Consider the following 72,089-nt stretch of genomic DNA (forward strand, 5'->3'; position numbering starts at 1 on the left):
TGTTTTATTTTAAAATTTTATTTTTTAAAATTTTGAAATTTAATTTAATTTATTTTTTTTATACAGCAGGTTATTATTAGTTATGTATTTTATGCATATACATGTATAGAGGTCAATCCCAATCTCCTAACTCATCCGACCACCACCACCCCATGGCTTCCCACACTTGGTGTCCATATGTTTGTTCTCTACCTCTGTGTCTCTATTTCTTCCCTGCAAACCAGTTCATCTGTACCATTTCTTAGGTTCCACATATATGCATTAATATACAATATTTGTTTTCCTCTTTCTGACTTACTTCATTCTGTATGACAGTCTCTAGATCCATCGATGTCTCTACAAATGACCCAGTTTCATTCCTTTTTATGGCTGAGTAATATTCCATTTTATATATGTACCACATCTTTATCCATTCATCTGTCTGTGGGCATTTAGGTTGCTTGCATTACCTGGCTATTGTAAATAGTGCTGCAATGAACATTGTGGTGAATGTGCCTTTTTGATTTATGGTTTGCTCTGGGTATATGCCCAGAAGTGGGATTGCTGGATCAGATGGTAATTCTATTTCTAGTTTTTTTAAGGAAACTCCATACTGTTCTCCATGGTGACTGTATCAATTTACATCCCCACCAATAGTGGAAGAGGGCTCCTTTTGTCCACACCCTCCCCAGAATTTGTTGTTTGTAGAGTTTCTGATGATGCCGATTCTAACAGGTGTGAGGTGATACCTCATTGTAGTTTTGATTTGCATTTCTCTAATAATTAGTGCTGTTGAGCAGCTTTTCATGTGCGTCTTGGCCATCTCTGTGTCTTCTTTGAAGAAACGTCTCTTTAGATCTTCTGCCCATTTTTGTATTGGGTTGTTTGTTTTTTTAATATTAAGCTGCATGAGCTGTTTATATATATATTGGAGATTAAACCTTTGTCCATTGATTCATTTGCAACGATTTTCGCCCATTCTGAGGGATGCCTTTTTCCATTCCCGTTTTTTTAACAAAAAAGGAAAGAAAGAAAAAGAAGCAGAACACTAATGTGCATAAAATATGCCTTTTGAAATGATCCTTTTGAAATATGGACGTCCTTTGAATTTTTTGGTCGATATGTGACCCCAGGATTTGTTTTCAGGGCAGGTGTCATTTACAGGCCTGCAATGATTTTGAATATCAACTGACCATTAGCGCTGGGATTAAAGCTGCTGTTGCGTGAAACGGCCACAAGGTGGCAGCAGTTCTCCCTTACCAAATCTGGTTAGTAGAGCAACAGAGCCTCAATGGAAGTCGTGTTCTAGATTGGAATTTAGAATGGAATGTGCCAGGAGAAAGGCCCTCAAGTTTGTCTCACTACTTCTTGTTCGGGTTTTTAATTTTTTTTTTTATTTTCCATTACAGCAAGTTTGATTACAATGTTTGGCTTGTTGTAGGTGTGGAAGATGTGGTTCTTTTACACATATACAGATGTCTGTTCTTCCTGGGATCCTTTTCCCGTGTACGTTAGGACAGAATGTTGAGTCGTCTTCTCTTGGTATTCCGTAGGTCTTTGGTGATTATATATGTCACCTGTGTTTGATTATGTCTGTTAACCCCGATATCGTAATGAAACCAATCCTCACACCTTTCCATTGGTGAACCATAAGTTTGTTTAATGAATCCGTGATTGCCCTTCTCCGTGGAAATATCTGCCCTGGTATCCATTTTTAGGTAACACCTATAAGTGATATGATACGATATGTGTCTTTCACTTTCTGACTTACTCCAAGTCACGTGATTACCTCTAGACTCATCTATGGGGCTGCAAATGGCATTGTGTCCTTTTTTTCCTTGGCTTCTATTCTGCCTTAGCGAGGTCCATTTTCAACAATGTGATTCCCTGAGGGTTGTGGATTAGCTGATCTGGGCAGCCTTACCCTGCCGGCCGGCCCTCCCCAGGTGTGCCTGGTTGAGGTCAATATAAACAGCACTCCAGGCAGCAATAGCCCCTGAAGTTGTGCCTGACTCCATATTCTCTGCCCCGTCAGCAGTCTCGGGGCTGTGCTGGTGGGAGGGAGTGAGGGGCCAAGGCTGTGTTGGTTGCCCGGTGTGAGTGGGGCTCTGCTGGCCTTTCTGCAGGAGTTGCCAGGCTGCCACCTGTAAAGAAGAGGATGTGTCACCCATACCTTCCGATGGAATTTCTCTCCGGACAGAGGTGAGGAAGGAAAAAAGCAGTGGGGGCCGGGACAGGAGGGGTATCTCAGGCAGGGCGATAGAAAGCTTCCAGAAGAGCGCCCGGGGCCAGGACCATCCTGGCTGGCCTGCAGGCACCAAGTTGGCCTGCGTGCTGTCGCTGGTGTGGCTCCACGGCCCTTCCCCTAGGCTTTCAAGCCCTTGTACATATTCAGGTGTTTTACCTGGGAAGGGTGGGAACAGTTCAGCAGCAGCTGGCCTGGGGCTCAGCTCACGTTTACTCACAGATGCCTCAGCACGGTCCCCCAGCTTTGCAATGAGGACGCTCCTTGCATGGGGGGTGGGTTGCTGGCTGTATGGGAGGTGATTCCCCACCTCTGACCAATTTCAGAATTGTTTACCGCTGGAGCAAGTGCCCTGATAGGGTTTCCCTCTGTATAACTGGTGGGTTCAGGTTTTTTTTTCTTTTATGGTTCAAGTTAGATTTGATTCCTCTTTTATGTATTTATAGATATAAGCATGGAAGTAATTCATTCCTATAAATACATCTGTGTGAAGGGAAGAACGTTTTTCTGTTTTATTTTAAAATTTTATTTTTTAAAATTTTGAAATTTAATTTAATTTATTTTTTTTATACAGCAGGTTATTATTAGTTATGTATTTTATGCATATACATGTATAGAGGTCAATCCCAATCTCCTAACTCATCCGACCACCACCACCCCATGGCTTCCCACACTTGGTGTCCATACGTTTGTTCTCTACCTCTGTGTCTCTATTTCTTCCCTGCAAACCAGTTCATCTGTACCATTTCTTAGGTTCCACATATATGCATTAATATACAATATTTGTTTTCCTCTTTCTGACTTACTTCATTCTGTATGACAGTCTCTAGATCCATCGATGTCTCTACAAATGACCCAGTTTCATTCCTTTTTATGGCTGAGTAATATTCCATTTTATATATGTACCACATCTTTATCCATTCATCTGTCTGTGGGCATTTAGGTTGCTTGCATTACCTGGCTATTGTAAATAGTGCTGCAATGAACATTGTGGTGAATGTGCCTTTTTGATTTATGGTTTGCTCTGGGTATATGCCCAGAAGTGGGATTGCTGGATCAGATGGTAATTCTATTTCTAGTTTTTTTAAGGAAACTCCATACTGTTCTCCATGGTGACTGTATCAATTTGCATCCCCACCAATAGTGGAAGAGGGCTCCTTTTGTCCACACCCTCCCCAGAATTTGTTGTTTGTAGAGTTTCTGATGATGCCGATTCTAACAGGTGTGAGGTGATACCTCATTGTAGTTTTGATTTGCATTTCTCTAATAATTAGTGCTGTTGAGCAGCTTTTCATGTGCGTCTTGGCCATCTCTGTGTCTTCTTTGAAGAAACGTCTCTTTAGATCTTCTGCCCATTTTTGTATTGGGTTGTTTGTTTTTTTAATATTAAGCTGCATGAGCTGTTTATATATATATTGGAGATTAAACCTTTGTCCATTGATTCATTTGCAACGATTTTCGCCCATTCTGAGGGATGCCTTTTTCCATTCCCGTTTTTTTAACAAAAAAGGAAAGAAAGAAAAAGAAGCAGAACACTAATGTGCGTAAAATATGCCTTTTGAAATGATCCTTTTGAAATATGGACGTCCTTTGAATTTTTTGGTCGATATGTGACCCCAGGATTTGTTTTCAGGGCAGGTGTCATTTACAGGCCTGCAATGATTTTGAATATCAACTGACCATTAGCGCTGGGATTAAAGCTGCTGTTGCGTGAAACGGCCACAAGGTGGCAGCAGTTCTCCCTTACCAAATCTGGTTAGTAGAGCAACGGAGCCTCAATGGAAGTCGTGTTCTAGATTGGAATTTAGAATGGAATGTGCCAGGAGAAAGGCCCTCAAGTTTGTCTCACTACTTCTTGTTCGGGTTTTTAATTTTTTTTTTTATTTTCCATTACAGCAAGTTTGATTACAATGTTTGGCTTGTTGTAGGTGTGGAAGATGTGGTTCTTTTACACATATACAGATGTCTGTTCTTCCTGGGATCCTTTTCCCGTGTACGTTAGGACAGAATGTTGAGTCGTCTTCTCTTGGTATTCCGTAGGTCTTTGGTGATTATATATGTCACCTGTGTTTGATTATGTCTGTTAACCCCGATATCGTAATGAAACCAATCCTCACACCTTTCCATTGGTGAACCATAAGTTTGTTTAATGAATCCGTGATTGCCCTTCTCCGTGGAAATATCTGCCCTGGTATCCATTTTTAGGTAACACCTATAAGTGATATGATACGATATGTGTCTTTCACTTTCTGACTTACTCCAAGTCACGTGATTACCTCTAGACTCATCTATGGGGCTGCAAATGGCATTGTGTCCTTTTTTTCCTTGGCTTCTATTCTGCCTTAGCGAGGTCCATTTTCAACAATGTGATTCCCTGAGGGTTGTGGATTAGCTGATCTGGGCAGCCTTACCCTGCCGGCCGGCCCTCCCCAGGTGTGCCTGGTTGAGGTCAATATAAACAGCACTCCAGGCAGCAATAGCCCCTGAAGTTGTGCCTGACTCCATATTCTCTGCCCCGTCAGCAGTCTCGGGGCTGTGCTGGTGGGAGGGAGTGAGGGGCCAAGGCTGTGTTGGTTGCCCGGTGTGAGTGGGGCTCTGCTGGCCTTTCTGCAGGAGTTGCCAGGCTGCCACCTGTAAAGAAGAGGATGTGTCACCCATACCTTCCGATGGAATTTCTCTCCGGACAGAGGTGAGGAAGGAAAAAAGCAGTGGGGGCCGGGACAGGAGGGGTATCTCAGGCAGGGCGATAGAAAGCTTCCAGAAGAGCGCCCGGGGCCAGGACCATCCTGGCTGGCCTGCAGGCACCAAGTTGGCCTGCGTGCTGTCGCTGGTGTGGCTCCACGGCCCTTCCCCTAGGCTTTCAAGCCCTTGTACATATTCAGGTGTTTTACCTGGGAAGGGTGGGAACAGTTCAGCAGCAGCTGGCCTGGGGCTCAGCTCACGTTTACTCACAGATGCCTCAGCACGGTCCCCCAGCTTTGCAATGAGGACGCTCCTTGCATGGGGGGTGGGTTGCTGGCTGTATGGGAGGTGATTCCCCACCTCTGACCAATTTCAGAATTGTTTACCGCTGGAGCAAGTGCCCTGATAGGGTTTCCCTCTGTATAACTGGTGGGTTCAGGTTTTTTTTTCTTTTATGGTTCAAGTTAGATTTGATTCCTCTTTTATGTATTTATAGATATAAGCATGGAAGTAATTCATTCCTATAAATACATCTGTGTGAAGGGAAGAACGTTTTTCTGTTTTATTTTAAAATTTTATTTTTTAAAATTTTGAAATTTAATTTAATTTATTTTTTTTATACAGCAGGTTATTATTAGTTATGTATTTTATGCATATACATGTATAGAGGTCAATCCCAATCTCCTAACTCATCCGACCACCACCACCCCATGGCTTCCCACACTTGGTGTCCATACGTTTGTTCTCTACCTCTGTGTCTCTATTTCTTCCCTGCAAACCAGTTCATCTGTACCATTTCTTAGGTTCCACATATATGCATTAATATACAATATTTGTTTTCCTCTTTCTGACTTACTTCATTCTGTATGACAGTCTCTAGATCCATCGATGTCTCTACAAATGACCCAGTTTCATTCCTTTTTATGGCTGAGTAATATTCCATTTTATATATGTACCACATCTTTATCCATTCATCTGTCTGTGGGCATTTAGGTTGCTTGCATTACCTGGCTATTGTAAATAGTGCTGCAATGAACATTGTGGTGAATGTGCCTTTTTGATTTATGGTTTGCTCTGGGTATATGCCCAGAAGTGGGATTGCTGGATCAGATGGTAATTCTATTTCTAGTTTTTTTAAGGAAACTCCATACTGTTCTCCATGGTGACTGTATCAATTTACATCCCCACCAATAGTGGAAGAGGGCTCCTTTTGTCCACACCCTCCCCAGAATTTGTTGTTTGTAGAGTTTCTGATGATGCCGATTCTAACAGGTGTGAGGTGATACCTCATTGTAGTTTTGATTTGCATTTCTCTAATAATTAGTGCTGTTGAGCAGCTTTTCATGTGCGTCTTGGCCATCTCTGTGTCTTCTTTGAAGAAACGTCTCTTTAGATCTTCTGCCCATTTTTCTATTGGGTTGTTTGTTTTTTTAATATTAAGCTGCATGAGCTGTTTATATATATATTGGAGATTAAACCTTTGTCCATTGATTCATTTGCAATGATTTTCGCCCATTCTGAGGGATGCCTTTTTCCATTCCCGTTTTTTTAACAAAAAAGGAAAGAAAGAAAAAGAAGCAGAACACTAATGTGCGTAAAATATGCCTTTTGAAATGATCCTTTTGAAATATGGACGTCCTTTGAATTTTTTGGTCGATATGTGACCCCAGGATTTGTTTTCAGGGCAGGTGTCATTTACAGGCCTGCAATGATTTTGAATATCAACTGACCATTAGCGCTGGGATTAAAGCTGCTGTTGCGTGAAACGGCCACAAGGTGGCAGCAGTTCTCCCTTACCAAATCTGGTTAGTAGAGCAACGGAGCCTCAATGGAAGTCGTGTTCTAGATTGGAATTTAGAATGGAATGTGCCAGGAGAAGGGCCCTCAAGTTTGTCTCACTACTTCTTGTTCGTGTTTTTAATTTTTAATTTTTTTATTTTCCATTACAGCAAGTTTGATTACAATGTTTGGCTTGTTGTAGGTGTGGAAGATGTGGTTCTTTTACACATATACAGATGTCTGTTCTTCCTGGGATCCTTTTCCCATGTACGTTAGGACAGAATGTTGAGTAGTCTTCTCTTGGTATTCCGTAGGTCTTTGGTGATTATATATGTCACCTGTGTTTGATTATGTCTGTTAACCCCGATATCGTAATGAAACCAATCCTCACACCTTTCCATTGGTGAACCATAAGTTTGTTTAATGAATCTGTGATTGCCCTTCTCCGTGGAAATATCTGCCCTGGTATCCATTTTTAGGTAACACCTATAAGTGATATGATACGATATGTGTCTTTCACTTTCTGACTTACTCCAAGTCACGTGATTACCTCTAGACTCATCTACGGGGCTGCAACTGGCATTGTGTCCTTTTTTTCCTTGGCTTCTATTCTGCCTTAGCGAGGTCTATTTTCAACAATGTGATTCCCTGAGGGTTGTGGATTAGCTGATCTGGGCAGCCTTACCCTGCCGGCCGGCCCTCCCCAGGTGTGCCTGGTTGAGGTCAATATAAACAGCACTCCAGGCAGCAATAGCCCCTGAAGTTGTGCCTGACTCCATATTCTCTGCCCCGTCAGCAGTCTCGGGGCTGTGCTGGTGGGAGGGAGTGAGGGGCCAAGGCTTTGTTGGTTGCCCGGTGTGAGTGGGGCTCTGCTGGCCTTTCTGCAGGAGTTGCCAGGCTGCCACCTGTAAAGAAGAGGATGTGTCACCCATACCTTCCGATGGAATTTCTCTCCGGACAGAGGTGAGGAAGGAAAAAAGCAGTGGGGGCCGGGACAGGAGGGGTATCTCAGGCAGGGCGATAGAAAGCTTCCAGAAGAGCGCCCGGGGCCAGGACCATCCTGGCTGGCCTGCAGGCACCAAGTTGGCCTGCGTGCTGTCGCTGGTGTGGCTCCACGGCCCTTCCCCTAGGCTTTCAAGCCCTTGTACATATTCAGGTGTTTTACCTGGGAAGGGTGGGAACAGTTCAGCAGCAGCTGGCCTGGGGCTCAGCTCACGTTTACTCACAGATGCCTCAGCACGGTCCCCCAGCTTTGCAATGAGGACGCTCCTTGCATGGGGGGTGGGTTGCTGGCTGTATGGGAGGTGATTCCCCACCTCTGACCAATTTCAGAATTGTTTACCGCTGGAGCAAGTGCCCTGATAGGGTTTCCCTCTGTATACCTGGTGTGTTCAGGTTTTTTTTTCTTTTATGGTTCAAGTTAGATTTGATTCCTCTTTTATGTATTTATAGATATAAGCATGGAAGTAATTCATTCCTATAAATACATCTGTGTGAAGGGAAGAACGTTTTTCTGTTTTATTTTAAAATTTTATTTTTTAAAATTTTGAAATTTAATTTAATTTATTTTTTTTATACAGCAGGTTATTATTAGTTATGTATTTTATGCATATACATGTATAGAGGTCAATCCCAATCTCCCAACTCATCCCACCACCACCACCCCATGGCTTCCCACACTTGGTGTCCATACGTTTGTTCTCTACCTCTGTGTCTCTATTTCTTCCCTGCAAACCAGTTCATCTGTACCATTTCTTAGGTTCCACATATATGCATTAATATACAATATTTGTTTTCCTCTTTCTGACTTACTTCATTCTGTATGACAGTCTCTAGATCCATCGATGTCTCTACAAATGACCCAGTTTCATTCCTTTTTATGGCTGAGTAATATTCCATTTTATATATGTACCACATCTTTATCCATTCATCTGTCTGTGGGCATTTAGGTTGCTTGCATTACCTGGCTATTGTAAATAGTGCTGCAATGAACATTGTGGTGAATGTGCCTTTTTGATTTATGGTTTGCTCTGGGTATATGCCCAGAAGTGGGATTGCTGGATCAGATGGTAATTCTATTTCTAGTTTTTTTAAGGAAACTCCATACTGTTCTCCATGGTGACTGTATCAATTTACATCCCCACCAATAGTGGAAGAGGGCTCCTTTTGTCCACACCCTCCCCAGAATTTGTTGTTTGTAGAGTTTCTGATGATGCCGATTCTAACAGGTGTGAGGTGATACCTCATTGTAGTTTTGATTTGCATTTCTCTAATAATTAGTGCTGTTGAGCAGCTTTTCATGTGCGTCTTGGCCATCTCTGTGTCTTCTTTGAAGAAACGTCTCTTTAGATCTTCTGCCCATTTTTGTATTGGGTTGTTTGTTTTTTTAATATTAAGCTGCATGAGCTGTTTATATATATATTGGAGATTAAACCTTTGTCCATTGATTCATTTGCAACGATTTTCGCCCATTCTGAGGGATGCCTTTTTCCATTCCCGTTTTTTTAACAAAAAAGGAAAGAAAGAAAAAGAAGCAGAACACTAATGTGCGTAAAATATGCCTTTTGAAATGATCCTTTTGAAATATGGACGTCCTTTGAATTTTTTGGTCGATATGTGACCCCAGGATTTGTTTTCAGGGCAGGTGTCATTTACAGGCCTGCAATGATTTTGAATATCAACTGACCATTAGCGCTGGGATTAAAGCTGCTGTTGCGTGAAACGGCCACAAGGTGGCAGCAGTTCTCCCTTACCAAATCTGGTTAGTAGAGCAACGGAGCCTCAATGGAAGTCGTGTTCTAGATTGGAATTTAGAATGGAATGTGCCAGGAGAAAGGCCCTCAAGTTTGTCTCACTACTTCTTGTTCGTGTTTTTAATTTTTTTTTTTATTTTCCATTACAGCAAGTTTGATTACAATGTTTGGCTTGTTGTAGGTGTGGAAGATGTGGTTCTTTTACACATATACAGATGTCTGTTCTTCCTGGGATCCTTTTCCCGTGTACGTTAGGACAGAATGTTGAGTCGTCTTCTCTTGGTATTCCGTAGGTCTTTGGTGATTATATATGTCACCTGTGTTTGATTATGTCTGTTAACCCCGATATCGTAAGGAAACCAATCCTCATACCTTTCCATTGGTGAACCATAAGTTTGTTTAATGAATCTGTGATTGCCCTTCTCCGTGGAAATATCTGCCCTGGTATCCATTTTTAGGTAACACCTATAAGTGATATGATACGATATGTGTCTTTCACTTTCTGACTTACTCCAAGTCACGTGATTACCTCTAGACTCATCTATGGGGCTGCAAATGGCATTGTGTCCTTTTTTTCCTTGGCTTCTATTCTGCCTTAGCGAGGTCCATTTTCAACAATGTGATTCCCTGAGGGTTGTGGATTAGCTGATCTGGGCAGCCTTACCCTGCCGGCCGGCCCTCCCCAGGTGTGCCTGGTTGAGGTCAATATAAACAGCACTCCAGGCAGCAATAGCCCCTGAAGTTGTGCCTGACTCCATATTCTCTGCCCCGTCAGCAGTCTCGGGGCTGTGCTGGTGGGAGGGAGTGAGGGGCCAAGGCTGTGTTGGTTGCCCGGTGTGAGTGGGGCTCTGCTGGCCTTTCTGCAGGAGTTGCCAGGCTGCCACCTGTAAAGAAGAGGATGTGTCACCCATACCTTCCGATGGAATTTCTCTCCGGACAGAGGTGAGGAAGGAAAAAAGCAGTGGGGGCCGGGACAGGAGGGGTATCTCAGGCAGGGCGATAGAAAGCTTCCAGAAGAGCGCCCGGGGCCAGGACCATCCTGGCTGGCCTGCAGGCACCAAGTTGGCCTGCGTGCTGTCGCTGGTGTGGCTCCACGGCCCTTCCCCTAGGCTTTCAAGCCCTTGTACATATTCAGGTGTTTTACCTGGGAAGGGTGGCAACAGTTCAGCAGCAGCTGGCCTGGGGCTCAGCTCACGTTTACTCACAGATGCCTCAGCACGGTCCCCCAGCTTTGCAATGAGGACGCTCCTTGCATGGGGGGTGGGTTGCTGGCTGTATGGGAGGTGATTCCCCACCTCTGACCAATTTCAGAATTGTTTACCGCTGGAGCAAGTGCCCTGATAGGGTTTCCCTCTGTATAACTGGTGGGTTCAGGTTTTTTTTTCTTTTATGGTTCAAGTTAGATTTGATTCCTCTTTTATGTATTTATAGATATAAGCATGGAAGTAATTCATTCCTATAAATACATCTGTGTGAAGGGAAGAACGTTTTTCTGTTTTATTTTAAAATTTTATTTTTTAAAATTTTGAAATTTAATTTTATTTATTTTTTTATACAGCAGGTTATTATTAGTTATGTATTTTATGCATATACATGTATAGAGGTCAATCCCAATCTCCCAACTCATCCCACCACCAGCACCCCATGGCTTCCCACACTTGGTGTCCATACGTTTGTTCTCTACCTCTGTGTCTCTATTTCTTCCCTGCAAACCAGTTCATCTGTACCATTTCTTAGGTTCCACATATATGCATTAATATACAATATTTGTTTTCCTCTTTCTGACTTACTTCATTCTGTATGACAGTCTCTAGATCCATCGATGTCTCTACAAATGACCCAGTTTCATTCCTTTTTATGGCTGAGTAATATTCCATTTTATATATGTACCACATCTTTATCCATTCATCTGTCTGTGGGCATTTAGGTTGCTTGCATTACCTGGCTATTGTAAATAGTGCTGCAATGAACATTGTGGTGAATGTGCCTTTTTGATTTATGGTTTGCTCTGGGTATATGCCCAGAAGTGGGATTGCTGGATCAGATGGTAATTCTATTTCTAGTTTTTTTAAGGAAACTCCATACTGTTCTCCATGGTGACTGTATCAATTTACATCCCCACCAATAGTGGAAGAGGGCTCCTTTTGTCCACACCCTCCCCAGAATTTGTTGTTTGTAGAGTTTCTGATGATGCCGATTCTAACAGGTGTGAGGTGATACCTCATTGTAGTTTTGATTTGCATTTCTCTAATAATTAGTGCTGTTGAGCAGCTTTTCATGTGCGTCTTGGCCATCTCTGTGTCTTCTTTGAAGAAACGTCTCTTTAGATCTTCTGCCCATTTTTGTATTGGGTTGTTTGTTTTTTTAATATTAAGCTGCATGAGCTGTTTATATATATATTGGAGATTAAACCTTTGTCCATTGATTCATTTGCAACGATTTTCGCCCATTCTGAGGGATGCCTTTTTCCATTCCCGTTTTTTTAACAAAAAAGGAAAGAAAGAAAAAGAAGCAGAACACTAATGTGCGTAAAATATGCCTTTTGAAATGATCCTTTTGAAATATGGACGTCCTTTGAATTTTTTGGTCGATATGTGACCCCAGGATTTGTTTTCAGGGCAGGTGTCATTTACAGGCCTGCAATGATTTTGAATATCAACTGACCATTAGCGCTGGGATTAAAGCTGCTGTTGCGTGAAACGGCCACAAGGTGGCAGCAGTTCTCCCTTACCAAATCTGGTTAGTAGAGCAACGGAGCCTCAATGGAAGTCGTGTTCTAGATTGGAATTTAGAATGGAATGTGCCAGGAGAAAGGCCCTCAAGTTTGTCTCACTACTTCTTGTTCGTGTTTTTAATTTTTTTTTTTAATTTTCCATTACAGCAAGTTTGATTACAATGTTTGGCTTGTTGTAGGTGTGGAAGATGTGGTTCTTTTACACATATACAGATGTCTGTTCTTCCTGGGATCCTTATCCCGTGTACGTTAGGACAGAATGTTGAGTCGTCTTCTCTTGGTATTCCGTAGGTCTTTGGTGATTATATATGTCACCTGTGTTTGATTATGTCTGTTAACCCCGATATCGTAATGAAACCAATCCTCATACCTTTCCATTGGTGAACCATAAGTTTGTTTAATGAATCTGTGATTGCCCTTCTCCGTGGAAATATCTGCCCTGGTATCCATTTTTAGGTAACACCTATAAGTGATATGATACGATATGTGTCTTTCACTTTCTGACTTACTCCAAGTCACGTGATTACCTCTAGACTCATCTATGGGGCTGCAAATGGCATTGTGTCCTTTTTTTCCTTGGCTTCTATTCTGCCTTAGCGAGGTCCATTTTCAACAATGTGATTCCCTGAGGGTTGTGGATTAGCTGATCTGGGCAGCCTTACCCTGCCGGCCGGCCCTCCCCAGGTGTGCCTGGTTGAGGTCAATATAAACAGCACTCCAGGCAGCAATAGCCCCTGAAGTTGTGCCTGACTCCATATTCTCTGCCCCGTCAGCAGTCTCGGGGCTGTGCTGGTGGGAGGGAGTGAGGGGCCAAGGCTTTGTTGGTTGCCCAGTGTGAGTGGGGCTCTGCTGGCCTTTCTGCAGGAGTTGCCAGGCTGCCACCTGTAAAGAAGAGGATGTGTCACCCATACCTTCCGATGGAATTTCTCTCCGGACAGAGGTGAGGAAGGAAAAAAGCAGTGGGGGCCGGGACAGGAGGGGTATCTCAGGCAGGGCGATAGAAAGCTTCCAGGAGAGCGCCCGGGGCCAGGACCATCCTGGCTGGCCTGCAGGCACCAAGTTGGCCTGCGTGCTGTCGCTGGTGTGGCTCCACGGCCCTTCCTCTAGGCTTTCAAGCCCTTGTACATATTCAGGTGTTTTACCTGGGAAGGGTGGCAACATTTCAGCAGCAGCTGGCCTGGGGCTCAGCTCACGTTTACTCACAGATGCCTCAGCACGGTCCCCCAGCTTTGCAATGAGGATGCTCCTTGCATGGGGGGTGGGTTGCTGGCTGTATGGGAGGTGATTCCCCACCTCTGACCAATTTCAGAATTGTTTACCGCTGGAGCAAGTGCCCTGATAGGGTTTCCCTCTGTATAACTGGTGGGTTCAGGTTTTTTTTTCTTTTATGGTTCAAGTTAGATTTGATTCCTCTTTTATGTATTTATAGATATAAGCATGGAAGTAATTCATTCCTATAAATACATCTGTGTGAAGGGAAGAACGTTTTTCTGTTTTATTTTAAAATTTTATTTTTTAAAATTTTGAAATTTAATTTTATTTATTTTTTTATACAGCAGGTTATTATTAGTTATGTATTTTATGCATATACATGTATAGAGGTCAATCCCAATCTCCCAACTCATCCCACCACCAGCACCCCATGGCTTCCCACACTTGGTGTCCATACGTTTGTTCTCTACCTCTGTGTCTCTATTTCTTCCCTGCAAACCAGTTCATCTGTACCATTTCTTAGGTTCCACATATATGCATTAATATACAATATTTGTTTTCCTCTTTCTGACTTACTTCATTCTGTATGACAGTCTCTAGATCCATCGATGTCTCTACAAATGACCCAGTTTCATTCCTTTTTATGGCTGAGTAATATTCCATTTTATATATGTACCACATCTTTATCCATTCATCTGTCTGTGGGCATTTAGGTTGCTTGCATTACCTGGCTATTGTAAATAGTGCTGCAATGAACATTGTGGTGAATGTGCCTTTTTGATTTATGGTTTGCTCTGGGTATATGCCCAGAAGTGGGATTGCTGGATCAGATGGTAATTCTATTTCTAGTTTTTTTAAGGAAACTCCATACTGTTCTCCATGGTGACTGTATCAATTTACATCCCCACCAATAGTGGAAGAGGGCTCCTTTTGTCCACACCCTCCCCAGAATTTGTTGTTTGTAGAGTTTCTGATGATGCCGATTCTAACAGGTGTGAGGTGATACCTCATTGTAGTTTTGATTTGCATTTCTCTAATAATTAGTGCTGTTGAGCAGCTTTTCATGTGCGTCTTGGCCATCTCTGTGTCTTCTTTGAAGAAACGTCTCTTTAGATCTTCTGCCCATTTTTGTATTGGGTTGTTTGTTTTTTTAATATTAAGCTGCATGAGCTGTTTATATATATATTGGAGATTAAACCTTTGTCCATTGATTCATTTGCAACGATTTTCGCCCATTCTGAGGGATGCCTTTTTCCATTCCCGTTTTTTTAACAAAAAAGGAAAGAAAGAAAAAGAAGCAGAACACTAATGTGCGTAAAATATGCCTTTTGAAATGATCCTTTTGAAATATGGACGTCCTTTGAATTTTTTGGTCGATATGTGACCCCAGGATTTGTTTTCAGGGCAGGTGTCATTTACAGGCCTGCAATGATTTTGAATATCAACTGACCATTAGCGCTGGGATTAAAGCTGCTGTTGCGTGAAACGGCCACAAGGTGGCAGCAGTTCTCCCTTACCAAATCTGGTTAGTAGAGCAACGGAGCCTCAATGGAAGTCGTGTTCTAGATTGGAATTTAGAATGGAATGTGCCAGGAGAAAGGCCCTCAAGTTTGTCTCACTACTTCTTGTTCGTGTTTTTAATTTTTTTTTTTATTTTCCATTACAGCAAGTTTGATTACAATGTTTGGCTTGTTGTAGGTGTGGAAGATGTGGTTCTTTTACACATATACAGATGTCTGTTCTTCCTGGGATCCTTTTCCCGTGTACGTTAGGACAGAATGTTGAGTCGTCTTCTCTTGGTATTCCGTAGGTCTTTGGTGATTATATATGTCACCTGTGTTTGATTATGTCTGTTAACCCCGATATCGTAAGGAAACCAATCCTCACACCTTTCCATTGGTGAACCATAAGTTTGTTTAATGAATCTGTGATTGCCCTTCTCCGTGGAAATATCTGCCCTGGTATCCATTTTTAGGTAACACCTATAAGTGATATGATACGATATGTGTCTTTCACTTTCTGACTTACTCCAAGTCACGTGATTACCTCTAGACTCATCTATGGGGCTGCAAATGGCATTGTGTCCTTTTTTTCCTTGGCTTCTATTCTGCCTTAGCGAGGTCCATTTTCAACAATGTGATTCCCTGAGGGTTGTGGATTAGCTGATCTGGGCAGCCTTACCCTGCCGGCCGGCCCTCCCCAGGTGTGCCTGGTTGAGGTCAATATAAACAGCACTCCAGGCAGCAATAGCCCCTGAAGTTGTGCCTGACTCCATATTCTCTGCCCCGTCAGCAGTCTCGGGGCTGTGCTGGTGGGAGGGAGTGAGGGGCCAAGGCTGTGTTGGTTGCCCGGTGTGAGTGGGGCTCTGCTGGCCTTTCTGCAGGAGTTGCCAGGCTGCCACCTGTAAAGAAGAGGATGTGTCACCCATACCTTCCGATGGAATTTCTCTCCGGACAGAGGTGAGGAAGGAAAAAAGCAGTGGGGGCCGGGACAGGAGGGGTATCTCAGGCAGGGCGATAGAAAGCTTCCAGAAGAGCGCCCGGGGCCAGGACCATCCTGGCTGGCCTGCAGGCACCAAGTTGGCCTGCGTGCTGTCGCTGGTGTGGCTCCACGGCCCTTCCCCTAGGCTTTCAAGCCCTTGTACATATTCAGGTGTTTTACCTGGGAAGGGTGGGAACAGTTCAGCAGCAGCTGGCCTGGGGCTCAGCTCACGTTTACTCACAGATGCCTCAGCACGGTCCCCCAGCTTTGCAATGAGGACGCTCCTTGCATGGGGGGTGGGTTGCTGGCTGTATGGGAGGTGATTCCCCACCTCTGACCAATTTCAGAATTGTTTACCGCTGGAGCAAGTGCCCTGATAGGGTTTCCCTCTGTATAACTGGTGGGTTCAGGTTTTTTTTTCTTTTATGGTTCAAGTTAGATTTGATTCCTCTTTTATGTATTTATAGATATAAGCATGGAAGTAATTCATTCCTATAAATACATCTGTGTGAAGGGAAGAACGTTTTTCTGTTTTATTTTAAAATTTTATTTTTTAAAATTTTGAAATTTAATTTATTTTTTTTATACAGCAGGTTATTATTAGTTATGTATTTTATGCATATACATGTATAGAGGTCAATCCCAATCTCCTAACTCATCCCACCACCACCACCCCATGGCTTCCCACACTTTGTGTCCATACGTTTGTTCTCTACCTCTGTGTCTCTATTTCTTCCCTGCAAACCAGTTCATCTGTACCATTTCTTAGGTTCCACATATATGCATTAATATACAATATTTGTTTTCCTCTTTCTGACTTACTTCATTCTGTATGACAGTCTCTAGATCCATCGATGTCTCTACAAATGACCCAGTTTCATTCCTTTTTATGGCTGAGTAATATTCCATTTTATATATGTACCACATCTTTATCCATTCATCTGTCTGTGGGCATTTAGGTTGCTTGCATTACCTGGCTATTGTAAATAGTGCTGCAATGAACATTGTGGTGAATGTGCCTTTTTGATTTATGGTTTTCTCTGGGTATATGCCCAGAAGTGGGATTGCTGGATCAGATGGTAATTCTATTTCTAGTTTTTTTAAGGAAACTCCATACTGTTCTCCATGGTGACTGTATCAATTTACATCCCCACCAATAGTGGAAGAGGGCTCCTTTTGTCCACACCCTCCCCAGAATTTGTTGTTTGTAGAGTTTCTGATGATGCCGATTCTAACAGGTGTGAGGTGATACCTCATTGTAGTTTTGATTTGCATTTCTCTAATAATTAGTGCTGTTGAGCAGCTTTTCATGTGCGTCTTGGCCATCTCTGTGTCTTCTTTGAAGAAACGTCTCTTTAGATCTTCTGCCCATTTTTGTATTGGGTTGTTTGTTTTTTTAATATTAAGCTGCATGAGCTGTTTATATATATATTGGAGATTAAACCTTTGTCCATTGATTCATTTGCAACGATTTTCGCCCATTCTGAGGGATGCCTTTTTCCATTCCCGTTTTTTTAACAAAAAAGGAAAGAAAGAAAAAGAAGCAGAACACTAATGTGCGTAAAATATGCCTTTTGAAATGATCCTTTTGAAATATGGACGTCCTTTGAATTTTTTGGTCGATATGTGACCCCAGGATTTGTTTTCAGGGCAGGTGTCATTTACAGGCCTGCAATGATTTTGAATATCAACTGACCATTAGCGCTGGGATTAAAGCTGCTGTTGCGTGAAACGGCCACAAGGTGGCAGCAGTTCTCCCTTACCAAATCTGGTTAGTAGAGCAACGGAGCCTCAATGGAAGTCGTGTTCTAGATTGGAATTTAGAATGGAATGTGCCAGGAGAAAGGCCCTCAAGTTTGTCTCACTACTTCTTGTTCGTGTTTTTAATTTTTTTTTTTTTATTTTCCATTACAGCAAGTTTGATTACAATGTTTGGCTTGTTGTAGGTGTGGAAGATGTGGTTCTTTTACACATATACAGATGTCTGTTCTTCCTGGGATCCTTTTCCCGTGTACGTTAGGACAGAATGTTGAGTCGTCTTCTCTTGGTATTCCGTAGGTCTTTGGTGATTATATATGTCACCTGTGTTTGATTATGTCTGTTAACCCCGATATCGTAATGAAACCAATCCTCATACCTTTCCATTGGTGAACCATAAGTTTGTTTAATGAATCTGTGATTGCCCTTCTCCGTGGAAATATCTGCCCTGGTATCCATTTTTAGGTAACACCTATAAGTGATATGATACGATATGTGTCTTTCACTTTCTGACTTACTCCAAGTCACGTGATTACCTCTAGACTCATCTATGGGGCTGCAAATGGCATTGTGTCCTTTTTTTCCTTGGCTTCTATTCTGCCTTAGCGAGGTCCATTTTCAACAATGTGATTCCCTGAGGGTTGTGGATTAGCTGATCTGGGCAGCCTTACCCTGCCGGCCGGCCCTCCCCAGGTGTGCCTGGTTGAGGTCAATATAAACAGCACTCCAGGCAGCAATAGCCCCTGAAGTTGTGCCTGACTCCATATTCTCTGCCCCGTCAGCAGTCTCGGGGCTGTGCTGGTGGGAGGGAGTGAGGGGCCAAGGCTTTGTTGGTTGCCCGGTGTGAGTGGGGCTCTGCTGGCCTTTCTGCAGGAGTTGCCAGGCTGCCACCTGTAAAGAAGAGGATGTGTCACCCATACCTTCCGATGGAATTTCTCTCCGGACAGAGGTGAGGAAGGAAAAAAGCAGTGGGGGCCGGGACAGGAGGGGTATCTCAGGCAGGGCGATAGAAAGCTTCCAGAAGAGCGCCCGGGGCCAGGACCATCCTGGCTGGCCTGCAGGCACCAAGTTGGCCTGCGTGCTGTCGCTGGTGTGGCTCCACGGCCCTTCCTCTAGGCTTTCAAGCCCTTGTACATATTCAGGTGTTTTACCTGGGAAGGGTGGCAACAGTTCAGCAGCAGCTGGCCTGGGGCTCAGCTCACGTTTACTCACAGATGCCTCAGCACGGTCCCCCAGCTTTGCAATGAGGACGCTCCTTGCATGGGGGGTGGGTTGCTGGCTGTATGGGAGGTGATTCCCCACCTCTGACCAATTTCAGAATTGTTTACCGCTGGAGCAAGTGCCCTGATAGGGTTTCCCTCTGTATAACTGGTGGGTTCAGGTTTTTTTTTCTTTTATGGTTCAAGTTAGATTTGATTCCTCTTTTATGTATTTATAGATATAAGCATGGAAGTAATTCATTCCTATAAATACATCTGTGTGAAGGGAAGAACGTTTTTCTGTTTTATTTTAAAATTTTATTTTTTAAAATTTTGAAATTTAATTTTATTTATTTTTTTATACAGCAGGTTATTATTAGTTATGTATTTTATGCATATACATGTATAGAGGTCAATCCCAATCTCCCAACTCATCCCACCACCAGCACCCCATGGCTTCCCACACTTGGTGTCCATACGTTTGTTCTCTACCTCTGTGTCTCTATTTCTTCCCTGCAAACCAGTTCATCTGTACCATTTCTTAGGTTCCACATATATGCATTAATATACAATATTTGTTTTCCTCTTTCTGACTTACTTCATTCTGTATGACAGTCTCTAGATCCATCGATGTCTCTACAAATGACCCAGTTTCATTCCTTTTTATGGCTGAGTAATATTCCATTTTATATATGTACCACATCTTTATCCATTCATCTGTCTGTGGGCATTTAGGTTGCTTGCATTACCTGGCTATTGTAAATAGTGCTGCAATGAACATTGTGGTGAATGTGCCTTTTTGATTTATGGTTTGCTCTGGGTATATGCCCAGAAGTGGGATTGCTGGATCAGATGGTAATTCTATTTCTAGTTTTTTTAAGGAAACTCCATACTGTTCTCCATGGTGACTGTATCAATTTACATCCCCACCAATAGTGGAAGAGGGCTCCTTTTGTCCACACCCTCCCCAGAATTTGTTGTTTGTAGAGTTTCTGATGATGCCGATTCTAACAGGTGTGAGGTGATACCTCATTGTAGTTTTGATTTGCATTTCTCTAATAATTAGTGCTGTTGAGCAGCTTTTCATGTGCGTCTTGGCCATCTCTGTGTCTTCTTTGAAGAAACGTCTCTTTAGATCTTCTGCCCATTTTTGTATTGGGTTGTTTGTTTTTTTAATATTAAGCTGCATGAGCTGTTTATATATATATTGGAGATTAAACCTTTGTCCATTGATTCATTTGCAACGATTTTCGCCCATTCTGAGGGATGCCTTTTTCCATTCCCGTTTTTTTAACAAAAAAGGAAAGAAAGAAAAAGAAGCAGAACACTAATGTGCGTAAAATATGCCTTTTGAAATGATCCTTTTGAAATATGGACGTCCTTTGAATTTTTTGGTCGATATGTGACCCCAGGATTTGTTTTCAGGGCAGGTGTCATTTACAGGCCTGCAATGATTTTGAATATCAACTGACCATTAGCGCTGGGATTAAAGCTGCTGTTGCGTGAAACGGCCACAAGGTGGCAGCAGTTCTCCCTTACCAAATCTGGTTAGTAGAGCAATGGAGCCTCAATGGAAGTCGTGTTCTAGATTGGAATTTAGAATGGAATGTGCCAGGAGAAAGGCCCTCAAGTTTGTCTCACTACTTCTTGTTCGTGTTTTTAATTTTTTTTTTTTATTTTCCATTACAGCAAGTTTGATTACAATGTTTGGCTTGTTGTAGGTGTGGAAGATGTGGTTCTTTTACACATATACAGATGTCTGTTCTTCCTGGGATCCTTTTCCCGTGTACGTTAGGACAGAATGTTGAGTCGTCTTCTCTTGGTATTCCGTAGGTCTTTGGTGATTATATATGTCACCTGTGTTTGATTATGTCTGTTAACCCCGATATCGTAATGAAACCAATCCTCACACCTTTCCATTGGTGAACCATAAGTTTGTTTAATGAATCTGTGATTGCCCTTCTCCGTGGAAATATCTGCCCTGGTATCCATTTTTAGGTAACACCTATAAGTGATATGATACGATATGTGTCTTTCACTTTCTGACTTACTCCAAGTCACGTGATTACCTCTAGACTCATCTATGGGGCTGCAAATGGCATTGTGTCCTTTTTTTCCTTGGCTTCTATTCTGCCTTAGCGAGGTCCATTTTCAACAATGTGATTCCCTGAGGGTTGTGGATTAGCTGATCTTGGCAGCCTTACCCTGCCGGCCGGCCCTCCCCAGGTGTGCCTGGTTGAGGTCAATATAAAGAGCACTCCAGGCAGCAATAGCCCCTGAAGTTGTGCCTGACTCCATATTCTCTGCCCCGTCAGCAGTCTCGGGGCTGTGCTGGTGGGAGGGAGTGAGGGGCCAAGGCTGTGTTGGTTGCCCGGTGTGAGTGGGGCTCTGCTGGCCTTTCTGCAGGAGTTGCCAGGCTGCCACCTGTAAAGAAGAGGATGTGTCAGCCATACCTTCCGATGGAATTTCTCTCCGGACACAGGTGAGGAAGGAAAAAAGCAGTGGGGGCCGGGACAGGAATGGTATCTCAGGCAGTGCAATAGAAAGCTTCCAGAAGAGCGCCCGGGGCCAGGACCATCCTGGCTGGCCTGCAGGCACCAAGTTGGCCTGCGTGCTGTCGCTGGTGTGGCTCCACGGCCCTTCCTCTAGGCTTTCAAGCCCTTGTACATATTCAGGTGTTTTACCTGGGAAGGGTGGCAACAGTTCAGCAGCAGCTGGCCTGGGGCTCAGCTCACGTTTACTCACAGATGCCTCAGCACGGTCCCCCAGCTTTGCAATGAGGACGCTCCTTGCATGGGGGGTGGGTTGCTGGCTGTATGGGAGGTGATTCCCCACCTCTGACCAATTTCAGAATTGTTTACCGCTGGAGCAAGTGCCCTGATAGGGTTTCCCTCTGTATAACTGGTGTGTTCAGGTTTTTTTTTTCTTTTATGGTTCAAGTTAGATTTGATTCCTCTTTTATGTATTTATAGATATGAGCATGGAAATAATTCATTCCTATAAATACATCTGTGTGAAGGGAAGAACGTTTTTCTGTTTTATTTTAAAATTTTATTTTTTAAAATTTTGAAATTTAATTTTATTTATTTTTTTATACAGCAGGTTATTATTAGTTATGTATTTTATGCATATACATGTATAGAGGTCAATCCCAATCTCCCAACTCATCCCACCACCAGCACCCCATGGCTTCCCACACTTGGTGTCCATACGTTTGTTCTCTACCTCTGTGTCTCTATTTCTTCCCTGCAAACCAGTTCATCTGTACCATTTCTTAGGTTCCACATATATGCATTAATATACAATATTTGTTTTCCTCTTTCTGACTTACTTCATTCTGTATGACAGTCTCTAGATCCATCGATGTCTCTACAAATGACCCAGTTTCATTCCTTTTTATGGCTGAGTAATATTCCATTTTATATATGTACCACATCTTTATCCATTCATCTGTCTGTGGGCATTTAGGTTGCTTGCATTACCTGGCTATTGTAAATAGTGCTGCAATGAACATTGTGGTGAATGTGCCTTTTTGATTTATGGTTTGCTCTGGGTATATGCCCAGAAGTGGGATTGCTGGATCAGATGGTAATTCTATTTCTAGTTTTTTTTAAGGAAACTCCATACTGTTCTCCATAGTGACTGTATCAATTTACATCCCCACCAATAGTGGAAGAGGGCTCCTTTTGTCCACACCCTCCCCAGAATTTGTTGTTTGTAGAGTTTCTGATGATGCCGATTCTAACAGGTGTGAGGTGATACCTCATTGTAGTTTTGATTGGCATTTCTCTAATAATTAGTGCTGTTGAGCAGCTTTTCATGTGCGTCTTGGCCATCTCTGTGTCTTCTTTGAAGAAACGTCTCTTTAGATCTTCTGCCCATTTTTGTATTGGGTTGTTTGTTTTTTTAATATTAAGCTGCATGAGCTGTTTATATATATATTGGAGATTAAACCTTTGTCCATTGATTCATTTGCAACGATTTTCACCCATTCTGAGGGATGCCTTTTTCCATTCCCGTTTTTTTAACAAAAAACGCAAGAAAGAAAAAGAAGCAGAACACTAAAGTGCGTAAAATATGCCTTTTGAAATGGTCCTTTTGAAATATGGACGTCCTTTGAATTTTTTGGTCGATATGTGACCCCAGGATTTGTTTTCAGGGCAGGTGTCATTTACAGGCCTGCAATGATTTTGAATATCAACTGACCATTAGCGCTGGGATTAAAGCTGCTGTTGCGTGAAACGGCCACAAGGTGGCAGCAGTTCTCCCTTACCAAATCTGGTTAGTAGAGCAACAGAGCCTCAATGGAAGTCGTGTTCTAGATTGGAATTTAGAATGGAATGTGCCAGGAGAAAGCCCCTCAAGTTTGTCTCACTACTTCTTGTTCGTGTTTTTAATTTTTTTTTTTATTTTCTATTACAGCAAGTTTGATTACAATGTTTGGTTTGTTGTAGGGGTCTAAGATGTGGTTCTTTTACACATATACAGATGTCTGTTATTCCTGGGATCCTTTTCCCATGTACGTTAGGACAGAATGTTGAGTAGTCTTCTCTTGGTATTCCGTAGGTCTTTGGTGATTATATATGTCACCTGTGTTTGATTATGTCTGTTAACCCCGATATCGTAATGAAACCAATCCTCACACCTTTCCATTGGTGAACCATAAGTTTGTTTAATGAATCTGTGATTGCCCTTCTCCGTGGAAATATCTGCCCTGGTATCCATTTTTAGGTAACACCTATAAGTGATATGATACGATATGTGTCTTTCACTTTCTGACTTACTCCAAGTCACGTGATTACCTCTAGACTCATCTACGGGGCTGCAAATGGCATTTTGTCCTTTTTTCCTTGGCTTCTATTCTGCCTTAGCGAGGTCCATTTTCAACAATGTGATTCCCTGAGGGTTGTGGATTAGCTGACCTGGGCATCCTTACCCTGCCGGCCGGCCCTCCCCAGGTGTGCCTGGTTGAGGTCAATATAAACAGCGCTCCAGGCAGCAATAGCCCCTGAAGTTGTGCCTGACTCCATATTCTCTGCCCCGTCAGCAGTCTCGGGGCTGTGCTGGTGGGAGGGAGTGAGGGGCCAAGGCTTTGTTGGTTGCCCGGTGTGAGTGGGGCTCTGCTGGCCTTTCTGCAGGAGTTGCCAGGCTGCCACCTGTAAAGAAGAGGATGTGTCACCCATACCTTCCGATGGAATTTCTCTCCGGACAGAGGTGAGGAAGGAAAAAAGCAGTGGGGGCCGGGACAGGAGGGGTATCTCAGGCAGGGCGATAGAAAGCTTCCAGAAGAGTGCCCGGGGCCAGGACCATCCTGGCTGGCCTGCAGGCACCAAGTTGGCCTGCGTGCTGTCGCTGGTGTGGCTCCACGGCCCTTCCTCTAGGCTTTCAAGTCCTTGTACATATTCAGGTGTTTTACCTGGGAAGGGTGGGAACAGTTCAGCAGCAGCTGGCCTGGGGCTCAGCTCACGTTTACTCACAGATGCCTCAGCACGGTCCCCCAGCTTTGCAATGAGGACGCTCCTTGCATGGGGGGTGGGTTGCTGGCTGTATGGGAGGTGATTCCCCACCTCTGACCAATTTCAGAATTGTTTACCGCTGGAGAAAGTGCCCTGATAGGGTTTCCCTCTGTATAACTGGTGGGTTCAGGTTTTTTTTTCTTTTATGGTTCAAGTTAGATTTGATTCCTCTTTTATGTATTTATAGATATAAGCATGGAAATAATTCATTCCTATAAATACATCTGTGTGAAGGGAAGAACGTTTTTCTGTTTTATTTTAAAATTTTAGTTTTTAACATTTTGAAATTTAATTTTATTTATTTTTTTATACAGCAGGTTATTATTAGTTATGTATTTTATGCATATACATGTATACAGGTCAATCCCAATCTCCCAACTCATCCCACCACCACCACCCCATGGCTTCCCACACTTGGTGTCCATACGTTTGTTCTCTACCTCTGTGTCTCTATTTCTTCCCTGCAAACCAGTTCATCTGTACCATTTTTTAGGTTCCACATATATGCATTAATATACAATATTTGTTTTCCTCTTTCTGACTTACTTCATTCTGTATGACAGTCTCTAGATCCATCGATGTCTCTACAAATGACCCAGTTTCATTCCTTTTTATGGCTGAGTAATATTCCATTTTATATATGTACCACATCTTTATCCATTCATCTGTCTGTGGGCATTTAGGTTGCTTGCATTACCTGGCTATTGTAAATAGTGCTGCAATGAACATTGTGGTGAATGTGCCTTTTTGATTTATGGTTTGCTCTGGGTATATGCCCAGAAGTGGGATTGCTGGATCAGATGGTAATTCTATTTCTAGTTTTTTTTAAGGAAACTCCATACTGTTCTCCATAGTGACTGTATCAATTTACATCCCCACCAATAGTGGAAGAGGGCTCCTTTTGTCCACACCCTCCCCAGAATTTGTTGTTTGTAGAGTTTCTGATGATGCCGATTCTAACAGGTGTGAGGTGATACCTCATTGTAGTTTTGATTGGCATTTCTCTAATAATTAGTGCTGTTGAGCAGCTTTTCGTGTGCGTCTTGGCCATCTCTGTGTCTTCTTTGAAGAAACGTCTCTTTAGATCTTCTGCCCATTTTTGTATTGGGTTGTTTGTTTTTTTAATATTAAGCTGCATGAGCTGTTTATATATATATTGGAGATTAAACCTTTGTCCATTGATTCATTTGCAACGATTTTCACCCATTCTGAGGGATGCCTTTTTCCATTCCCGTTTTTTTAACAAAAAACGCAAGAAAGAAAAAGAAGCAGAACACTAAAGTGCGTAAAATATGCCTTTTGAAATGGTCCTTTTGAAATATGGACGTCCTTTGAATTTTTTGGTCGATATGTGACCCCAGGATTTGTTTTCAGGGCAGGTGTCATTTACAGGCCTGCAATGATTTTGAATATCAACTGACCATTAGCGCTGGGATTAAAGCTGCTGTTGCGTGAAACGGCCACAAGGTGGCAGCAGTTCTCCCTTACCAAATCTGGTTAGTAGAGCAACAGAGCCTCAATGGAAGTCGTGTTCTAGATTGGAATTTAGAATGGAATGTGCCAGGAGAAAGCCCCTCAAGTTTGTCTCACTACTTCTTGTTCGTGTTTTTAATTTTTTTTTTTATTTTCTATTACAGCAAGTTTGATTACAATGTTTGGTTTGTTGTAGGGGTCTAAGATGTGGTTCTTTTACACATATACAGATGTCTGTTCTTCCTGGGATCCTTTTCCCATGTACGTTAGGAAAGAATGTTGAGTCGTCTTCTCTTGGTATTCCGTAGGTCTTTGGTGATTATATATGTCACCTGTGTTTGATTATGTCTGTTAACCCCGATATCGTAATGAAACCAATCCTCACACCTTTCCATTGGTGAACCATAAGTTTGTTTAATGAATCTGTGATTGCCCTTCTCCGTGGAAATATCTGCCCTGGTATCCATTTTTAGGTAACACCTATAAGTGATATGATACGATATGTGTCTTTCACTTTCTGACTTACTCCAAGTCACGTGATTACCTCTAGACTCATCTACGGGGCTGCAAATGGCATTTTGTCCTTTTTTCCTTGGCTTCTATTCTGCCTTAGCGAGGTCCATTTTCAACAATGTGATTCCCTGAGGGTTGTGGATTAGCTGACCTGGGCATCCTTACCCTGCCGGCCGGCCCTCCCCAGGTGTGCCTGGTTGAGGTCAATATAAACAGCGCTCCAGGCAGCAATAGCCCCTGAAGTTGTGCCTGACTCCATATTCTCTGCCCCGTCAGCAGTCTCGGGGCTGTGCTGGTGGGAGGGAGTGAGGGGCCAAGGCTTTGTTGGTTGCCCGGTGTGAGTGGGGCTCTGCTGGCCTTTCTGCAGGAGTTGCCAGGCTGCCACCTGTAAAGAAGAGGATGTGTCACCCATACCTTCCGATGGAATTTCTCTCCGGACAGAGGTGAGGAAGGAAAAAAGCAGTGGGGGCCGGGACAGGAGGGGTATCTCAGGCAGGGCGATAGAAAGCTTCCAGAAGAGCGCCCGGGGCCAGGACCATCCTGGCTGGCCTGCAGGCACCAAGTTGGCCTGCGTGCTGTCGCTGGTGTGGCTCCACGGCCCTTCCTCTAGGCTTTCAAGTCCTTGTACATATTCAGGTGTTTTACCTGGGAAGGGTGGGAACAGTTCAGCAGCAGCTGGCCTGGGGCTCAGCTCACGTTTACTCACAGATGCCTCAGCACGGTCCCCCAGCTTTGCAATGAGGACGCTCCTTGCATGGGGGGTGGGTTGCTGGCTGTATGGGAGGTGATTCCCCACCTCTGACCAATTTCAGAATTGTTTACCGCTGGAGAAAGTGCCCTGATAGGGTTTCCCTCTGTATAACTGGTGGGTTCAGGTTTTTTTTTCTTTTATGGTTCAAGTTAGATTTGATTCCTCTTTTATGTATTTATAGATATAAGCATGGAAATAATTCATTCCTATAAATACATCTGTGTGAAGGGAAGAACGTTTTTCGGTTTTATTTTAAAATTTTATTTTTTAAAATTTTGAAATTTAATTTTATTTATTTTTTTATACAGCAGGTTATTATTAGTTATGTATTTTATGCATATACATGTATACAGGTCAATCCCAATCTCCCAACTCATCCCACCACCACCACCCCATGGCTTCCCACACTTGGTGTCCATACGTTTGTTCTCTACCTCTGTGTCTCTATTTCTTCCCTGCAAACCAGTTCATCTGTACCATTTTTTAGGTTCCACATACATGCATTAATATACAATATTTGTTTTCCTCTTTCTGACTTACTTCATTCTGTATGACAGTCTCTAGATCCATCGATGTCTCTACAAATGACCCAGTTTCATTCCTTTTTATGGCTGAGTAATATTCCATTTTATATATGTACCACATCTTTATCCATTCATCTGTCTGTGGGCATTTAGGTTGCTTGCATTACCTGGCTATTGTAAATAGTGCTGCAATGAACATTGTGGTGAATGTGCCTTTTTGATTTATGGTTTGCTCTGGGTATATGCCCAGAAGTGGGATTGCTGGATCAGATGGTAATTCTATTTCTAGTTTTTTTTAAGGAAACTCCATACTGTTCTCCATAGTGACTGTATCAATTTACATCCCCACCAATAGTGGAAGAGGGCTCCTTTTGTCCACACCCTCCCCAGAATTTGTTGTTTGTAGAGTTTCTGATGATGCCGATTCTAACAGGTGTGAGGTGATACCTCATTGTAGTTTTGATTGGCATTTCTCTAATAATTAGTGCTGTTGAGCAGCTTTTCGTGTGCGTCTTGGCCATCTCTGTGTCTTCTTTGAAGAAACGTCTCTTTAGATCTTCTGCCCATTTTTGTATTGGGTTGTTTGTTTTTTTAATATTAAGCTGCATGAGCTGTTTATATATATATTGGAGATTAAACCTTTGTCCATTGATTCATTTGCAACGATTTTCACCCATTCTGAGGGATGCCTTTTTCCATTCCCGTTTTTTTAACAAAAAACGCAAGAAAGAAAAAGAAGCAGAACACTAAAGTGCGTAAAATATGCCTTTTGAAATGGTCCTTTTGAAATATGGACGTCCTTTGAATTTTTTGGTCGATATGTGACCCCAGGATTTGTTTTCAGGGCAGGTGTCATTTACAGGCCTGCAATGATTTTGAATATCAACTGACCATTAGCGCTGGGATTAAAGCTGCTGCTGCGTGAAACGGCCACAAGGTGGCAGCAGTTCTCCCTTACCAAATCTGGTTAGTAGAGCAACAGAGCCTCAATGGAAGTCGTGTTCTAGATTGGAATTTAGAATGGAATGTGCCAGGAGAAAGCCCCTCAAGTTTGTCTCACTACTTCTTGTTCGTGTTTTTAATTTTTTTTTTTATTTTCTATTACAGCAAGTTTGATTACAATGTTTGGTTTGTTGTAGGGGTCTAAGATGTGGTTCTTTTACACATATACAGATGTCTGTTCTTCCTGGGATCCTTTTCCCATGTACGTTAGGAAAGAATGTTGAGTCGTCTTCTCTTGGTATTCCGTAGGTCTTTGGTGATTATATATGTCACCTGTGTTTGATTATGTCTGTTAACCCCGATATCGTAATGAAACCAATCCTCACACCTTTCCATTGGTGAACCATAAGTTTGTTTAATGAATCTGTGATTGCCCTTCTCCGTGGAAATATCTGCCCTGGTATCCATTTTTAGGTAACACCTATAAGTGATATGATACGATATGTGTCTTTCACTTTCTGACTTACTCCAAGTCACGTGATTACCTCTAGACTCATCTACGGGGCTGCAAATGGCATTTTGTCCTTTTTTCCTTGGCTTCTATTCTGCCTTAGCGAGGTCCATTTTCAACAATGTGATTCCCTGAGGGTTGTGGATTAGCTGACCTGGGCAGCCTTACCCTGCCGGCCGGCCCTCCCCAGGTGTGCCTGGTTGAGGTCAATATAAACAGCGCTCCAGGCAGCAATAGCCCCTGAAGTTGTGCCTGACTCCATATTCTCTGCCCCGTCAGCAGTCTCGGGGCTGTGCTGGTGGGAGGGAGTGAGGGGCCAAGGCTTTGTTGGTTGCCCGGTGTGAGTGGGGCTCTGCTGGCCTTTCTGCAGGAGTTGCCAGGCTGCCACCTGTAAAGAAGAGGATGTGTCACCCATACCTTCCGATGGAATTTCTCTCCGGACAGAGGTGAGGAAGGAAAAAAGCAGTGGGGGCCGGGACAGGAGGGGTATCTCAGGCAGGGCGATAGAAAGCTTCCAGAAGAGTGCCCGGGGCCAGGACCATCCTGGCTGGCCTGCAGGCACCAAGTTGGCCTGCGTGCTGTCGCTGGTGTGGCTCCACGGCCCTTCCTCTAGGCTTTCAAGTCCTTGTACATATTCAGGTGTTTTACCTGGGAAGGGTGGGAACAGTTCAGCAGCAGCTGGCCTGGGGCTCAGCTCACGTTTACTCACAGATGCCTCAGCACGGTCCCCCAGCTTTGCAATGAGGACGCTCCTTGCATGGGGGGTGGGTTGCTGGCTGTATGGGAGGTGATTCCCCACCTCTGACCAATTTCAGAATTGTTTACCGCTGGAGAAAGTGCCCTGATAGGGTTTCCCTCTGTATAACTGGTGGGTTCAGGTTTTTTTTTCTTTTATGGTTCAAGTTAGATTTGATTCCTCTTTTATGTATTTATAGATATAAGCATGGAAATAATTCATTCCTATAAATACATCTGTGTGAAGGGAAGAACGTTTTTCGGTTTTATTTTAAAATTTTATTTTTTAAAATTTTGAAATTTAATTTTATTTATTTTTTTATACAGCAGGTTATTATTAGTTATGTATTTTATGCATATACATGTATACAGGTCAATCCCAATCTCCCAACTCATCCCACCACCACCACCCCATGGCTTCCCACACTTGGTGTCCATACGTTTGTTCTCTACCTCTGTGTCTCTATTTCTTCCCTGCAAACCAGTTCATCTGTACCATTTTTTAGGTTCCACATACATGCATTAATATACAATATTTGTTTTCCTCTTTCTGACTTACTTCATTCTGTATGACAGTCTCTAGATCCATCGATGTCTCTACAAATGACCCAGTTTCATTCCTTTTTATGGCTGAGTAATATTCCATTTTATATATGTACCACATCTTTATCCATTCATCTGTCTGTGGGCATTTAGGTTGCTTGCATTACCTGGCTATTGTAAATAGTGCTGCAATGAACATTGTGGTGAATGTGCCTTTTTGATTTATGGTTTGCTCTGGGTATATGCCCAGAAGTGGGATTGCTGGATCAGATGGTAATTCTATTTCTACTTTTTTTTAAGGAAACTCCATACTGTTCTCCATAGTGACTGTATCAATTTACATCCCCACCAATAGTGGAAGAGGGCTCCTTTTGTCCACACCCTCCCCAGAATTTGTTGTTTGTAGAGTTTCTGATGATGCCGATTCTAACAGGTGTGAGGTGATACCTCATTGTAGTTTTGATTTGCATTTCTCTAATAATTAGTGCTGTTGAGCAGCTTTTCATGTGCGTCTTGGCCATCTCTGTGTCTTCTTTGAAGAAACGTCTCTTTAGATCTTCTGCCCATTTTTGTATTGGGTTGTTTGTTCTTTTTAATATTAAGCTGCATGAGCTGTTTATATATATATTGGAGATTAAACCTTTGTCCATTGATTCATTTGCAACGATTTTCGCCCATTCTGAGGGATGCCTTTTTCCATTCCCGTTTTTTTAACAAAAAAGGCAAGAAAGAAAAAGAAGCAGAACACTAATGTGCGTAAAATATGCCTTTTGAAATGGTCCTTTTGAAATATGGACTTCCTTTGAATTTTTTGGTCGATATGTGACCCCAGGATTTGTTTTCAGGGCAGGTGTCATTTACAGGCCTGCAATGATTTTGAATATCAACTGACCATTAGCGCTGGGATTAAAGCTGCTGTTGCGTGAAACGGCCACAAGGTGGCAGCAGTTCTCCCTTACCAAATCTGGTTAGTAGAGCAACAGAGCCTCAATGGAAGTCGTGTTCTAGATTGGAATTTAGAATGGAATGTGCCAGGAGAAAGCCCCTCAAGTTTGTCTCACTACGTCTTGTTCGTGTTTTTAATTTTTTTTTTATTTTCCATTACAGCAAGTTTGATTACAATGTTTGGCTTGTTGTAGGTGTGGAAGATGTGGTTCTTTTACACATATACAGATGTCTGTTCTTCCTGAGATCCTTTTCCCATGTACGTTAGGACAGAATGTTGAGTAGTCTTCTCTTGGTATTCCGTAGGTCTTTGGTGATTATATATGTCACCTGTGTTTGATTATGTCTGTTAACCCCGATATCGTAATGAAACCAATCCTCAAACCTTTCCATTGGTGAACCATAAGTTTGTTTAATGAATCTGTGATTGCCCTTCTCCGTGGAAATATCTGCCCTGGTATCCATTTTTAGGTAACACCTATAAGTGATATGATACGATATGTGTCTTTCACTTTCTGACTTACTCCAAGTCACGTGATTACCTCTAGACTCATCTACGGGGCTGCAAATGGCATTGTGTCCTTTTTTTCCTTGGCTTCTATTCTGCCTTAGCGAGGTCCATTTTCAACAATGTGATTCCCTGAGGGTTGTGGATTAGCTGACCTGGGCAGCCTTACCCTGCCGGCCGGCCCTCCCCAGGTGTGCCTGGTTGAGGTCAATATAAACAGCGCTCCAGGCAGCAATAGCCCCTGAAGTTGTGCCTGACTCCATATTCTCTGCCCCGTCAGCAGTCTCGGGTCTGTGATGTTGGGATGGAGTGAGGGCCAAGGCTTTGTTGGTTGCCCGGTGTGAGTGGGGCTCTGCTGGCCTTTCTGCAGGAGTTGCCAGGCTGCCACCTGTAAAGAAGAGGATGTGTCACCCATACCTTCCGATGGAATTTCTCTCCGGACAGAGGTGAGGAAGGAAAAAAGCAGTGGGGGCCGGGACAGGAGGGGTATCTCAGGCAGGGCGATAGAAAGCTTCCAGAAGAGCACCCGGGGCCAGGACCGTCCTGGCTGGCCTGCAGTCACCAAGTTGGCCTGCGTGCTGTCGCTGGTGTGGTTCCACGGCCCTTCCTCTAGGCTTTCAAGCCCTTGTACATATTCAGGGGTTTTACCTGGGAAGGGTGGCAACAGTTCAGCAGCAGCTGGCCTGGGGCTCAGCTCACGTTTACTCACAGATGCCTCAGCACGGTCCCCCAGCTTTGCAATGAGGACGCTCCTTGCATGGGGGGTGGGTTGCTGGCTGTATGGGAGGTGATTCCCCACCTCTGACCAATTTCAGAATTGTTTACCGCTGGAGCTAGTGCCCTGATAGGGTTTCCCTCTGTATAACTGGTGGGTTCAGGTTTTTTTTTCTTTTATGGTTCAAGTTAGATTTGATTCCTCTTTTATGTATTTATAGATATAAGCATGGAAATAATTCATTCCTATAAATACATCTGTGTGAAGGGAAGAACGTTATTCGGTTTTATTTTAAAATTTTAGTTTTTAACATTTTGAAATTTAATTTATTTATTTTTTTTATACAGCAGGTTATTATTAGTTATGTACTTTATGCATATCCTTGTATACAGGTCAATCCCAATCTCCCAACTCATCCCACCACCACCACCCCATGGCTGCCCACACTTGGTGTCCATACGTTTGTTCTCTACCTCTGTGTCTCTATTTCTTCCCTGCAAACCAGTTCATCTGTACCATTTTTTAGGTTCCACATATATGCATTAATATACAATATTTGTTTTCCTCTTTCTGACTTACTTCATTCTGTATGACAGTCTCTAGATCCATCGATGTCTCTACAAATGACCCAGTTTCATTCCTTTTTATGGCTGAGTAATATTCCATTTTATATATGTACCACATCTTTATCCATTCATCTGTCTGTGGGCATTTAGGTTGCTTGCATTACCTGGCTATTGTAAATAGTGCTGCAATGAACATTGTGGTGAATGTGCCTTTTTGATTTATGGTTTGCTCTGGGTATATGCCCAGAAGTGGGATTGCTGGATCAGATGGTAATTCTATTTCTAGTTTTTTTTAAGGAAACTCCATACTGTTCTCCATAGTGACTGTATCAATTTACATCCCCACCAATAGTGGAAGAGGGCTCCTTTTGTCCACACCCTCCCCAGAATTTGTTGTTTGTAGAGTTTCTGATGATGCCGATTCTAACAGGTGTGAGGTGATACCTCATTGTAGTTTTGATTGGCATTTCTCTAATAATTAGTGCTGTTGAGCAGCTTTTCATGTGCGTCTTGGCCATCTCTGTGTCTTCTTTGAAGAAACGTCTCTTTAGATCTTCTGCCCATTTTTGTATTGGGTTGTTTGTTTTTTTAATATTAAGCTGCATGAGCTGTTTATATATATATTGGAGATTAAACCTTTGTCCATTGATTCATTTGCAACGATTTTCGCCCATTCTGAGGGATGCCTTTTTCCATTCCCTTTTTTTAACAAAAAAGGCAAGAAAGAAAAAGAAGCAGAACACTAATGTGCGTAAAATATGCCTTTTGAAATGATCCTTTTGAAATATGGACGTCCTTTGAATTTTTTGGTCGATATGTGACCCCAGGATTTGTTTTCAGGGCAGGTGTCATTTACAGGCCTGCAATGATTTTGAATATCAACTGACCATTAGCGCTGGGATTAAAGCTGCTGTTGCGTGAAACGGCCACAAGGTGGCAGCAGTTCTCCCTTACCAAATCTGGTTAGTAGAGCAACGGATCCTCAATGGAAGTCGTGTTCTAGATTGGAATTTAGAATGGAATGTGCCAGGAGAAAGGCCCTCAAGTTTGTCTCACTACTTCTTGTTCGTGTTTTTAATTTTTTTTTTTTATTTTCCATTACAGCAAGTTTGATTACAATGTTTGGCTTGTTGTAGGTGTGGAAGATGTGGTTCTTTTACACATATACAGATGTCTGTTCTTCCTGGGATCCTTTTCCCGTGTACGTTAGGACAGAATGTTGAGTCGTCTTCTCTTGGTATTCCGTAGGTCTTTGGTGATTATATATGTCACCTGTGTTTGATTATGTCTGTTAACCCCGATATCGTAATGAAACCAATCCTCACACCTTTCCATTGGTGAACCATAAGTTTGTTTAATGAATCTGTGATTGCCCTTCTCCGTGGAAATATCTGCCCTGGTATCCATTTTTAGGTAACACCTATAAGTGATATGATACGATATGTGTCTTTCACTTTCTGACTTACTCCAAGTCACGTGATTACCTCTAGACTCATCTACGGGGCTGCAAATGGCATTGTGTCCTTTTTTTCCTTGGCTTCTATTCTGCCTTAGCGAGGTCCATTTTCAACAATGTGATTCCCTGAGGGTTGTGGATTAGCTGATCTGGGCAGCCTTACCCTGCCGGCCGGCCCTCCCCAGGTGTGCCTGGTTGAGGTCAATATAAAAAGCACTCCAGGCAGCAATAGCCCCTGAAGTTGTGCCTGACTCCATATTCTCTGCCCCGTCAGCAGTCTCGGGGCTGTGCTGGTGGGAGGGAGTGAGGGGCCAAGGCTGTGTTGGTTGCCCGGTGTGAGTGGGGCTCTGCTGGCCTTTCTGCAGGAGTTGCCAGGCTGCCACCTGTAAAGAAGAGGATGTGTCACCCATACCTTCCGATGGAATTTCTCTCCGGACAGAGGTGAGGAAGGAAAAAAGCAGTGGGGGCCGGGACAGGAAGGGTATCTCAGGCAGGGCAATAGATAGCTTCCAGAAGAGCGCCCGGGGCCAGGACCATCCTGGCTGGCCTGCAGGCACCAAGTTGGCCTGCGTGCTGTCGCTGGTGTGGCTCCACGGCCCTTCCTCTAGGCTTTCAAGCCCTTGTACATATTCAGGTGTTTTACCTGGGAAGGGTGGGAACAGTTCAGCAGCAGCTGGCCTGGGGCTCAGCTCACGTTTACTCACAGATGCCTCAGCACGGTCCCCCAGCTTTGCAATGAGGACGCTCCTTGCATGGGGGGTGGGTTGCTGGCTGTATGGGAGGTGATTCCCCACCTCTGACCAATTTCAGAATTGTTTACCGCTGGAGCAAGTGCCCTGATAGGGTTTCCCTCTGTATAACTGGTGGGTTCAGGTTTTTTTTTTTCTTTTATGGTTCAAGTTAGATTTGATTCCTCTTTTATGTATTTATAGATATGAGCATGGAAATAATTCATTCCTATAAATACATCTGTGTGAAGGGAAGAACGTTTTTCTGTTTTATTTTAAAATTTTATTTTTTAAAATTTTGAAATTTAATTTTATTTATTTTTTATACAGCAGGTTATTATTAGTTATGTATTTTATGCATATACATGTATACAGGTCAATCCCAATCTCCCAACTCATCCCACCACCAGCACCCCATGGCTTCCCACACTTGGTGTCCATACGTTTGTTCTCTACCTCTGTGTCTCTATTTCTTCCCTGCAAACCAGTTCATCTGTACCATTTTTTAGGTTCCACATATATGCATTAATATACAATATTTGTTTTCCTCTTTCTGACTTACTTCATTCTGTATGACAGTCTCTAGATCCATCGATGTCTCTACAAATGACCCAGTTTCATTCCTTTTTATGGCTGAGTAATATTCCATTTTATATATGTACCACATCTTTATCCATTCATCTGTCTGTGGGCATTTAGGTTGTTTGCATTATCTGGCTATTGTAAATAGTGCTGCAATGAACATTGTGGTGAATGTGCCTTTTTGATTTATGGTTTGCTCTGGGTATATGGCCAGAAGTGGGATTGCTGGATCAGATGGTAATTCTATTTCTAGTTTTTTTAAGGAAACTCCATACTGTTCTCCATAGTGACTGTATCAATTTACATCCCCACCAATAGTGGAAGAGGGCTCCTTTTGTCCACACCCTCCCCAGAATTTGTTGTTTGTAGAGTTTCTGATGATGCCGATTCTAACAGGTGTGAGGTGATACCTCATTGTAGTTTTGATTTGCATTTCTCTAATATTAGTGCTGTTGAGCAGCTTTTCATGTGCGTCTTGGCCATCTCTGTGTCTTCTTTGAAGAAACGTCTCTTTAGATCTTCTGCCCATTTTTGTATTGGGTTGTTTGTTTTTTTAATATTAAGCTGCATGAGCTGTTTATATATATATTGGAGATTAAACCTTTGTCCATTGATTCATTTGCAACGATTTTCGCCCATTCTGAGGGATGCCTTTTTCCATTCCCGTTTTTTTAACAAAAGAGGAAAGAAAGAAAAAGAAGCAGAACACTAATGTGCGTAAAATATGCCTTTTGAAATGGTCGTCTTGAAATATGGACGTCCTTTGAATTTTTTGGTCGATATGTGACCCCAGGATTTGTTTTCAGGGCAGGTGTCATTTACAGGCCTGCAATGATTTTGAATATCAACTGACCATTAGCACTGGGATTAAAGCTGCTGTTGCGTGAAACGGCCACAAGGTGGCAGCAGTTCTCCCTTACCAAATCTGGTTAGTAGAGCAACAGAGCCTCAATGGAAGTCGTGTTCTAGATTGGAATTTAGAATGGAATGTGCCAGGAGAAGGGCCCTCAAGTTTGTCTCACTACTTCTTGTTTGTGTTTTTAATTTTTAATTTTTTTATTTTCCATTACAGCAAGTTTGATTACAATGTTTGGCTTGTTGTAGGTGTGGAAGATGTGGTTCTTTTACACATATACAGATGTCTGTTCTTCCTGGGATCCTTTTCCCATGTACGTTAGGACAGAATGTTGAGTAGTCTTCTCTTGGTATTCCGTAGGTCTTTGGTGATTATATATGTCACCTGTGTTTGATTATGTCTGTTAACCCCGATATCGTAATGAAACCAATCCTCACACCTTTCCATTGGTGAACCATAAGTTTGTTTAATGAATCTGTGATTGCCCTTCTCCGTGGAAATATCTGCCCTGGTATCCATTTTTAGGTAACACCTATAAGTGATATGATACGATATGTGTCTTTCACTTTCTGACTTACTCCAAGTCACGTGATTACCTCTAGACTCATCTACGGGGCTGCAACTGGCATTGTGTCCTTTTTTTCCTTGGCTTCTATTCTGCCTTAGCGAGGTCTATTTTCAACAATGTGATTCCCTGAGGGTTGTGGATTAGCTGATCTGGGCAGCCTTACCCTGCCGGCCGGCCCTCCCCAGGTGTGCCTGGTTGAGGTCAATATAAACAGCACTCCAGGCAGCAATAGCCCCTGAAGTTGTGCCTGACTCCATATTCTCTGCCCCGTCAGCAGTCTCGGGGCTGTGCTGGTGGGAGGGAGTGAGGGGCCAAGGCTTTGTTGGTTGCCCGGTGTGAGTGGGGCTCTGCTGGCCTTTCTGCAGGAGTTGCCAGGCTGCCACCTGTAAAGAAGAGGATGTGTCACCCATACCTTCCGATGGAATTTCTCTCCGGACAGAGGTGAGGAAGGAAAAAAGCAGTGGGGGCCGGGACAGGAGGGGTATCTCAGGCAGGGCGATAGAAAGCTTCCAGAAGAGCGCCCGGGGCCAGGACCATCCTGGCTGGCCTGCAGGCACCAAGTTGGCCTGCGTGCTGTCGCTGGTGTGGCTCCACGGCCCTTCCCCTAGGCTTTCAAGCCCTTGTACATATTCAGGTGTTTTACCTGGGAAGGGTGGGAACAGTTCAGCAGCAGCTGGCCTGGGGCTCAGCTCACGTTTACTCACAGATGCCTCAGCACGGTCCCCCAGCTTTGCAATGAGGACGCTCCTTGCATGGGGGGTGGGTTGCTGGCTGTATGGGAGGTGATTCCCCACCTCTGACCAATTTCAGAATTGTTTACCGCTGGAGCAAGTGCCCTGATAGGGTTTCCCTCTGTATAACTGGTGGGTTCAGGTTTTTTTTTCTTTTATGGTTCAAGTTAGATTTGATTCCTCTTTTATGTATTTATAGATATAAGCATGGAAGTAATTCATTCCTATAAATACATCTGTGTGAAGGGAAGAACGTTTTTCTGTTTTATTTTAAAATTTTATTTTTTAAAATTTTGAAATTTAATTTAATTTATTTTTTTTATACAGCAGGTTATTATTAGTTATGTATTTTATGCATATACATGTATAGAGGTCAATCCCAATCTCCTAACTCATCCGACCACCACCACCCCATGGCTTCCCACACTTGGTGTCCATACGTTTGTTCTCTACCTCTGTGTCTCTATTTCTTCCCTGCAAACCAGTTCATCTGTACCATTTCTTAGGTTCCACATATATGCATTAATATACAATATTTGTTTTCCTCTTTCTGACTTACTTCATTCTGTATGACAGTCTCTAGATCCATCGATGTCTCTACAAATGACCCAGTTTCATTCCTTTTTATGGCTGAGTAATATTCCATTTTATATATGTACCACATCTTTATCCATTCATCTGTCTGTGGGCATTTAGGTTGCTTGCATTACCTGGCTATTGTAAATAGTGCTGCAATGAACATTGTGGTGAATGTGCCTTTTTGATTTATGGTTTGCTCTGGGTATATGCCCAGAAGTGGGATTGCTGGATCAGATGGTAATTCTATTTCTAGTTTTTTTAAGGAAACTCCATACTGTTCTCCATGGTGACTGTATCAATTTACATCCCCACCAATAGTGGAAGAGGGCTCCTTTTGTCCACACCCTCCCCAGAATTTGTTGTTTGTAGAGTTTCTGATGATGCCGATTCTAACAGGTGTGAGGTGATACCTCATTGTAGTTTTGATTTGCATTTCTCTAATAATTAGTGCTGTTGAGCAGCTTTTCATGTGCGTCTTGGCCATCTCTGTGTCTTCTTTGAAGAAACGTCTCTTTAGATCTTCTGCCCATTTTTCTATTGGGTTGTTTGTTTTTTTAATATTAAGCTGCATGAGCTGTTTATATATATATTGGAGATTAAACCTTTGTCCATTGATTCATTTGCAACGATTTTCGCCCATTCTGAGGGATGCCTTTTTCCATTCCCGTTTTTTTAACAAAAAAGGAAAGAAAGAAAAAGAAGCAGAACAGTAATGTGCGTAAAATATGCCTTTTGAAATGATCCTTTTGAAATATGGACGTCCTTTGAATTTTTTGGTCGATATGTGACCCCAGGATTTGTTTTCAGGACAGGTGTCATTTACAGGCCTGCAATGATTTTGAATATCAACTGACCATTAGTGCTGGGATTAAAGCTGCTGTTGCGTGAAACGGCCACAAGGTGGCAGCAGTTCTCCCTTACCAAATCTGGTTAGTAGAGCAACAGAGCCTCAATGGAAGTCGTGTTCTAGATTGGAATTTAGAATGGAATGTGCCAGGAGAAAGGCCCTCAAGTTTGTCTCACTACTTCTTGTTCGTGTTTTTAATTTTTTTTTTTTTATTTTCCATTACAGCAAGTTTGATTACAATGTTTGGCTTGTTGTAGGTGTGGAAGATGTGGTTCTTTTACACATATACAGATGTCTGTTCTTCCTGGGATCCTTTTCCCGTGTACGTTAGGACAGAATGTTGAGTCGTCTTCTCTTGGTATTCCGTAGGTCTTTGGTGATTATATATGTCACCTGTGTTTGATTATGTCTGTTAACCCCGATATCGTAATGAAACCAATCCTCACACCTTTCCATTGGTGAACCATAAGTTTGTTTAATGAATCTGTGATTGCCCTTCTCCGTGGAAATATCTGCCCTGGTATCCATTTTTAGGTAACACCTATAAGTGATATGATACGATATGTGTCTTTCACTTTCTGACTTACTCCAAGTCACGTGATTACCTCTAGACTCATCTACGGGGCTGCAACTGGCATTGTGTCCTTTTTTTCCTTGGCTTCTATTCTGCCTTAGCGAGGTCTATTTTCAACAATGTGATTCCCTGAGGGTTGTGGATTAGCTGATCTGGGCAGCCTTACCCTGCCGGCCGGCCCTCCCCAGGTGTGCCTGGTTGAGGTCAATATAAACAGCACTCCAGGCAGCAATAGCCCCTGAAGTTGTGCCTGACTCCATATTCTCTGCCCCGTCAGCAGTCTCGGGGCTGTGCTGGTGGGAGGGAGTGAGGGGCCAAGGCTGTGTTGGTTGCCCGGTGTGAGTGGGGCTCTGCTGGCCTTTCTGCAGGAGTTGCCAGGCTGCCACCTGTAAAGAAGAGGATGTGTCACCCATACCTTCCGATGGAATTTCTCTCCGGACAGAGGTGAGGAAGGAAAAAAGCAGTGGGGGCCGGGACAGGAGGGGTATCTCAGGCAGGGCAATAGAAAGCTTCCAGAAGAGCGCCCGGGGCCAGGACCATCCTGGCTGGCCTGCAGGCACCAAGTTGGCCTGCGTGCTGTCGCTGGTGTGGCTCCACGGCCCTTCCCCTAGGCTTTCAAGCCCTTGTACATATTCAGGTGTTTTACCTGGGAAGGGTGGGAACAGTTCAGCAGCAGCTGGCCTGGGGCTCAGCTCACGTTTACTCACAGATGCCTCAGCACGGTCCCCCAGCTTTGCAATGAGGACGCTCCTTGCATGGGGGGTGGGTTGCTGGCTGTATGGGAGGTGATTCCCCACCTCTGACCAATTTCAGAATTGTTTACCGCTGGAGCAAGTGCCCTGATAGGGTTTCCCTCTGTATAACTGGTGGGTTCAGGTTTTTTTTTTCTTTTATGGTTCAAGTTAGATTTGATTCCTCTTTTATGTATTTATAGATATAAGCATGGAAGTAATTCATTCCTATAAATACATCTGTGTGAAGGGAAGAACGTTTTTCTGTTTTATTTTAAAATTTTATTTTTTAAAATTTTGAAATTTAATTTAATTTATTTTTTTTATACAGCAGGTTATTATTAGTTATGTATTTTATGCATATACATGTATAGAGGTCAATCCCAATCTCCTAACTCATCCGACCACCACCACCCCATGGCTTCCCACACTTGGTGTCCATACGTTTGTTCTCTACCTCTGTGTCTCTATTTCTTCCCTGCAAACCAGTTCATCTGTACCATTTCTTAGGTTCCACATATATGCATTAATATACAATATTTGTTTTCCTCTTTCTGACTTACTTCATTCTGTATGACAGTCTCTAGATCCATCGATGTCTCTACAAATGACCCAGTTTCATTCCTTTTTATGGCTGAGTAATATTCCATTTTATATATGTACCACATCTTTATCCATTCATCTGTCTGTGGGCATTTAGGTTGCTTGCATTACCTGGCTATTGTAAATAGTGCTGCAATGAACATTGTGGTGAATGTGCCTTTTTGATTTATGGTTTGCTCTGGGTATATGCCCAGAATTGGGATTGCTGGATCAGATGGTAATTCTATTTCTAGTTTTTTTAAGGAAACTCCATACTGTTCTCCATGGTGACTGTATCAATTTACATCCCCACCAATAGTGGAAGAGGGCTCCTTTTGTCCACACCCTCCCCAGAATTTGTTGTTTGTAGAGTTTCTGATGATGCCGATTCTAACAGGTGTGAGGTGATACCTCATTGTAGTTTTGATTTGCATTTCTCTAATAATTAGTGCTGTTGAGCAGCTTTTCATGTGCGTCTTGGCCATCTCTGTGTCTTCTTTGAAGAAACGTCTCTTTAGATCTTCTGCCCATTTTTCTATTGGGTTGTTTGTTTTTTTAATATTAAGCTGCATGAGCTGTTTATATATATATTGGAGATTAAACCTTTGTCCATTGATTCATTTGCAACGATTTTCGCCCATTCTGAGGGATGCCTTTTTCCATTCCCGTTTTTTTAACAAAAAAGGAAAGAAAGAAAAAGAAGCAGAACACTAATGTGCGTAAAATATGCCTTTTGAAATGATCCTTTTGAAATATGGACGTCCTTTGAATTTTTTGGTCGATATGTGACCCCAGGATTTGTTTTCAGGGCAGGTGTCATTTACAGGCCTGCAATGATTTTGAATATCAACTGACCATTAGCGCTGGGATTAAAGCTGCTGTTGCGTGAAACGGCCACAAGGTGGCAGCAGTTCTCCCTTACCAAATCTGGTTAGTAGAGCAACGGAGCCTCAATGGAAGTCGTGTTCTAGATTGGAATTTAGAATGGAATGTGCCAGGAGAAAGGCCCTCAAGTTTGTCTCACTACTTCTTGTTCGTGTTTTTAATTTTTTTTTTTTTATTTTCCATTACAGCAAGTTTGATTACAATGTTTGGCTTGTTGTAGGTGTGGAAGATGTGGTTCTTTTACACATATACAGATGTCTGTTCTTCCTGGGATCCTTTTCCCGTGTACGTTAGGACAGAATGTTGAGTCGTCTTCTCTTGGTATTCCGTAGGTCTTTGGTGATTATATATGTCACCTGTGTTTGATTATGTCTGTTAACCCCGATATCGTAATGAAACCAATCCTCACACCTTTCCATTGGTGAACCATAAGTTTGTTTAATGAATCTGTGATTGCCCTTCTCCGTGGAAATATCTGCCCTGGTATCCATTTTTAGGTAACACCTATAAGTGATATGATACGATATGTGTCTTTCACTTTCTGACTTACTCCAAGTCACGTGATTACCTCTAGACTCATCTACGGGGCTGCAACTGGCATTGTGTCCTTTTTTTCCTTGGCTTCTATTCTGCCTTAGCGAGGTCTATTTTCAACAATGTGATTCCCTGAGGGTTGTGGATTAGCTTATCTGGGCAGCCTTACCCTGCCGGCCGGCCCTCCCCAGGTGTGCCTGGTTGAGGTCAATATAAACAGCACTCCAGGCAGCAATAGCCCCTGAAGTTGTGCCTGACTCCATATTCTCTGCCCCGTCAGCAGTCTCGGGGCTGTGCTGGTGGGAGGGAGTGAGGGGCCAAGGCTGTGTTGGTTGCCCGGTGTGAGTGGGGCTCTGCTGGCCTTTCTGCAGGAGTTGCCAGGCTGCCACCTGTAAAGAAGAGGATGTGTCACCCATACCTTCCGATGGAATTTCTCTCCGGACAGAGGTGAGGAAGGAAAAAAGCAGTGGGGGCCGGGACAGGAGGGGTATCTCAGGCAGGGCAATAGAAAGCTTCCAGAAGAGCGCCCGGGGCCAGGACCATCCTGGCTGGCCTGCAGGCACCAAGTTGGCCTGCGTGCTGTCGCTGGTGTGGCTCCACGGCCCTTCCCCTAGGCTTTCAAGCCCTTGTACATATTCAGGTGTTTTACCTGGGAAGGGTGGGAACAGTTCAGCAGCAGCTGGCCTGGGGCTCAGCTCACGTTTACTCACAGATGCCTCAGCACGGTCCCCCAGCTTTGCAATGAGGACGCTCCTTGCATGGGGGGTGGGTTGCTGGCTGTATGGGAGGTGATTCCCCACCTCTGACCAATTTCAGAATTGTTTACCGCTGGAGCAAGTGCCCTGATAGGGTTTCCCTCTGTATAACTGGTGGGTTCAGGTTTTTTTTTTCTTTTATGGTTCAAGTTAGATTTGATTCCTCTTTTATGTATTTATAGATATAAGCATGGAAGTAATTCATTCCTATAAATACATCTGTGTGAAGGGAAGAACGTTTTTCTGTTTTATTTTAAAATTTTATTTTTTAAAATTTTGAAATTTAATTTAATTTATTTTTTTTATACAGCAGGTTATTATTAGTTATGTATTTTATGCATATACATGTATAGAGGTCAATCCCAATCTCCTAACTCATCCGACCACCACCACCCCATGGCTTCCCACACTTGGTGTCCATACGTTTGTTCTCTACCTCTGTGTCTCTATTTCTTCCCTGCAAACCAGTTCATCTGTACCATTTCTTAGGTTCCACATATATGCATTAATATACAATATTTGTTTTCCTCTTTCTGACTTACTTCATTCTGTATGACAGTCTCTAGATCCATCGATGTCTCTACAAATGACCCAGTTTCATTCCTTTTTATGGCTGAGTAATATTCCATTTTATATATGTACCACATCTTTATCCATTCATCTGTCTGTGGGCATTTAGGTTGCTTGCATTACCTGGCTATTGTAAATAGTGCTGCAATGAACATTGTGGTGAATGTGCCTTTTTGATTTATGGTTTGCTCTGGGTATATGCCCAGAAGTGGGATTGCTGGATCAGATGGTAATTCTATTTCTAGTTTTTTTAAGGAAACTCCATACTGTTCTCCATGGTGACTGTATCAATTTACATCCCCACCAATAGTGGAAGAGGGCTCCTTTTGTCCACACCCTCCCCAGAATTTGTTGTTTGTAGAGTTTCTGATGATGCCGATTCTAACAGGTATGAGGTGATACCTCATTGTAGTTTTGATTTGCATTTCTCTAATAATTAGTGCTGTTGAGCAGCTTTTCATGTGCGTCTTGGCCATCTCTGTGTCTTCTTTGAAGAAACGTCTCTTTAGATCTTCTGCCCATTTTTGTATTGGGTTGTTTGTTTTTTTAATATTAAGCTGCATGAGCTGTTTATATATATATTGGAGATTAAACCTTTGTCCATTGATTCATTTGCAACGATTTTCGCCCATTCTGAGGGATGCCTTTTTCCATTCCCGTTTTTTTAACAAAAAAGGAAAGAAAGGAAAAGAAGCAGAACACTAATGTGCGTAAAATATGCCTTTGGAAATGGTCGTTTTGAAATATGGACGTCCTTTGAATTTTTTGGTCGATATGTGACCCCAGGATTTGTTTTCAGGGCAGGTGTCATTTACAGGCCTGCAATGATTTTGAATATCAACTGACCATTAGCGCTGGGATTAAAGCTGCTGTTGCGTGAAACGGCCACAAGGTGGCAGCAGTTCTCCCTTACCAAATCTGGTTAGTAGAGCAACGGAGCCTCAATGGAAGTCGTGTTCTAGATTGGAATTTAGAATGGAATGTGCCAGGAGAAAGGCCCTCAAGTTTGTCTCACTACTTCTTGTTCGTGTTTTTAATTTTTTTTTTTTATTTTCCATTACAGCAAGTTTGATTACAATGTTTGGCTTGTTGTAGGTGTGGAAGATGTGGTTCTTTTACACATATACAGATGTCTGTTCTTCCTGGGATCCTTTTCCCGTGTACGTTAGGACAGAATGTTGAGTCGTCTTCTCTTGGTATTCCGTAGGTCTTTGGTGATTATATATGTCACCTGTGTTTGATTATGTCTGTTAACCCCGATATCGTAATGAAACCAATCCTCACACCTTTCCATTGGTGAACCATAAGTTTGTTTAATGAATCTGTGATTGCCCTTCTCCGTGGAAATATCTGCCCTGGTATCCATTTTTAGGTAACACCTATAAGTGATATGATACGATATGTGTCTTTCACTTTCTGACTTACTCCAAGTCACGTGATTACCTCTAGACTCATCTATGGGGCTGCAACTGGCATTGTGTCCTTTTTTTCCTTGGCTTCTATTCTGCCTTAGCGAGGTCCATTTTCAACAATGTGATTCCCTGAGGGTTGTGGATTAGCTGATCTGGGCAGCCTTACCCTGCCGGCCGGCCCTCCCCAGGTGTGCCTGGTTGAGGTCAATATAAACAGCACTCCAGGCAGCAATAGCCCCTGAAGTTGTGCCTGACTCCATATTCTCTGCCCCGTCAGCAGTCTCGGGGCTGTGCTGGTGGGAGGGAGTGAGGGGCCAAGGCTGTGTTGGTTGCCCGGTGTGAGTGGGGCTCTGCTGGCCTTTCTGCAGGAGTTGCCAGGCTGCCACCTGTAAAGAAGAGGATGTGTCACCCATACCTTCCGATGGAATTTCTCTCCGGACAGAGGTGAGGAAGGAAAAAAGCAGTGGGGGCCGGGACAGGAGGGGTATCTCAGGCAGGGCAATAGAAAGCTTCCAGAAGAGCGCCCGGGGCCAGGACCATCCTGGCTGGCCTGCAGGCACCAAGTTGGCCTGCGTGCTGTCGCTGGTGTGGCTCCACGGCCCTTCCCCTAGGCTTTCAAGCCCTTGTACATATTCAGGTGTTTTACCTGGGAAGGGTGGGAACAGTTCAGCAGCAGCTGGCCTGGGGCTCAGCTCACGTTTACTCACAGATGCCTCAGCACGGTCCCCCAGCTTTGCAATGAGGACGCTCCTTGCATGGGGGGTGGGTTGCTGGCTGTATGGGAGGTGATTCCCCACCTCTGACCAATTTCAGAATTGTTTACCGCTGGAGCAAGTGCCCTGATAGGGTTTCCCTCTGTATAACTGGTGGGTTCAGGTTTTTTTTTCTTTTATGGTTCAAGTTAGATTTGATTCCTCTTTTATGTATTTATAGATATAAGCATGGAAGTAATTCATTCCTATAAATACATCTGTGTGAAGGGAAGAACGTTTTTCTGTTTTATTTTAAAATTTTATTTTTTAAAATTTTGAAATTTAATTTAATTTATTTTTTTTATACAGCAGGTTATTATTAGTTATGTATTTTATGCATATACATGTATAGAGGTCAATCCCAATCTCCTAACTCATCCCACCACCACCACCCCATGGCTTCCCACACTTGGTGTCCATACGTTTGTTCCCTACCTCTGTGTCTCTATTTCTTCCCTGCAAACCAGTTCATCTGTACCATTTCTTAGGTTCCACATATATGCATTAATATACAATATTTGTTTTCCTCTTTCTGACTTACTTCATTCTGTATGACAGTCTCTAGATCCATCGATGTCTCTACAAATGACCCAGTTTCATTCCTTTTTATGGCTGAGTAATATTCCATTTTATATATGTACCACATCTTTATCCATTCATCTGTCTGTGGGCATTTAGGTTGCTTGCATTACCTGGCTATTGTAAATAGTGCTGCAATGAACATTGTAGTGAATGTGCCTTTTTGATTTATGGTTTGCTCTGGGTATATGCCCAGAAGTGGGATTGCTGGATCAGATGGTAATTCTATTTCTAGTTTTTTTAAGGAAACTCCATACTGTTCTCCATGGTGACTGTATCAATTTACATCCCCACCAATAGTGGAAGAGGGCTCCTTTTGTCCACACCCTCCCCAGAATTTGTTGTTTGTAGAGTTTCTGATGATGCCGATTCTAACAGGTGTGAGGTGATACCTCATTGTAGTTTTGATTTGCATTTCTCTAATAATTAGTGCTGTTGAGCAGCTTTTCATGTGCGTCTTGGCCATCTCTGTGTCTTCTTTGAAGAAACGTCTCTTTAGATCTTCTGCCCATTTTTCTATTGGGTTGTTTGTTTTTTTAATATTAAGCTGCATGAGCTGTTTATATATATATTGGAGATTAAACCTTTGTCCATTGATTCATTTGCAACGATTTTCGCCCATTCTGAGGGATGCCTTTTTCCATTCCCGTTTTTTTAACAAAAAAGGAAAGAAAGAAAAAGAAGCAGAACACTAATGTGCGTAAAATATGCCTTTTGAAATGATCCTTTTGAAATATGGACGTCCTTTGAATTTTTTGGTCGATATGTGACCCCAGGATTTGTTTTCAGGGCAGGTGTCATTTACAGGCCTGCAATGATTTTGAATATCAACTGACCATTAGCGCTGGGATTAAAGCTGCTGTTGCGTGAAACGGCCACAAGGTGGCAGCAGTTCTCCCTTACCAAATCTGGTTAGTAGAGCAACGGAGCCTCAATGGAAGTCGTGTTCTAGATTGGAATTTAGAATGGAATGTGCCAGGAGAAAGGCCCTCAAGTTTGTCTCACTACTTCTTGTTCGTGTTTTTAATTTTTTTTTTTTATTTTCCATTACAGCAAGTTTGATTACAATGTTTGGCTTGTTGTAGGTGTGGAAGATGTGGTTCTTTTACACATATACAGATGTCTGTTCTTCCTGGGATCCTTTTCCCGTGTACGTTAGGACAGAATGTTGAGTCGTCTTCTCTTGGTATTCCGTAGGTCTTTGGTGATTATATATGTCACCTGTGTTTGATTATGTCTGTTAACCCCGATATCGTAATGAAACCAATCCTCACACCTTTCCATTGGTGAACCATAAGTTTGTTTAATGAATCTGTGATTGCCCTTCTCCGTGGAAATATCTGCCCTGGTATCCATTTTTAGGTAACACCTATAAGTGATATGATACGATATGTGTCTTTCACTTTCTGACTTACTCCAAGTCACGTGATTACCTCTAGACTCATCTATGGGGCTGCAAATGGCATTGTGTCCTTTTTTTCCTTGGCTTCTATTCTGCCTTAGCGAGGTCCATTTTCAACAATGTGATTCCCTGAGGGTTGTGGATTAGCTGATCTGGGCAGCCTTACCCTGCCGGCCGGCCCTCCCCAGGTGTGCCTGGTTGAGGTCAATATAAACAGCACTCCAGGCAGCAATAGCCCCTGAAGTTGTGCCTGACTCCATATTCTCTGCCCCGTCAGCAGTCTCGGGGCTGTGCTGGTGGGAGGGAGTGAGGGGCCAAGGCTGTGTTGGTTGCCCGGTGTGAGTGGGGCTCTGCTGGCCTTTCTGCAGGAGTTGCCAGGCTGCCACCTGTAAAGAAGAGGATGTGTCACCCATACCTTCCGATGGAATTTCTCTCCGGACAGAGGTGAGGAAGGAAAAAAGCAGTGGGGGCCGGGACAGGAGGGGTATCTCAGGCAGGGCGATAGAAAGCTTCCAGAAGAGCGCCCGGGGCCAGGACCATCCTGGCTGGCCTGCAGGCACCAAGTTGGCCTGCGTGCTGTCGCTGGTGTGGCTCCACGGCCCTTCCCCTAGGCTTTCAAGCCCTTGTACATATTCAGGTGTTTTACCTGGGAAGGGTGGGAACAGTTCAGCAGCAGCTGGCCTGGGGCTCAGCTCACGTTTACTCACAGATGCCTCAGCACGGTCCCCCAGCTTTGCAATGAGGACGCTCCTTGCATGGGGGGTGGGTTGCTGGCTGTATGGGAGGTGATTCCCCACCTCTGACCAATTTCAGAATTGTTTACCGCTGGAGCAAGTGCCCTGATAGGGTTTCCCTCTGTATAACTGGTGGGTTCAGGTTTTTTTTTCTTTTATGGTTCAAGTTAGATTTGATTCCTCTTTTATGTATTTATAGATATAAGCATGGAAGTAATTCATTCCTATAAATACATCTGTGTGAAGGGAAGAACGTTTTTCTGTTTTATTTTAAAATTTTATTTTTTAAAATTTTGAAATTTAATTTAATTTATTTTTTTTATACAGCAGGTTATTATTAGTTATGTATTTTATGCATATACATGTATAGAGGTCAATCCCAATCTCCTAACTCATCCGACCACCACCACCCCATGGCTTCCCACACTTGGTGTCCATACGTTTGTTCTCTACCTCTGTGTCTCTATTTCTTCCCTGCAAACCAGTTCATCTGTACCATTTCTTAGGTTCCACATATATGCATTAATATACAATATTTGTTTTCCTCTTTCTGACTTACTTCATTCTGTATGACAGTCTCTAGATCCATCGATGTCTCTACAAATGACCCAGTTTCATTCCTTTTTATGGCTGAGTAATATTCCATTTTATATATGTACCACATCTTTATCCATTCATCTGTCTGTGGGCATTTAGGTTGCTTGCATTACCTGGCTATTGTAAATAGTGCTGCAATGAACATTGTGGTGAATGTGCCTTTTTGATTTATGGTTTGCTCTGGGTATATGCCCAGAAGTGGGATTGCTGGATCAGATGGTAATTCTATTTCTAGTTTTTTTAAGGAAACTCCATACTGTTCTCCATGGTGACTGTATCAATTTACATCCCCACCAATAGTGGAAGAGGGCTCCTTTTGTCCACACCCTCCCCAGAATTTGTTGTTTGTAGAGTTTCTGATGATGCCGATTCTAACAGGTGTGAGGTGATACCTCATTGTAGTTTTGATTTGCATTTCTCTAATAATTAGTGCTGTTGAGCAGCTTTTCATGTGCGTCTTGGCCATCTCTGTGTCTTCTTTGAAGAAACGTCTCTTTAGATCTTCTGCCCATTTTTGTATTGGGTTGTTTGTTTTTTTAATATTAAGCTGCATGAGCTGTTTATATATATATTGGAGATTAAACCTTTGTCCATTGATTCATTTGCAACGATTTTCGCCCATTCTGAGGGATGCCTTTTTCCATTCCCGTTTTTTTAACAAAAAAGGAAAGAAAGAAAAAGAAGCAGAACACTAATGTGCATAAAATATGCCTTTTGAAATGATCCTTTTGAAATATGGACGTCCTTTGAATTTTTTGGTCGATATGTGACCCCAGGATTTGTTTTCAGGGCAGGTGTCATTTACAGGCCTGCAATGATTTTGAATATCAACTGACCATTAGCGCTGGGATTAAAGCTGCTGTTGCGTGAAACGGCCACAAGGTGGCAGCAGTTCTCCCTTACCAAATCTGGTTAGTAGAGCAACGGAGCCTCAATGGAAGTCGTGTTCTAGATTGGAATTTAGAATGGAATGTGCCAGGAGAAAGGCCCTCAAGTTTGTCTCACTACTTCTTGTTCGGGTTTTTAATTTTTTTTTTTATTTTCCATTACAGCAAGTTTGATTACAATGTTTGGCTTGTTGTAGGTGTGGAAGATGTGGTTCTTTTACACATATACAGATGTCTGTTCTTCCTGGGATCCTTTTCCCGTGTACGTTAGGACAGAATGTTGAGTCGTCTTCTCTTGGTATTCCGTAGGTCTTTGGTGATTATATATGTCACCTGTGTTTGATTATGTCTGTTAACCCCGATATCGTAATGAAACCAATCCTCACACCTTTCCATTGGTGAACCATAAGTTTGTTTAATGAATCCGTGATTGCCCTTCTCCGTGGAAATATCTGCCCTGGTATCCATTTTTAGGTAACACCTATAAGTGATATGATACGATATGTGTCTTTCACTTTCTGACTTACTCCAAGTCACGTGATTACCTCTAGACTCATCTATGGGGCTGCAAATGGCATTGTGTCCTTTTTTTACTTGGCTTCTATTCTGCCTTAGCGAGGTCCATTTTCAACAATGTGATTCCCTGAGGGTTGTGGATTAGCTGATCTGGGCAGCCTTACCCTGCCGGCCGGCCCTCCCCAGGTGTGCCTGGTTGAGGTCAATATAAACAGCACTCCAGGCAGCAATAGCCCCTGAAGTTGTGCCTGACTCCATATTCTCTGCCCCGTCAGCAGTCTCGGGGCTGTGCTGGTGGGAGGGAGTGAGGGGCCAAGGCTGTGTTGGTTGCCCGGTGTGAGTGGGGCTCTGCTGGCCTTTCTGCAGGAGTTGCCAGGCTGCCACCTGTAAAGAAGAGGATGTGTCACCCATACCTTCCGATGGAATTTCTCTCCGGACAGAGGTGAGGAAGGAAAAAAGCAGTGGGGGCCGGGACAGGAGGGGTATCTCAGGCAGGGCGATAGAAAGCTTCCAGAAGAGCGCCCGGGGCCAGGACCATCCTGGCTGGCCTGCAGGCACCAAGTTGGCCTGCGTGCTGTCGCTGGTGTGGCTCCACGGCCCTTCCCCTAGGCTTTCAAGCCCTTGTACATATTCAGGTGTTTTACCTGGGAAGGGTGGGAACAGTTCAGCAGCAGCTGGCCTGGGGCTCAGCTCACGTTTACTCACAGATGCCTCAGCACGGTCCCCCAGCTTTGCAATGAGGACGCTCCTTGCATGGGGGGTGGGTTGCTGGCTGTATGGGAGGTGATTCCCCACCTCTGACCAATTTCAGAATTGTTTACCGCTGGAGCAAGTGCCCTGATAGGGTTTCCCTCTGTATAACTGGTGGGTTCAGGTTTTTTTTTCTTTTATGGTTCAAGTTAGATTTGATTCCTCTTTTATGTATTTATAGATATAAGCATGGAAGTAATTCATTCCTATAAATACATCTGTGTGAAGGGAAGAACGTTTTTCTGTTTTATTTTAAAATTTTATTTTTTAAAATTTTGAAATTTAATTTAATTTATTTTTTTTATACAGCAGGTTATTATTAGTTATGTATTTTATGCATATACATGTATAGAGGTCAATCCCAATCTCCTAACTCATCCGACCACCACCACCCCATGGCTTCCCACACTTGGTGTCCATACGTTTGTTCTCTACCTCTGTGTCTCTATTTCTTCCCTGCAAACCAGTTCATCTGTACCATTTCTTAGGTTCCACATATATGCATTAATATACAATATTTGTTTTCCTCTTTCTGACTTACTTCATTCTGTATGACAGTCTCTAGATCCATCGATGTCTCTACAAATGACCCAGTTTCATTCCTTTTTATGGCTGAGTAATATTCCATTTTATATATGTACCACATCTTTATCCATTCATCTGTCTGTGGGCATTTAGGTTGCTTGCATTACCTGGCTATTGTAAATAGTGCTGCAATGAACATTGTGGTGAATGTGCCTTTTTGATTTATGGTTTGCTCTGGGTATATGCCCAGAAGTGGGATTGCTGGATCAGATGGTAATTCTATTTCTAGTTTTTTTAAGGAAACTCCATACTGTTCTCCATGGTGACTGTATCAATTTGCATCCCCACCAATAGTGGAAGAGGGCTCCTTTTGTACACACCCTCCCCAGAATTTGTTGTTTGTAGAGTTTCTGATGATGCCGATTCTAACAGGTGTGAGGTGATACCTCATTGTAGTTTTGATTTGCATTTCTCTAATAATTAGTGCTGTTGAGCAGCTTTTCATGTGCGTCTTGGCCATCTCTGTGTCTTCTTTGAAGAAACGTCTCTTTAGATCTTCTGCCCATTTTTCTATTGGGTTGTTTGTTTTTTTAATATTAAGCTGCATGAGCTGTTTATATATATATTGGAGATTAAACCTTTGTCCATTGATTCATTTGCAACGATTTTCGCCCATTCTGAGGGATGCCTTTTTCCATTCCCGTTTTTTTAACAAAAAAGGAAAGAAAGAAAAAGAAGCAGAACACTAATGTGCGTAAAATATGCCTTTTGAAATGATCCTTTTGAAATATGGACGTCCTTTGAATTTTTTGGTCGATATGTGACCCCAGGATTTGTTTTCAGGGCAGGTGTCATTTACAGGCCTGCAATGATTTTGAATATCAACTGACCATTAGCGCTGGGATTAAAGCTGCTGTTGCGTGAAACGGCCACAAGGTGGCAGCAGTTCTCCCTTACCAAATCTGGTTAGTAGAGCAACGGAGCCTCAATGGAAGTCGTGTTCTAGATTGGAATTTAGAATGGAATGTGCCAGGAGAAAGGCCCTCAAGTTTGTCTCACTACTTCTTGTTCGTGTTTTTAATTTTTTTTTTTTATTTTCCATTACAGCAAGTTTGATTACAATGTTTGGCTTGTTGTAGGTGTGGAAGATGTGGTTCTTTTACACATATACAGATGTCTGTTCTTCCTGGGATCCTTTTCCCGTGTACGTTAGGACAGAATGTTGAGTCGTCTTCTCTTGGTATTCCGTAGGTCTTTGGTGATTATATATGTCACCTGTGTTTGATTATGTCTGTTAACCCCGATATCGTAATGAAACCAATCCTCACACCTTTCCATTGGTGAACCATAAGTTTGTTTAATGAATCTGTGATTGCCCTTCTCCGTGGAAATATCTGCCCTGGTATCCATTTTTAGGTAACACCTATAAGTGATATGATACGATATGTGTCTTTCACTTTCTGACTTACTCCAAGTCACGTGATTACCTCTAGACTCATCTATGGGGCTGCAAATGGCATTGTGTCCTTTTTTTCCTTGGCTTCTATTCTGCCTTAGCGAGGTCCATTTTCAACAATGTGATTCCCTGAGGGTTGTGGATTAGCTGATCTGGGCAGCCTTACCCTGCCGGCCGGCCCTCCCCAGGTGTGCCTGGTTGAGGTCAATATAAACAGCACTCCAGGCAGCAATAGCCCCTGAAGTTGTGCCTGACTCCATATTCTCTGCCCCGTCAGCAGTCTCGGGGCTGTGCTGGTGGGAGGGAGTGAGGGGCCAAGGCTGTGTTGGTTGCCCGGTGTGAGTGGGGCTCTGCTGGCCTTTCTGCAGGAGTTGCCAGGCTGCCACCTGTAAAGAAGAGGATGTGTCACCCATACCTTCCGATGGAATTTCTCTCCGGACAGAGGTGAGGAAGGAAAAAAGCAGTGGGGGCCGGGACAGGAGGGGTATCTCAGGCAGGGCGATAGAAAGCTTCCAGAAGAGCGCCCGGGGCCAGGACCATCCTGGCTGGCCTGCAGGCACCAAGTTGGCCTGCGTGCTGTCGCTGGTGTGGCTCCACGGCCCTTCCCCTAGGCTTTCAAGCCCTTGTACATATTCAGGTGTTTTACCTGGGAAGGGTGGGAACAGTTCAGCAGCAGCTGGCCTGGGGCTCAGCTCACGTTTACTCACAGATGCCTCAGCACGGTCCCCCAGCTTTGCAATGAGGACGCTCCTTGCATGGGGGGTGGGTTGCTGGCTGTATGGGAGGTGATTCCCCACCTCTGACCAATTTCAGAATTGTTTACCGCTGGAGCAAGTGCCCTGATAGGGTTTCCCTCTGTATAACTGGTGGGTTCAGGTTTTTTTTTCTTTTATGGTTCAAGTTAGATTTGATTCCTCTTTTATGTATTTATAGATATAAGCATGGAAGTAATTCATTCCTATAAATACATCTGTGTGAAGGGAAGAACGTTTTTCTGTTTTATTTTAAAATTTTATTTTTTAAAATTTTGAAATTTAATTTAATTTATTTTTTTTATACAGCAGGTTATTATTAGTTATGTATTTTATGCATATACATGTATAGAGGTCAATCCCAATCTCCTAACTCATCCGACCACCACCACCCCATGGCTTCCCACACTTGGTGTCCATACGTTTGTTCTCTACCTCTGTGTCTCTATTTCTTCCCTGCAAACCAGTTCATCTGTACCATTTCTTAGGTTCCACATATATGCATTAATATACAATATTTGTTTTCCTCTTTCTGACTTACTTCATTCTGTATGACAGTCTCTAGATCCATCGATGTCTCTACAAATGACCCAGTTTCATTCCTTTTTATGGCTGAGTAATATTCCATTTTATATATGTACCACATCTTTATCCATTCATCTGTCTGTGGGCATTTAGGTTGCTTGCATTACCTGGCTATTGTAAATAGTGCTGCAATGAACATTGTGGTGAATGTGCCTTTTTGATTTATGGTTTGCTCTGGGTATATGCCCAGAAGTGGGATTGCTGGATCAGATGGTAATTCTATTTCTAGTTTTTTTAAGGAAACTCCATACTGTTCTCCATGGTGACTGTATCAATTTACATCCCCACCAATAGTGGAAGAGGGCTCCTTTTGTCCACACCCTCCCCAGAATTTGTTGTTTGTAGAGTTTCTGATGATGCCGATTCTAACAGGTGTGAGGTGATACCTCATTGTAGTTTTGATTTGCATTTCTCTAATAATTAGTGCTGTTGAGCAGCTTTTCATGTGCGTCTTGGCCATCTCTGTGTCTTCTTTGAAGAAACGTCTCTTTAGATCTTCTGCCCATTTTTGTATTGGGTTGTTTGTTGTTTTTAATATTAAGCTGCATGAGCTGTTTATATATATATTGGAGATTAAACCTTTGTCCATTGATTCATTTGCAATGATTTTCGCCCATTCTGAGGGATGCCTTTTTCCATTCCCGTTTTTTTAACAAAAAAGGAAAGAAAGAAAAAGAAGCAGAACACTAATGTGCGTAAAATATGCCTTTTGAAATGATCCTTTTGAAATATGGACGTCCTTTGAATTTTTTGGTCGATATGTGACCCCAGGATTTGTTTTCAGGGCAGGTGTCATTTACAGGCCTGCAATGATTTTGAATATCAACTGACCATTAGCGCTGGGATTAAAGCTGCTGTTGCGTGAAACGGCCACAAGGTGGCAGCAGTTCTCCCTTACCAAATCTGGTTAGTAGAGCAACGGAGCCTCAATGGAAGTCGTGTTCTAGATTGGAATTTAGAATGGAATGTGCCAGGAGAAGGGCCCTCAAGTTTGTCTCACTACTTCTTGTTCGTGTTTTTAATTTTTAATTTTTTTATTTTCCATTACAGCAAGTTTGATTACAATGTTTGGCTTGTTGTAGGTGTGGAAGATGTGGTTCTTTTACACATATACAGATGTCTGTTCTTCCTGGGATCCTTTTCCCATGTACGTTAGGACAGAATGTTGAGTAGTCTTCTCTTGGTATTCCGTAGGTCTTTGGTGATTATATATGTCACCTGTGTTTGATTATGTCTGTTAACCCCGATATCGTAATGAAACCAATCCTCACACCTTTCCATTGGTGAACCATAAGTTTGTTTAATGAATCTGTGATTGCCCTTCTCCGTGGAAATATCTGCCCTGGTATCCATTTTTAGGTAACACCTATAAGTGATATGATACGATATGTGTCTTTCACTTTCTGACTTACTCCAAGTCACGTGATTACCTCTAGACTCATCTACGGGGCTGCAACTGGCATTGTGTCCTTTTTTTCCTTGGCTTCTATTCTGCCTTAGCGAGGTCTATTTTCAACAATGTGATTCCCTGAGGGTTGTGGATTAGCTGATCTGGGCAGCCTTACCCTGCCGGCCGGCCCTCCCCAGGTGTGCCTGGTTGAGGTCAATATAAACAGCACTCCAGGCAGCAATAGCCCCTGAAGTTGTGCCTGACTCCATATTCTCTGCCCCGTCAGCAGTCTCGGGGCTGTGCTGGTGGGAGGGAGTGAGGGGCCAAGGCTTTGTTGGTTGCCCGGTGTGAGTGGGGCTCTGCTGGCCTTTCTGCAGGAGTTGCCAGGCTGCCACCTGTAAAGAAGAGGATGTGTCACCCATACCTTCCGATGGAATTTCTCTCCGGACAGAGGTGAGGAAGGAAAAAAGCAGTGGGGGCCGGGACAGGAGGGGTATCTCAGGCAGGGCGATAGAAAGCTTCCAGAAGAGCGCCCGGGGCCAGGACCATCCTGGCTGGCCTGCAGGCACCAAGTTGGCCTGCGTGCTGTCGCTGGTGTGGCTCCACGGCCCTTCCCCTAGGCTTTCAAGCCCTTGTACATATTCAGGTGTTTTACCTGGGAAGGGTGGGAACAGTTCAGCAGCAGCTGGCCTGGGGCTCAGCTCACGTTTACTCACAGATGCCTCAGCACGGTCCCCCAGCTTTGCAATGAGGACGCTCCTTGCATGGGGGGTGGGTTGCTGGCTGTATGGGAGGTGATTCCCCACCTCTGACCAATTTCAGAATTGTTTACCGCTGGAGCAAGTGCCCTGATAGGGTTTCCCTCTGTATACCTGGTGTGTTCAGGTTTTTTTTTCTTTTATGGTTCAAGTTAGATTTGATTCCTCTTTTATGTATTTATAGATATAAGCATGGAAGTAATTCATTCCTATAAATACATCTGTGTGAAGGGAAGAACGTTTTTCTGTTTTATTTTAAAATTTTATTTTTTAAAATTTTGAAATTTAATTTAATTTATTTTTTTTATACAGCAGGTTATTATTAGTTATGTATTTTATGCATATACATGTATAGAGGTCAATCCCAATCTCCCAACTCATCCCACCACCACCACCCCATGGCTTCCCACACTTGGTGTCCATACGTTTGTTCTCTACCTCTGTGTCTCTATTTCTTCCCTGCAAACCAGTTCATCTGTACCATTTCTTAGGTTCCACATATATGCATTAATATACAATATTTGTTTTCCTCTTTCTGACTTACTTCATTCTGTATGACAGTCTCTAGATCCATCGATGTCTCTACAAATGACCCAGTTTCATTCCTTTTTATGGCTGAGTAATATTCCATTTTATATATGTACCACATCTTTATCCATTCATCTGTCTGTGGGCATTTAGGTTGCTTGCATTACCTGGCTATTGTAAATAGTGCTGCAATGAACATTGTGGTGAATGTGCCTTTTTGATTTATGGTTTGCTCTGGGTATATGCCCAGAAGTGGGATTGCTGGATCAGATGGTAATTCTATTTCTAGTTTTTTTAAGGAAACTCCATACTGTTCTCCATGGTGACTGTATCAATTTACATCCCCACCAATAGTGGAAGAGGGCTCCTTTTGTCCACACCCTCCCCAGAATTTGTTGTTTGTAGAGTTTCTGATGATGCCGATTCTAACAGGTGTGAGGTGATACCTCATTGTAGTTGTGATTTGCATTTCTCTAATAATTAGTGCTGTTGAGCAGCTTTTCATGTGCGTCTTGGCCATCTCTGTGTCTTCTTTGAAGAAACGTCTCTTTAGATCTTCTGCCCATTTTTGTATTGGGTTGTTTGTTTTTTTAATATTAAGCTGCATGAGCTGTTTATATATATATTGGAGATTAAACCTTTGTCCATTGATTCATTTGCAACGATTTTCGCCCATTCTGAGGGATGCCTTTTTCCATTCCCGTTTTTTTAACAAAAAAGGAAAGAAAGAAAAAGAAGCAGAACACTAATGTGCGTAAAATATGCCTTTTGAAATGATCCTTTTGAAATATGGACGTCCTTTGAATTTTTTGGTCGATATGTGACCCCAGGATTTGTTTTCAGGGCAGGTGTCATTTACAGGCCTGCAATGATTTTGAATATCAACTGACCATTAGCGCTGGGATTAAAGCTGCTGTTGCGTGAAACGGCCACAAGGTGGCAGCAGTTCTCCCTTACCAAATCTGGTTAGTAGAGCAACGGAGCCTCAATGGAAGTCGTGTTCTAGATTGGAATTTAGAATGGAATGTGCCAGGAGAAAGGCCCTCAAGTTTGTCTCACTACTTCTTGTTCGTGTTTTTAATTTTTTTTTTTATTTTCCATTACAGCAAGTTTGATTACAATGTTTGGCTTGTTGTAGGTGTGGAAGATGTGGTTCTTTTACACATATACAGATGTCTGTTCTTCCTGGGATCCTTTTCCCGTGTACGTTAGGACAGAATGTTGAGTCGTCTTCTCTTGGTATTCCGTAGGTCTTTGGTGATTATATATGTCACCTGTGTTTGATTATGTCTGTTAACCCCGATATCGTAAGGAAACCAATCCTCATACCTTTCCATTGGTGAACCATAAGTTTGTTTAATGAATCTGTGATTGCCCTTCTCCGTGGAAATATCTGCCCTGGTATCCATTTTTAGGTAACACCTATAAGTGATATGATACGATATGTGTCTTTCACTTTCTGACTTACTCCAAGTCACGTGATTACCTCTAGACTCATCTATGGGGCTGCAAATGGCATTGTGTCCTTTTTTTCCTTGGCTTCTATTCTGCCTTAGCGAGGTCCATTTTCAACAATGTGATTCCCTGAGGGTTGTGGATTAGCTGATCTGGGCAGCCTTACCCTGCCGGCCGGCCCTCCCCAGGTGTGCCTGGTTGAGGTCAATATAAACAGCACTCCAGGCAGCAATAGCCCCTGAAGTTGTGCCTGACTCCATATTCTCTGCCCCGTCAGCAGTCTCGGGGCTGTGCTGGTGGGAGGGAGTGAGGGGCCAAGGCTGTGTTGGTTGCCCGGTGTGAGTGGGGCTCTGCTGGCCTTTCTGCAGGAGTTGCCAGGCTGCCACCTGTAAAGAAGAGGATGTGTCACCCATACCTTCCGATGGAATTTCTCTCCGGACAGAGGTGAGGAAGGAAAAAAGCAGTGGGGGCCGGGACAGGAGGGGTATCTCAGGCAGGGCGATAGAAAGCTTCCAGAAGAGCGCCCGGGGCCAGGACCATCCTGGCTGGCCTGCAGGCACCAAGTTGGCCTGCGTGCTGTCGCTGGTGTGGCTCCACGGCCCTTCCCCTAGGCTTTCAAGCCCTTGTACATATTCAGGTGTTTTACCTGGGAAGGGTGGCAACAGTTCAGCAGCAGCTGGCCTGGGGCTCAGCTCACGTTTACTCACAGATGCCTCAGCACGGTCCCCCAGCTTTGCAATGAGGACACTCCTTGCATGGGGGGTGGGTTGCTGGCTGTATGGGAGGTGATTCCCCACCTCTGACCAATTTCAGAATTGTTTACCGCTGGAGCAAGTGCCCTGATAGGGTTTCCCTCTGTATAACTGGTGGGTTCAGGTTTTTTTTTCTTTTATGGTTCAAGTTAGATTTGATTCCTCTTTTATGTATTTATAGATATAAGCATGGAAGTAATTCATTCCTATAAATACATCTGTGTGAAGGGAAGAACGTTTTTCTGTTTTATTTTAAAATTTTATTTTTTAAAATTTTGAAATTTAATTTTATTTATTTTTTTATACAGCAGGTTATTATTAGTTATGTATTTTATGCATATACATGTATAGAGGTCAATCCCAATCTCCCAACTCATCCCACCACCAGCACCCCATGGCTTCCCACACTTGGTGTCCATACGTTTGTTCTCTACCTCTGTGTCTCTATTTCTTCCCTGCAAACCAGTTCATCTGTACCATTTCTTAGGTTCCACATATATGCATTAATATACAATATTTGTTTTCCTCTTTCTGACTTACTTCATTCTGTATGACAGTCTCTAGATCCATCGATGTCTCTACAAATGACCCAGTTTCATTCCTTTTTATGGCTGAGTAATATTCCATTTTATATATGTACCACATCTTTATCCATTCATCTGTCTGTGGGCATTTAGGTTGCTTGCATTACCTGGCTATTGTAAATAGTGCTGCAATGAACATTGTGGTGAATGTGCCTTTTTGATTTATGGTTTGCTCTGGGTATATGCCCAGAAGTGGGATTGCTGGATCAGATGGTAATTCTATTTCTAGTTTTTTTAAGGAAACTCCATACTGTTCTCCATGGTGACTGTATCAATTTACATCCCCACCAATAGTGGAAGAGGGCTCCTTTTGTCCACACCCTCCCCAGAATTTGTTGTTTGTAGAGTTTCTGATGATGCCGATTCTAACAGGTGTGAGGTGATACCTCATTGTAGTTTTGATTTGCATTTCTCTAATAATTAGTGCTGTTGAGCAGCTTTTCATGTGCGTCTTGGCCATCTCTGTGTCTTCTTTGAAGAAACGTCTCTTTAGATCTTCTGCCCATTTTTGTATTGGGTTGTTTGTTTTTTTAATATTAAGCTGCATGAGCTGTTTATATATATATTGGAGATTAAACCTTTGTCCATTGATTCATTTGCAACGATTTTCGCCCATTCTGAGGGATGCCTTTTTCCATTCCCGTTTTTTTAACAAAAAAGGAAAGAAAGAAAAAGAAGCAGAACACTAATGTGCGTAAAATATGCCTTTTGAAATGATCCTTTTGAAATATGGACGTCCTTTGAATTTTTTGGTCGATATGTGACCCCAGGATTTGTTTTCAGGGCAGGTGTCATTTACAGGCCTGCAATGATTTTGAATATCAACTGACCATTAGCGCTGGGATTAAAGCTGCTGTTGCGTGAAACGGCCACAAGGTGGCAGCAGTTCTCCCTTACCAAATCTGGTTAGTAGAGCAACGGAGCCTCAATGGAAGTCGTGTTCTAGATTGGAATTTAGAATGGAATGTGCCAGGAGAAAGGCCCTCAAGTTTGTCTCACTACTTCTTGTTCGTGTTTTTAATTTTTTTTTTTATTTTCCATTACAGCAAGTTTGATTACAATGTTTGGCTTGTTGTAGGTGTGGAAGATGTGGTTCTTTTACACATATACAGATGTCTGTTCTTCCTGGGATCCTTTTCCCGTGTACGTTAGGACAGAATGTTGAGTCGTCTTCTCTTGGTATTCCGTAGGTCTTTGGTGATTATATATGTCACCTGTGTTTGATTATGTCTGTTAACCCCGATATCGTAAGGAAACCAATCCTCATACCTTTCCATTGGTGAACCATAAGTTTGTTTAATGAATCTGTGATTGCCCTTCTCCGTGGAAATATCTGCCCTGGTATCCATTTTTAGGTAACACCTATAAGTGATATGATACGATATGTGTCTTTCACTTTCTGACTTACTCCAAGTCACGTGATTACCTCTAGACTCATCTATGGGGCTGCAAATGGCATTGTGTCCTTTTTTTCCTTGGCTTCTATTCTGCCTTAGCGAGGTCCATTTTCAACAATGTGATTCCCTGAGGGTTGTGGATTAGCTGATCTGGGCAGCCTTACCCTGCCGGCCGGCCCTCCCCAGGTGTGCCTGGTTGAGGTCAATATAAACAGCACTCCAGGCAGCAATAGCCCCTGAAGTTGTGCCTGACTCCATATTCTCTGCCCCGTCAGCAGTCTCGGGGCTGTGCTGTTGGGAGGGAGTGAGGGGCCAAGGCTGTGTTGGTTGCCCGGTGTGAGTGGGGCTCTGCTGGCCTTTCTGCAGGAGTTGCCAGGCTGCCACCTGTAAAGAAGAGGATGTGTCACCCATACCTTCCGATGGAATTTCTCTCCGGACAGAGGTGAGGAAGGAAAAAAGCAGTGGGGGCCGGGACAGGAGGGGTATCTCAGGCAGGGCGATAGAAAGCTTCCAGAAGAGCGCCCGGGGCCAGGACCATCCTGGCTGGCCTGCAGGCACCAAGTTGGCCTGCGTGCTGTCGCTGGTGTGGCTCCACGGCCCTTCCCCTAGGCTTTCAAGCCCTTGTACATATTCAGGTGTTTTACCTGGGAAGGGTGGGAACAGTTCAGCAGCAGCTGGCCTGGGGCTCAGCTCACGTTTACTCACAGATGCCTCAGCACGGTCCCCCAGCTTTGCAATGAGGACGCTCCTTGCATGGGGGGTGGGTTGCTGGCTGTATGGGAGGTGATTCCCCACCTCTGACCAATTTCAGAATTGTTTACCGCTGGAGCAAGTGCCCTGATAGGGTTTCCCTCTGTATAACTGGTGGGTTCAGGTTTTTTTTTCTTTTATGGTTCAAGTTAGATTTGATTCCTCTTTTATGTATTTATAGATATAAGCATGGAAGTAATTCATTCCTATAAATACATCTGTGTGAAGGGAAGAACGTTTTTCTGTTTTATTTTAAAATTTTATTTTTTAAAATTTTGAAATTTAATTTATTTTTTTTATACAGCAGGTTATTATTAGTTATGTATTTTATGCATATACATGTATAGAGGTCAATCCCAATCTCCTAACTCATCCGACCACCACCACCCCATGGCTTCCCACACTTGGTGTCCATACGTTTGTTCTCTACCTCTGTGTCTCTATTTCTTCCCTGCAAACCAGTTCATCTGTACCATTTCTTAGGTTCCACATATATGCATTAATATACAATATTTGTTTTCCTCTTTCTGACTTACTTCATTCTGTATGACAGTCTCTAGATCCATCGATGTCTCTACAAATGACCCAGTTTCATTCCTTTTTATGGCTGAGTAATATTCCATTTTATATATGTACCACATCTTTATCCATTCATCTGTCTGTGGGCATTTAGGTTGCTTGCATTACCTGGCTATTGTAAATAGTGCTGCAATGAACATTGTGGTGAATGTGCCTTTTTGATTTATGGTTTGCTCTGGGTATATGCCCAGAAGTGGGATTGCTGGATCAGATGGTAATTCTATTTCTAGTTTTTTTAAGGAAACTCCATACTGTTCTCCATGGTGACTGTATCAATTTACATCCCCACCAATAGTGGAAGAGGGCTCCTTTTGTCCACACCCTCCCCAGAATTTGTTGTTTGTAGAGTTTCTGATGATGCCGATTCTAACAGGTGTGAGGTGATACCTCATTGTAGTTTTGATTTGCATTTCTCTAATAATTAGTGCTGTTGAGCAGCTTTTCATGTGCGTCTTGGCCATCTCTGTGTCTTCTTTGAAGAAACGTCTCTTTAGATCTTCTGCCCATTTTTCTATTGGGTTGTTTGTTTTTTTAATATTAAGCTGCATGAGCTGTTTATATATATATTGGAGATTAAACCTTTGTCCATTGATTCATTTGCAACGATTTTCGCCCATTCTGAGGGATGCCTTTTTCCATTCCCGTTTTTTTAACAAAAAAGGAAAGAAAGAAAAAGAAGCAGAACACTAATGTGCGTAAAATATGCCTTTTGAAATGATCCTTTTGAAATATGGACGTCCTTTGAATTTTTTGGTCGATATGTGACCCCAGGATTTGTTTTCAGGGCAGGTGTCATTTACAGGCCTGCAATGATTTTGAATATCAACTGACCATTAGCGCTGGGATTAAAGCTGCTGTTGCGTGAAACGGCCACAAGGTGGCAGCAGTTCTCCCTTACCAAATCTGGTTAGTAGAGCAACGGAGCCTCAATGGAAGTCGTGTTCTAGATTGGAATTTAGAATGGAATGTGCCAGGAGAAAGGCCCTCAAGTTTGTCTCACTACTTCTTGTTCGTGTTTTTAATTTTTTTTTTTAATTTTCCATTACAGCAAGTTTGATTACAATGTTTGGCTTGTTGTAGGTGTGGAAGATGTGGTTCTTTTACACATATACAGATGTCTGTTCTTCCTGGGATCCTTTTCCCGTGTACGTTAGGACAGAATGTTGAGTCGTCTTCTCTTGGTATTCCGTAGGTCTTTGGTGATTATATATGTCACCTGTGTTTGATTATGTCTGTTAACCCCGATATCGTAATGAAACCAATCCTCATACCTTTCCATTGGTGAACCATAAGTTTGTTTAATGAATCTGTGATTGCCCTTCTCCGTGGAAATATCTGCCCTGGTATCCATTTTTAGGTAACACCTATAAGTGATATGATACGATATGTGTCTTTCACTTTCTGACTTACTCCAAGTCACGTGATTACCTCTAGACTCATCTATGGGGCTGCAAATGGCATTGTGTCCTTTTTTTCCTTGGCTTCTATTCTGCCTTAGCGAGGTCCATTTTCAACAATGTGATTCCCTGAGGGTTGTGGATTAGCTGATCTGGGCAGCCTTACCCTGCCGGCCGGCCCTCCCCAGGTGTGCCTGGTTGAGGTCAATATAAACAGCACTCCAGGCAGCAATAGCCCCTGAAGTTGTGCCTGACTCCATATTCTCTGCCCCGTCAGCAGTCTCGGGGCTGTGCTGGTGGGAGGGAGTGAGGGGCCAAGGCTGTGTTGGTTGCCCGGTGTGAGTGGGGCTCTGCTGGCCTTTCTGCAGGAGTTGCCAGGCTGCCACCTGTAAAGAAGAGGATGTGTCACCCATACCTTCCGATGGAATTTCTCTCCGGACAGAGGTGAGGAAGGAAAAATGCAGTGGGGGCCGGGACAGGAGGGGTATCTCAGGCAGGGCGATAGAAAGCTTCCAGGAGAGCGCCCGGGGCCAGGACCATCCTGGCTGGCCTGCAGGCACCAAGTTGGCCTGCGTGCTGTCGCTGGTGTGGCTCCACGGCCCTTCCTCTAGGCTTTCAAGCCCTTGTACATATTCAGGTGTTTTACCTGGGAAGGGTGGCAACATTTCAGCAGCAGCTGGCCTGGGGCTCAGCTCACGTTTACTCACAGATGCCTCAGCACGGTCCCCCAGCTTTGCAATGAGGACGCTCCTTGCATGGGGGGTGGGTTGCTGGCTGTATGGGAGGTGATTCCCCACCTCTGACCAATTTCAGAATTGTTTACCGCTGGAGCAAGTGCCCTGATAGGGTTTCCCTCTGTATAACTGGTGGGTTCAGGTTTTTTTTTCTTTTATGGTTCAAGTTAGATTTGATTCCTCTTTTATGTATTTATAGATATAAGCATGGAAGTAATTCATTCCTATAAATACATCTGTGTGAAGGGAAGAACGTTTTTCTGTTTTATTTTAAAATTTTATTTTTTAAAATTTTGAAATTTAATTTTATTTATTTTTTTATACAGCAGGTTATTATTAGTTATGTATTTTATGCATATACATGTATAGAGGTCAATCCCAATCTCCCAACTCATCCCACCACCAGCACCCCATGGCTTCCCACACTTGGTGTCCATACGTTTGTTCTCTACCTCTGTGTCTCTATTTCTTCCCTGCAAACCAGTTCATCTGTACCATTTCTTAGGTTCCACATATATGCATTAATATACAATATTTGTTTTCCTCTTTCTGACTTACTTCATTCTGTATGACAGTCTCTAGATCCATCGATGTCTCTACAAATGACCCAGTTTCATTCCTTTTTATGGCTGAGTAATATTCCATTTTATATATGTACCACATCTTTATCCATTCATCTGTCTGTGGGCATTTAGGTTGCTTGCATTACCTGGCTATTGTAAATAGTGCTGCAATGAACATTGTGGTGAATGTGCCTTTTTGATTTATGGTTTGCTCTGGGTATATGCCCAGAAGTGGGATTGCTGGATCAGATGGTAATTCTATTTCTAGTTTTTTTAAGGAAACTCCATACTGTTCTCCATGGTGACTGTATCAATTTACATCCCCACCAATAGTGGAAGAGGGCTCCTTTTGTCCACACCCTCCCCAGAATTTGTTGTTTGTAGAGTTTCTGATGATGCCGATTCTAACAGGTGTGAGGTGATACCTCATTGTAGTTTTGATTTGCATTTCTCTAATAATTAGTGCTGTTGAGCAGCTTTTCATGTGCGTCTTGGCCATCTCTGTGTCTTCTTTGAAGAAACGTCTCTTTAGATCTTCTGCCCATTTTTGTATTGGGTTGTTTGTTTTTTTAATATTAAGCTGCATGAGCTGTTTATATATATATTGGAGATTAAACCTTTGTCCATTGATTCATTTGCAACGATTTTCGCCCATTCTGAGGGATGCCTTTTTCCATTCCCGTTTTTTTAACAAAAAAGGAAAGAAAGAAAAAGAAGCAGAACACTAATGTGCGTAAAATATGCCTTTTGAAATGATCCTTTTGAAATATGGACGTCCTTTGAATTTTTTGGTCGATATGTGACCCCAGGATTTGTTTTCAGGGCAGGTGTCATTTACAGGCCTGCAATGATTTTGAATATCAACTGACCATTAGCGCTGGGATTAAAGCTGCTGTTGCGTGAAACGGCCACAAGGTGGCAGCAGTTCTCCCTTACCAAATCTGGTTAGTAGAGCAACGGAGCCTCAATGGAAGTCGTGTTCTAGATTGGAATTTAGAATGGAATGTGCCAGGAGAAAGGCCCTCAAGTTTGTCTCACTACTTCTTGTTCGTGTTTTTAATTTTTTTTTTATTTTCCATTACAGCAAGTTTGATTACAATGTTTGGCTTGTTGTAGGTGTGGAAGATGTGGTTCTTTTACACATATACAGATGTCTGTTCTTCCTGGGATCCTTTTCCCGTGTACGTTAGGACAGAATGTTGAGTCGTCTTCTCTTGGTATTCCGTAGGTCTTTGGTGATTATATATGTCACCTGTGTTTGATTATGTCTGTTAACCCCGATATCGTAAGGAAACCAATCCTCATACCTTTCCATTGGTGAACCATAAGTTTGTTTAATGAATCTGTGATTGCCCTTCTCCGTGGAAATATCTGCCCTGGTATCCATTTTTAGGTAACACCTATAAGTGATATGATACGATATGTGTCTTTCACTTTCTGACTTACTCCAAGTCACGTGATTACCTCTAGACTCATCTATGGGGCTGCAAATGGCATTGTGTCCTTTTTTTCCTTGGCTTCTATTCTGCCTTAGCGAGGTCCATTTTCAACAATGTGATTCCCTGAGGGTTGTGGATTAGCTGATCTGGGCAGCCTTACCCTGCCGGCCGGCCCTCCCCAGGTGTGCCTGGTTGAGGTCAATATAAACAGCACTCCAGGCAGCAATAGCCCCTGAAGTTGTGCCTGACTCCATATTCTCTGCCCCGTCAGCAGTCTCGGGGCTGTGCTGGTGGGAGGGAGTGAGGGGCCAAGGCTGTGTTGGTTGCCCGGTGTGAGTGGGGCTCTGCTGGCCTTTCTGCAGGAGTTGCCAGGCTGCCACCTGTAAAGAAGAGGATGTGTCACCCATACCTTCCGATGGAATTTCTCTCCGGACAGAGGTGAGGAAGGAAAAAAGCAGTGGGGGCCGGGACAGGAGGGGTATCTCAGGCAGGGCGATAGAAAGCTTCCAGAAGAGCGCCCGGGGCCAGGACCATCCTGGCTGGCCTGCAGGCACCAAGTTGGCCTGCGTGCTGTCGCTGGTGTGGCTCCACGGCCCTTCCCCTAGGCTTTCAAGCCCTTGTACATATTCAGGTGTTTTACCTGGGAAGGGTGGGAACAGTTCAGCAGCAGCTGGCCTGGGGCTCAGCTCACGTTTACTCACAGATGCCTCAGCACGGTCCCCCAGCTTTGCAATGAGGACGCTCCTTGCATGGGGGGTGGGTTGCTGGCTGTATGGGAGGTGATTCCCCACCTCTGACCAATTTCAGAATTGTTTACCGCTGGAGCAAGTGCCCTGATAGGGTTTCCCTCTGTATAACTGGTGGGTTCAGGTTTTTTTTTCTTTTATGGTTCAAGTTAGATTTGATTCCTCTTTTATGTATTTATAGATATAAGCATGGAAGTAATTCATTCCTATAAATACATCTGTGTGAAGGGAAGAACGTTTTTCTGTTTTATTTTAAAATTTTATTTTTTAAAATTTTGAAATTTAATTTATTTTTTTTATACAGCAGGTTATTATTAGTTATGTATTTTATGCATATACATGTATAGAGGTCAATCCCAATCTCCTAACTCATCCCACCACCACCACCCCATGGCTTCCCACACTTGGTGTCCATACGTTTGTTCTCTACCTCTGTGTCTCTATTTCTTCCCTGCAAACCAGTTCATCTGTACCATTTCTTAGGTTCCACATATATGCATTAATATACAATATTTGTTTTCCTCTTTCTGACTTACTTCATTCTGTATGACAGTCTCTAGATCCATCGATGTCTCTACAAATGACCCAGTTTCATTCCTTTTTATGGCTGAGTAATATTCCATTTTATATATGTACCACATCTTTATCCATTCATCTGTCTGTGGGCATTTAGGTTGCTTGCATTACCTGGCTATTGTAAATAGTGCTGCAATGAACATTGTGGTGAATGTGCCTTTTTGATTTATGGTTTTCTCTGGGTATATGCCCAGAAGTGGGATTGCTGGATCAGATGGTAATTCTATTTCTAGTTTTTTTAAGGAAACTCCATACTGTTCTCCATGGTGACTGTATCAATTTACATCCCCACCAATAGTGGAAGAGGGCTCCTTTTGTCCACACCCTCCCCAGAATTTGTTGTTTGTAGAGTTTCTGATGATGCCGATTCTAACAGGTGTGAGGTGATACCTCATTGTAGTTTTGATTTGCATTTCTCTAATAATTAGTGCTGTTGAGCAGCTTTTCATGTGCGTCTTGGCCATCTCTGTGTCTTCTTTGAAGAAACGTCTCTTTAGATCTTCTGCCCATTTTTGTATTGGGTTGTTTGTTTTTTTAATATTAAGCTGCATGAGCTGTTTATATATATATTGGAGATTAAACCTTTGTCCATTGATTCATTTGCAACGATTTTCGCCCATTCTGAGGGATGCCTTTTTCCATTCCCGTTTTTTTAACAAAAAAGGAAAGAAAGAAAAAGAAGCAGAACACTAATGTGCGTAAAATATGCCTTTTGAAATGATCCTTTTGAAATATGGACGTCCTTTGAATTTTTTGGTCGATATGTGACCCCAGGATTTGTTTTCAGGGCAGGTGTCATTTACAGGCCTGCAATGATTTTGAATATCAACTGACCATTAGCGCTGGGATTAAAGCTGCTGTTGCGTGAAACGGCCACAAGGTGGCAGCAGTTCTCCCTTACCAAATCTGGTTAGTAGAGCAACGGAGCCTCAATGGAAGTCGTGTTCTAGATTGGAATTTAGAATGGAATGTGCCAGGAGAAAGGCACTCAAGTTTGTCTCACTACTTCTTGTTCGTGTTTTTAATTTTTTTTTTTTTATTTTCCATTACAGCAAGTTTGATTACAATGTTTGGCTTGTTGTAGGTGTGGAAGATGTGGTTCTTTTACACATATACAGATGTCTGTTCTTCCTGGGATCCTTTTCCCGTGTACGTTAGGACAGAATGTTGAGTCGTCTTCTCTTGGTATTCCGTAGGTCTTTGGTGATTATATATGTCACCTGTGTTTGATTATGTCTGTTAACCCCGATATCGTAATGAAACCAATCCTCATACCTTTCCATTGGTGAACCATAAGTTTGTTTAATGAATCTGTGATTGCCCTTCTCCGTGGAAATATCTGCCCTGGTATCCATTTTTAGGTAACACCTATAAGTGATATGATACGATATGTGTCTTTCACTTTCTGACTTACTCCAAGTCACGTGATTACCTCTAGACTCATCTATGGGGCTGCAAATGGCATTGTGTCCTTTTTTTCCTTGGCTTCTATTCTGCCTTAGCGAGGTCCATTTTCAACAATGTGATTCCCTGAGGGTTGTGGATTAGCTGATCTGGGCAGCCTTACCCTGCCGGCCGGCCCTCCCCAGGTGTGCCTGGTTGAGGTCAATATAAACAGCACTCCAGGCAGCAATAGCCCCTGAAGTTGTGCCTGACTCCATATTCTCTGCCCCGTCAGCAGTCTCGGGGCTGTGCTGGTGGGAGGGAGTGAGGGGCCAAGGCTTTGTTGGTTGCCCGGTGTGAGTGGGGCTCTGCTGGCCTTTCTGCAGGAGTTGCCAGGCTGCCACCTGTAAAGAAGAGGATGTGTCACCCATACCTTCCGATGGAATTTCTCTCCGGACAGAGGTGAGGAAGGAAAAAAGCAGTGGGGGCCGGGACAGGAGGGGTATCTCAGGCAGGGCGATAGAAAGCTTCCAGAAGAGCGCCCGGGGCCAGGACCATCCTGGCTGGCCTGCAGGCACCAAGTTGGCCTGCGTGCTGTCGCTGGTGTGGCTCCACGGCCCTTCCTCTAGGCTTTCAAGCCCTTGTACATATTCAGGTGTTTTACCTGGGAAGGGTGGCAACAGTTCAGCAGCAGCTGGCCTGGGGCTCAGCTCACGTTTACTCACAGATGCCTCAGCACGGTCCCCCAGCTTTGCAATGAGGACGCTCCTTGCATGGGGGGTGGGTTGCTGGCTGTATGGGAGGTGATTCCCCACCTCTGACCAATTTCAGAATTGTTTACCGCTGGAGCAAGTGCCCTGATAGGGTTTCCCTCTGTATAACTGGTGGGTTCAGGTTTTTTTTTCTTTTATGGTTCAAGTTAGATTTGATTCCTCTTTTATGTATTTATAGATATAAGCATGGAAGTAATTCATTCCTATAAATACATCTGTGTGAAGGGAAGAACGTTTTTCTGTTTTATTTTAAAATTTTATTTTTTAAAATTTTGAAATTTAATTTTATTTATTTTTTTATACAGCAGGTTATTATTAGTTATGTATTTTATGCATATACATGTATAGAGGTCAATCCCAATCTCCCAACTCATCCCACCACCAGCACCCCATGGCTTCCCACACTTGGTGTCCATACGTTTGTTCTCTACCTCTGTGTCTCTATTTCTTCCCTGCAAACCAGTTCATCTGTACCATTTCTTAGGTTCCACATATATGCATTAATATACAATATTTGTTTTCCTCTTTCTGACTTACTTCATTCTGTATGACAGTCTCTAGATCCATCGATGTCTCTACAAATGACCCAGTTTCATTCCTTTTTATGGCTGAGTAATATTCCATTTTATATATGTACCACATCTTTATCCATTCATCTGTCTGTGGGCATTTAGGTTGCTTGCATTACCTGGCTATTGTAAATAGTGCTGCAATGAACATTGTGGTTGAATGTGCCTTTCTGATTTATGGTTTTCTCTGGGTATATGCCCAGAAGTGGGATTGCTGGATCAGATGGTAATTCTATTTCTAGTTTTTTTAGGAAACTCCATACTGTTCTCCATGGTGACTGTATCAATTTACATCCCCACCAATAGTGGAAGAGGGCTCCTTTTGTCCACACCCTCCCCAGAATTTGTTGTTTGTAGAGTTTCTGATGATGCCGATTCTAACAGGTTTGAGGTGATACCTCATTGTAGTTTTGATTTGCATTTCTCTAATAATTAGTGCTGTTGAGCAGCTTTTCATGTGCGTCTTGGCCATCTCTGTGTCTTCTTTGAAGAAACGTCTCTTTAGATCTTCTGCCCATTTTTGTATTGGGTTGTTTGTTTTTTTAATATTAAGCTGCATGAGCTGTTTATATATATATTGGAGATTAAACCTTTGTCCATTGATTCATTTGCAACGATTTTCGCCCATTCTGAGGGATGCCTTTTTCCATTCCCGTTTTTTTAACAAAAAAGGAAAGAAAGAAAAAGAAGCAGAACACTAATGTGCGTAAAATATGCCTTTTGAAAT

Source organism: Mesoplodon densirostris, chromosome 14 (genome assembly GCF_025265405.1).
Source record: "Mesoplodon densirostris isolate mMesDen1 chromosome 14, mMesDen1 primary haplotype, whole genome shotgun sequence".
Taxonomy (NCBI): domain Eukaryota; kingdom Metazoa; phylum Chordata; class Mammalia; order Artiodactyla; family Ziphiidae; genus Mesoplodon; species Mesoplodon densirostris.